Consider the following 60,948-nt stretch of genomic DNA (forward strand, 5'->3'; position numbering starts at 1 on the left):
GAACCTGCTCTGCTGGTCCTGCAGATGGCGATGCCTGCGAGTCGCAGCCGTGTGATCATGGCGGACGCTGCAAAGATGGGATTGGTACTTACACCTGCTACTGCCAGGAGGCTACAAGGGCTTCAACTGCCAAGTCGGTGAGAACAACTCTGAACGTACATTCATTGAATCAAAAGTTCTGCTGCAGAACATTCATTGAATCAAAGGTTCAGTTGGAGGTGAGGTTGGGTTTTAATAAAGGTTCCATCACAGTCTTGGAGAACTTCCATCCATCTTCTGATTCAGACTCTCTTGGTGGCAGTAGATCATTCCAGATGTTTCTTTACCAGAAGTATTTGGTTCCTGGGGGAACCCGAGGTGTTCTCAGGCCAGATGAGATATGTGATCTCTTGTCAAACTTCAGATTCAGGAGGAACCGTGTCATTCCTTCATGGTCGTGGAACAGTTTATCCTGCAGAGCAGCTGAGGAATTAGAGGAGTTAGACCTACAACTGTCTTCTCTAGGGAACCCCATAGGAGGTTCTGCTGGAGTGTACAACTGTCTCCATCCATCCATCCATCCATCCATCTTCTTCCTCTTGTCCAGGGTCAGGTCATTCCAGACTTTCCTCCTTTCAGCAACACTTTCCAGCTCTTCCTGGGGGATCCCCAGGCGTTCCCAGGCCGGATGAGATATATAATCCTTCCAGAGAGTTCTGGTTCTACCCCGGGTGTCCTCCCAGGAGGACGTGTTCAGAAAACCTCCAAAGGAAGTCTCCCTGGAAGATCAGAATCAGATGTCCAAACCACCTCCACTGGTTACTTTAGAGGTGAAGGATCAGCAGCTCTACTCTGAGCTCCCTCCAGATGTCTGATCTTCTCCTCCTATCTCTAAGGCTGAGCCCAGACACCCTACAGAGGAAGCTCATTTCAGACGCTTGTATCCATGATCTCATTCTTTGGGTCACTACCCAGAGCTCATGACCATAGGTGAGGGTTGGAACGTAGATGGATGGTAAACTGAGATCTTCTCCTTGAGGCTCTGCTCCCTCTTCACCACGATGGTTTGATACAACGCCTCCATTACTGCTGACGCTGCAACAATCCTCCTGTCCATGTCTAGCTCCATTTTTCCATCACTACTGAACAAGATCCTGAGATACCTGAATGCCTTCACTTGGTGAAGTAACTCCCCCCAACCCAGAGGGAGCAATCCACCAGTTTCCATCAGAGAACCATGGCCTCAGACTTGGAGGTTCTGATCTTCATCTCCACTGCTTCATACTCTGCTGCAAACCGCTCCAGTACTGCTGAAGGTCAGAGGAACCAACAGAACGACATCATCTGCTAAAAGCAGAGATCCTGAGGTCCCCAAACCAGACACCCTTCTCATTGAGGCTGATCCTTGAGATCCATGAAGACCACAAAGAGGATCAGACAGTCCAACGACGTCCAGAACCTTCAGCATCTCAGGGAGGATCTCATTCACACCTGGTGTCACTGAGGAGCTTCTTAACTACCTCAGCAAACTCTACCACGGATATGGACAAAGATCACCCAGAGTCTTCAGGCTCTGCCTCATCCATAGAGGACATGTTTACCGGATTCAGGAGTTCCTCAAAGTCCTCTTTCCATCGTCCACCAATGTCCCCAGTGCGGGTCAACAGTTCTCCACCCCGGCTATACACAGCCTGAGCAAAGCCCTGCCTCCCCTTCCTGACGCGTTCAGCGGTTTGGACAGAAGGTCCAGGTGCTGTTGTTAGAAGGTCCAGGTGCTCCACTGGTGGTTTAAACTGTGTTTCTTCTGTTCTGCAGTTATTCCTGAACTCTGTGAAAACACAAACGGCGGCTGTGAACATTTCTGCAACGTGGTCCGAGGCAGCGTCCAGTGTTCCTGCGCTGACGGATACTTCTTAGCATCGGACGATAAATCCTGCGACTCCAACGGTGAGACTCAGGAACCAAGGAGGTCTGATGGCAGCCATGTTCTCCAGTTTGCTCTCAATCCCACCTCAAGGTTCTTTCACTGAAGAAACTCCTCAAAAATCCTCTAAACTTCTCTCCAACTCCAGAGAAATTCAAATGTGGAGCCCTCATCACGGAAAACATCCGGAGCGTCTTCAGGTACGAGAGGAACATGACGGCCAATGTGACGACGGTCAATGCGACGGTGGAGAACGTGATGGGTCTGAACGGTACCATCAACAACACTGAGCAGCGAGACATGGACGTTCTGTCCTCCGCAAAGACCATCTTACCAAGAGTTACCGAGCAGAGGATCATCTCTCAGATGGCCGGAATGACTCGCATCGTCAACGGAGAAGACTGTCCACCTGGAGAATGTCCATGGCAGGTAAAGACTCAAGTGGCTGAGCAGATACCAGATGGAGCACCTGCCAGTCAATCAGGTGTTTCCAGCTGTAGCTGATGTTTCCACCAATTAACTTCATTGTACATCATAAATGGAGTTTTATCTTCCCAGGCTCTGCTCCTCAATGAGGATCACCAGGGGTTCTGTGGTGGAACAATCCTCAACGAATACATCATCCTGACCGCCGCCCACTGCATGAACCAATCACAGTACATCTACGTCAAGCTCGGTAGGTTCAACAGCCAATCACAGTCCAGCACACTGTAAGCTCTGTCTGTGACTCAGCAAGTCAGAAAAACAATAATTATTAACCCTTTACGCTTCAGTGCGTCGTAGGTGTACCGCCGGCGGTACACCTACTAATTTGCATAGGAATTTCAAGAATGTCCGACGGGTGCAAACACGATTATACAAACACTATACGCCGATGGAAAGCTTAGATTCTCATGAATCCGCCGGTATAAACCACTTTCAGATGCGATTACTACAGCGGGTGAGAAAAACACATTTGTCCGACAAAAACGAATATTCATCCATCCGTTCTCTGTACACGGCTTTAACGCACACAGCGCGACTCACATTTCTGGTTCATTACTACACACAAAAAAAAAAGATTCCACAAAAAACGGCCATAATCCAACCTTTTACATCCAGATGACACAAGCCAGTAAACTATTTTGTCCAAAACATGTCCTGAAGTCGGTATAAAATCCCCGAATCGGTCGTTTTCAAGGAAATGCACCTCGTGATGCCCGTCCAATATTCCCTGTATTTTTCGTAATTTTTTTAATTTAAAAATAGAATATTAGCGATTTTTGTACTGAAAACGGCTGGAATTGACTGAAGCTTAAAGGGTTAAACCATCACAAAATGTTTGAGATTAGAGAGCAAATATGATCCACAGTGGGTTAACCTGAGTCCACAGTGGGTTAAAGTGAGCCCACAGTGGGTTAAAATGAGTCCTCAGTGGGTTATAGTGAGTCCACAGTGGGTTAAATGAGTCCAGTGGGTTATAGTGAGTCCACAGTGGGTTAAAATGAGTCCTCAGTGGGTTATAGTGAGTCCACAGTGGGTTAAAATGAGTCCACAGTGGGTTATAGTGAGTCCACAGTGGGTTAAAATGAGTCCACAGTGGGTTATAGTGAGTCATCAGTGGGTTAAAATGAGTCCATAGTGGGTTCAAATGAGTCACTAGTGGGTTAAAAATGAGTCCACAGTGGGTTAACCTGAGTCCACAGTGGAATAAAATGAGTCCACAGTGGGTAAAATGAGTCAGGATCTTCTCAGAAAGTGTCTGAACATCAGAATTAGTTTATTTGTGTTTATAATGACCAGAGACTCACCTGTTGGTTGTTCCAGGTGAGTTTGACAGGTTGGTGAATGAAAGTAACGAAGTCGACCACACGGTGGAGACCATCGTGACCCACAACAGGTACCAACCCAACACCTACCACAACGACATCGCCCTCATCAAACTGGCCACGCCCATCAAGTTCAGCAGGTACATCCTGCCAGCCTGTCTACCTGAGCAGGACTTCGCCGAAAAGGTGAACCTCCAGACCAGCTATTGTCTCATGATGCTAGCTTAGCATGGACATGGCCAATGTTTGTTCGGCTGTGGTTTATGTCAGAAAATGTGAAGTCGTATGTGTGTACATGTTTAATGAAGTCCCAAGGACTTAGAAGGTCCAAAACAACATGAATGAAATTTTGAAGATTTATACAACACAAACAGGATTTAGAAGGTCTAAAATGAGACACCAAAAAACGAATTAGTGAGCAGAGAGGAAACGTCTGGAGAAACATCTAGAGTATGAGGAGACTAGTTCCAGAGTTTATCATCTGATAACCATGGTGGTTCCAGGTCTTTCCTGATCTACGGAAGAGGGGCATTTCTTCTTGGCTCCCGCACATCGTTAGAAAATCTGAGAGTCTCTGAAACTTCTGGAGATGATCTTCAAAGGTAGTTGAGGTGAGGTTCAGCAGGGTTTTGACGGTAACGTGGCATTCCTCCTTGATCCTCTCAGGTCCTGATGAATCAGCCCGATGGGATAGTCAGCGGTTTCGGGCGTCTGGGTGAAGGTCGGCGGCCGTCCACCATCCTGCAGCGCCTCACACTTCCATACGTCGATCGAAAGACCTGCTTGGAGTCCACAAGGCTGAAGATCTCCGCCCGCATGTTCTGCGCCGGGTACGACTCCATCGCCAAGGACGCCTGTCAGGGCGACAGCGGCGGACCACACGTCACACGCTACCGGGACACCTACTTCGTGACGGGTATCGTGAGCTGGGGCGAAGGCTGCGCCCGCGATGGGAAGTACGGCATCTACACCCAGGTGTCCAAGTTCACGCGCTGGATCCGAGAGGGCGTCAGCCGGCTGGTTCCCCAGGACAAGAACGGAACCCGCCGGAAGAGGAACCACAGCGCCATCAAGAGGCTGGTCATGTAGCACGCCTGGAACATTTCTGTAATACTCTATTGCCTGTAACATGTCTACTATAATACAACTGTAACACGTCTACAACACGTCTGTAACATGTCTACTACAACACATGTAACACATTGACAACATGCCTATAGCACTTCAAGTACAACACACCTGTAACACGTATACTACAACAAATGTAATGCATCTACTACATGCCTGTAACACATTAACTACAACAGGCCTGTAAAACGTCTATTACAACACACCTGTGACATGTCTACTATAACACACCTGTAACACGTCAACTACAACATGCCTGTAACACGTCAACTACAACACACCTGTAACACGTCAACTACAACACACCTGTAACACGTCAACTACAACATGCCTGTAACACGTCAACTACATCATGCCTGTAACACATCAACATCAACACACCTGCAACACGGCTACTACAATATGCCTTTAGCACGTCTACTACAACAAATGTAATGCATCTACTACATGCCTGTAACACATTAACTACAACAGGCCTGTAAAACATCTATTACATGTCTACTATTACATGCCTGTAACACATCAACATCAACACACCTGTAACATGTCTATTACATGCCTGTAACACGTCAGTACCCAACTGGAGGACAGATCATATCTGAGCCACAGAACCAACGTTGACTTTGGTCCAGTCAGCAGCTGGTGAAGTTCTCTAGGTTCTCCTCTCGGTTCTTCACATGTTCTTTGTGGTTCTAGACATGAGGCAGCAGAACCGTTGCTGGAAACACGTGGAGAAGAATCTGTTTCTTCATCAAACAGAAAAACATGAAACCAGTTTGTTGTTTCTTCAACGAAAACCAGTTCTTGGTTCTAGTTTGAGATGTCTGACGGTTAAACAGGTTCTACTTTCACATATTTCATCACGTGTTAAACTGAATCCTGCAGCTTCCAGTAGAACTTAGTTTAGTCTTTAATCTTCTGTCAACCAAAAGCCTGTTTCTGTGTTTTGTCTTTCTTGTTTTTGCCTGAAATGAGCTGAAGATGAAATAAAAACCGAGAACCAAACGTTTCTTATCAGCATCATGGAGAACTTTAGAACTAATGTAGAACATTATGTCCAACTGTAAAAACTTCTGGATGAAATGATTCTGATTTTCCAGCATGAAGGAGAAAATGTTTACTGAAAAAATGAATTTCACAACCTCAGTTTTAAAAATGTGGACAGAAAGTTTGAGAGTGGATCAGTACATTAATAATAATAATACTAATATAAACTAAGGGCTGCAGTGTAAATCGGTTGCAGCTCCTGGATCTCTGAGCTTCAGCTAAAAAACCTGAACCCATGAAATGATTAATCTGCTGATGAAGCCTTGTTTACCTCAAATAAACAGTTTCAGAGGTCGCTGCTTGTTTGGTGAAGTTCTTCCTGAACAAAGTCCAGAACAACCTGAGAACCGAGTTAACTCTTTAGAGGAACTGAGGAACTCAGAAACTCAGGAGACGAGCTGAAGATAAACAATTAGAGATGAGATAAAAGAAGACGTTCAATAAATCTGCAGCAGTTAAACAGTTTAACTGACTGTAAGCAGCTGTTTGTCAGAGCTGTGAACAGCAGAGTGTGAGTGTGTGTGCGTGTGTGTGTGTGTGTACTGGTTGTGTGTTTGTGTGTGTGTTAGGCTGCAGTCAGTGTGTCGTCGTCGGCATCATGGCAGCATTTCTGATCGCCATCGGCCTCCTCAGATGTTTCCTTCAGGTCCACGGAGACGGTAAGACTTCACCAATAATTCAATCACTTATTAATAATCAATTAAAGTGGTGGTCATACAGACAACTAATGGTGATTGGACTGATAGAAATATATGAATGAACACGTATGTAAACATAGAATAGACTGTACTAAACGTAAACATGGGACTGACTGTAATGACACGTATGTAGACATAGAATAGACTGTAATAAACACGTATGTAAACATAGAACACACTGTAATAAACACATATGTAAACATGAATCTAGTGTAATAAACACGTATGTAAACACAGAGCGTCTGATTGGTGGACCTCAGAGCATCATTAGTTCCAGTAAGGTGGGGTTCTGGTGTCAGTTTTCCGCACAGAACCTGAAGCCGTGGGCGGGTTCCTGCGGTCCAAACGGGCCAATCGGTTCCTGCTGGAGGAGATCCTGCAAGGGAACCTGGAGAGGGAATGCTACGAGGAGATGTGCAGCTACGAGGAGGCTCGAGAATACTTCGAGGACACGACCCAGACGGTTGGTTTAGACAGACTGACTAGAGCACGAGAACACGAGAACCATCAAACCGCTCTGACTTGTTTGTTTGTTTACAGATCAAGTTCTGGACCATTTACTGCGGTGAGTTCCGTTTAACTGAAAACTAAAGCCTGTAACACGCCAACTACAACACGCCTGTAACACGTGTACTACAACATATCTGTAACACATCTACTACAGCAAACCTGTAACATGTCAACTACAACACGCCTGTAACACATCAACATCAACACATCTGTAACACATCAACTACAACAAACCTGTAACACGTGTACTACAACATATCTGTAACACATCTACTACAACAAACCTGTAACATGTCAACTACAACACGCCTGTAACACATCTGTAACACATCAACATCAACACATCTGTAACACATCAACTACATCACACCTTTAAGATATCAATATCATCACACCTGTAACACGTCAACTACAACACACATGTAACACATCAACTACAACACACCTGTAACATGTCAACATCAACACACCTGTAACATGTCAACTGCAACACGCCTATAACACGTCAAGAACAACACACCTGTAACACGTTAGTATTCAGCTGTAGGAGTGATCAATATTTAGTTTGGATGGTTTGTTATGATGAGTTTAGTTTTACTAACTGGCAACTAACTGGTAACTAACTAGCGACTGTTTTAATTAGTAAAAACTAACAACAGATCAACGTTTCTCTGCTCAGCCTAAACTGGATGGTTGAATACTTACAGTGAGATTCAACGTGTTGAGTATTTACTACTTTAACTTTCAACTCTAAGTAAATGATTATTATGAAGTACTTGTACCCAAGTACTAAGAGGTGTTGTTGTCATGGAGACGGTGACCAGTGTGAACCCAACCCCTGCCTTCACGGAGGGAACTGTACCGACATGGTGGGCGGTTTCAGCTGCTCCTGCCCCGCCCCCCGCCACGGACGGCTCTGTGAACTGGTTGAACCGGGAGAACTGGGAGATGGAGGGCCGCCACCCATCGCACCACAGTACAAGCAACCAGGTAGGACCACGCCCACCTCTCCACCGCAGAGTCGGGTTAGTTGTGTTGACTGATGGGTCTCTTCCAGAGGTGTCCGAGTGTCCGACTGGAGGCCCGGCGGCGTGCGACCAGCTGTGCACAGCGTCCTTTCACAGCTTTAGGTGCTCCTGCATGTCGGGCTTCAAGCTGCAGAGCGATGGGAGGAGCTGCCAACCTGAAGGTGGGCTTCAAGATAAAAGTTGAACAAACAGCTCCCACTAACCGACCAATAACTGAAGGTCTTTGTGTCCTCAGCGGAGTTTCCCTGCGGACGCCTTCCGGACACCGCCGCCTCCACCTGTCGCCATGGAAACTGTCCCTGGCAGGTAAGCCCTGAAGAAGACATTTAACCCCAATAAACCAAACATGGTGCAGATAGTGCTTGTTTCTGCCTCCAGGTGTCGCTGCTGAGCAGCAGCAGCAGGGGGGCGGAGCTCTGTGGAGGCGTGGTTCTGGGCCGGCGCTCCGTCCTCACCGCGTCCCGCTGCCTCCTTGCCTCTGGTTCCAACCCCAAACCTTCCGACTTCTTCGTGCTCACCGGTGCCGACCGCCGACTATGAACATCCTGCTTCATTTTCACAATAAGAGTTCACTCACCTGTCTTATCTCGTCTCCTAGGCAACAGGAAGATCCTCCTCCCTGTCCGAGCGCTGTTCCTCCACAACCGTTTCCAGGCGGATCGCCATGACAACGACCTCGCCCTCCTTCAACTAGACGGATTGCTGCCCTTTGGCCCCGCCCTCATCCACCTCTGCCTGCCCACCAAGGACTTCAGCGAGAACATCCTGATGCATTCTGGGAGGACCGGCGTCGCCAAGAGACTGACCCGGGACTGGAACCAGAATCAGAACCAGGACCTGGTCTACATGACGCTGGACGAGTGTCGCAGGCACTTAAACATTTCACATCCGCTCAGTAACAAGATGTTCTGCATGAAGACCCAACCTTCAGGGAACCAACACAGAACCCAACAGAGCCCAAACAGATCTCACAGCAGGTCCCATGTACCTTCAGGGAACCACACTGAGACCCAGAGATCAGGTGGACCTTTAGGGCACCGGATCCAGAACCAAACCCAAAACGCTCAGAATGGGTCTCAGAGCCTTGGCAGAACCTTGAAGCTCCAGAACCAGGAACCCTTACCTGCCGAGTCGAGGTCTGAGGTGGGCTGGTCATTTGACGGGCTGTTGTTGGGAACGCCGGTCGCCACGGTGGAGCGAGGGACGGCCTTCCTGACTGGGCTGCTGAAGTCATCGTCCTCCGGTGGCTTCGTCTTCACCAAACTGTCCCGGTACCTGAACTGGATCCGACCGAGGCTGGAGGCCGCCGAGAGTCACATGACCTCCCAGGTCAGCCAATACCCCGAGGTCTACTGAGTCACATGACCTCCCAGGTCAGCCAATACCCCGAGGTCTACTGAGTCACATGACCTCCGGCCAATACCCCGAGGTCCGCTGAGCCGCTACCTTCAGACTGTTTATTTAAAGCCAACAGAGCTGAGACTAACATCGAGGACCATCTTCTGGAGAACCGATCAGCTGATCCAAAGTTCCTCTCGGGTCTCCGAGGAACCAGTAAATATTCACTGAAGCTAAAATCATAGAATTTAGATATTTTAATCTGATAATAACCACACGTTTCTATGGTCGATGATTTGCAGAAACATGAAGTCTCAGATGTTTCCTTTAGGAAGTTCTATTTGAAATGTGTAAACTTACATTTGCTGACTTTGAATAAATACATTAAAATAAATGTCTGAATGAGGTTTCAACTCTCTGAACCCAAAACAGGTCTAAAGGTGTTTTCCATTATTTCCAGTGTTGGTAATGTCTGAAAACATGCTGGTTCCAGGTTCTATAATCATTGTAAAAATATTATTTTCTTTATGAACAACCATAATGGGAGAGAAAATGACCAGAAAAATTATGGAAAAACCCAAATGAGATGCAAATCTAACACAATGGATGTAAAAGGGCCAAAATGTGGCAAGAAAAAGCCAAAACAAGATGGAAAACAACTCAACTGCAGCACAAAATGACCAAGGATGATCACGAAGAGCTTTGATATGTTGATTTCAAGTTCTTTTCCTGTATTTTGGGTAAAATAGATGTAAAGATTCAATAACGATGCAGAACATCCAAACAAACAGATGGAAAATGACAGAAATGTTGGAGATGGTTCCAGGACTGTAACACTTTTGTAAAATGAAGTGTTCCTTCTCTGGTTTAAGGACACAGAAGACGAAGGAACATTTGATGAGCCTCAGGTAATGATGGAACGTTTGATGAGTCTCAGGTAAATGGTCTGTATTTATATAGTGCTTTACGTCACATTCACACACTGAAAGTGTACCATGCAAGGTGCTAACCACGACCCATCAGGAGCAATTAGGGGCTAGGTGTCTTGCTCAGGGACACCTCGACATGAGCATGACGGGCCGAGGATCGAACCTGCAACCCTCGGTTGCAAGACGGCCACTCTACCCACTGAGCCATTCCACCCCCAGGTAGACGATGTGGGAACATTTGATGAGTCTCAGGTAGACGCTGTGGGAACATTTGAGGAGTCTCAGGTAGACGATGGAACATTTGATGACTCTCAGGTAGACGATGTGGGAACGTTTGATGACTCTCAGGTAGACGATGTGGGAACATTTGATGAGTCTCAGGTAGACGATGTGGGAATGTTTGATGAGTCTCAGGTAGATGATGTGGGAACGTTTGATGAGTCTCAGGTAGATGATGTGGGAACGTTTGATGACTCTCAGGTAGACGATGTGGGAACGTTTGATGAGTCTCAGGTAGACGATGTGGGAACGTTTGATGACTCTCAGGTAGACGATGTGGGAACGTTTGATGAGTCTCAGGTAGACGATGTGGGAATGTTTGATGAGTCTCAGGTAGATGATGTGGGAACGTTTGATGAGTCTCAGGTAGATGATGTGGGAACGTTTGATGACTCTCAGGTAGACGATGTGGGAACGTTTGATGACTCTCAGGTAGACGATGTGGGAACGTTTGATGAGTCTCAGGTTGATGATGTGGGAACGTTTGATGAGTCTCAGGTTGCCGATGTGGGAACGTTTGATGACTCTCAGGTAGACGATGTGGGAACGTTTGATGAGTCTCAGGTAGATGATGTGGGAACGTTTGATGACTCTCAGGTAGACGATGTGGGAACGTTTGATGAGTCTCAGGTTGATGATGTGGGAACGTTTGATGAGTCTCAGGTAGACGATGTGGGAATGTTTGATGACTCTCAGGTAGACGATGTGGGAACGTTTGATGAGTCTCAGGTAGATGATGTGGGAACGTTTGATGACTCTCAGGTAGACGATGTGGGAACGTTTGATGAGTCTCAGGTAGACGATGTGGGAATGTTTGATGACTCTCAGGTAGACGATGTGGGAACGTTTGATGACTCTCAGGTTGATGATGTGGGAACGTTTGATGAGTCTCAGGTAGACGATGTGGGAATGTTTGATGACTCTCAGGTAGACGATGTGGGAACGTTTGATGAGTCTCAGGTAGATGATGTGGGAACGTTTGATGACTCTCAGGTAGACGATGTGGGAACGTTTGATGAGTCTCAGGTAGACGATGTGGGAATGTTTGATGACTCTCAGGTAGACGATGTGGGAACGTTTGATGACTCTCAGGTAGACGATGTGGGAACGTTTGATGAGTCTCAGGTTGATGATGTGGGAACGTTTGATGAGTCTCAGGTTGCCGATGTGGGAACGTTTGATGAGTCTCAGGTAGACGTTGGAACGTTTGGCGAGTCTCAGGTTGACGATGTTGGAACAAGACCTTCTGAAACCTTCAGAAATGATCTTAGAGCAGAAGACATCACTGACTTGTTCTGGTTCCTCAGAGCTGCAGGACCTTAACCCTTTACGCTTCAGTGCGTCGTAGGTGTACCGCCGGCGGTACACCTACTAATTTGCATAGGAATTTCAAGAATGTCCGACGGCTGCAAACACGATTATACAAACACTATACGCCGATGGAAAGCTTAGATTCTCATGAATCCGCCGGTATAAACCACTTTCAGATGCGATTACTACAGCGGGTGAGAAAAACACATTTGTCCGACAAAAACAAATATTCATCCATCCGTTCTCTATACACGGCTTCAACGCACACAGCGCGACTCACATTTCCGGGTTCATTATTACACACAAAAAAAAGATTCCACAAAAAACGGCCATAATCCAACCTTTTACATCCAGATGACACAAGCCAGTAAACTATTTTGTCCAAAACATGTCCTGAAGTCGTATAAAATCCCCGAATCGGTCATTTTCAAGGAAATGCACCTCGCGATGCCCGTCCAATATTCCCTGTATTTTTCGTAATTTTTTTTATTTAAAAATAGAATATTAGCGATTTTTTGTACTGAAAACGGCTGGAATTGACTGAAGCTTAAAGGGTTAATAAAGTGTTTAGAAATTCTACTGAAACAGACTCCATTACCCAGAATGCTCAGAGAATAACCTATCAGACGGACGTTCTACAAACCAGCAGAGATTTATTCAACAGTACAAAATAAAAGAGTAGAAAAGGAGGGCTGAGGTGTGCAACAGTCCAGAGGATTGTGGGTAACGGGGTTCAGGAGACCGAGGACAGAGGAGGGAACGGGTTCTGTTTGCTGACCACCAGCTTCTGGTGCTGCTGGGAGATGTAGCCTTTAATGTGGCCCTGAGGAGACAAGAAGAAGGAAAAGATCAGCTCCACTCCACTTGCTGCTCAGGTGAGTCTACCTGTAGGTCCTCACCATGTAGATCAGGTTGGCCAGGATGCACTGAACCTCATCGATGTCCACGTCCTCCACCTGCATCATCTTCAGAGACACCAGGAAGGCATCCAGAGGCAGCTGGTGGGTCCTCAGCAGGAGATACCTGGAGATACCAGAGAACGTAAAGTCGTCAATCCACCCATCAATCCACCCATCCATCCATCATTTTCCTTGAACAGGCTCCTGTAGGTAATATTCAGGAGTTTCATTAAAGGTCCTTACACACCGGGTGCGTTTTTTACGTGCGTTTTTTTCGGACGTCAATATTTTTTTTCGAACCTGTATCCTGTCAATACACGCGTTCACATCGGCAACGTTTTCTCACTCAGCGATTTTGCGGCATTTATTTTTTCGGATCATGGTCGATTTTTCTAAAGTTTCGCATTCTTTGTGACCACTTCTGACCAATCAGATTGCGTGTTGTTGCGACATCCCATTCACCGGCATACAACATACTTTTCACTGTCAATTGCGTTGATGTCACGGTCATCAATTAGGTCTCGGTTGTTACCTTACGTTTATGGATTATAGTTTAATGTTGTGCTTACCCGGTACTGGCCCCGACTCACATTACAGTACATGATATCAAGACAGAAAGACATCGCAACGCATCTAATCAGAACTGAAAATAATCCGTCCGGTGTTGTGTTTTCTGCTTTTAGTATCTGTGGCATATGGTAGATATTATTATTATTCATACTTTATAGTTGAAGAAGTGAAGAAGATGTGGAGGAATTTGAGGGACACGTACGTGAGAAAGAAGAGAGAGGAGGGAGAAATGACGAGGAGTGGCCAGGCAGGTGGAAAACAGAAGAAGAGGTGGAAATACATTACGGCAACGTCTTCCTCCCCTTCGGAAAGTCGCAAAAACGCATCGTGCTTGATATGTATGGACAGGTGCGTCAAAACTCGCATCCGAATATTTCGCAATTTCGCATCGTTTATTCGCATCGCTCCCGGTGTGTAAGGACCTTTAGAAGAACAGGATCCTGGCTTTTGATATTTAGGAGCTTTATTTTGGTAACTCACACTTTCCTGAACAGGTTCCTGTAGGTGATATTCAGGAATTTTATTGTGCTAACTCACACTTTCTTTAACAGGTTCCTGTAAGAGATATTTTGGAGCTTTATTTTGATAACTCACACTTTCTTGAACAGGTTCCTGTAGGTGATATTTAGGAGCTTTATTTTGGAGAACAGGTTCCTGTAGGTGATATTTAGAAGCTTTAGTTTGGCAACCCCCTTTTTCTTGAACACGTTCCTGTAGGTGACATTTAGGAGCTTTATTTTGCTAACTCACACTTTCTGAAACAGGTTCCTGTAGGCGATTTTTAGGAGCTTTATTTTGGTAACTCACATTTCCTTGAACACGTTGCTGTAGGTGACATTTAGGAGCTTTATTTTGGAGAACAGGCTCCTTTAGGTGATATTTAGCAGCTTTATTTTGGTAATTCACATGTCCTTCGACACGTCCCTGTAGGTGACATTTAGGGGCTTTATTTTGGAGAACAGGTTCCTGTAGGTGATATTTAGGAGCTTTATTTTGGTAACTCACACTTTCTGAAACAGGTTCCTGTAGGTCATTTTTAGGAGCTTCATTTTGGTAACTCACACTTCCTTGAACATGTTTCTGTAGGTGACATTTAAGGGCTTTATTTTAGAGAACAGGTTCCTGTAGGTGATATTTAGGAGCTTTATTTTAGTAACTCACACTTCCTTGAACATGTTTCTGTAGGTGACATTTAGGGGCTTTATTTTGGAGAACAGGTTCCTGTAGGTAAAATTTAGGAGCTTTATTTTGAAGAACAGGCTCCTGTAGGTGATATCAGCTTTATTTTGGTAACTCACACTTCCTTGAACATGTTTCTGTAGGTGACATTTAGGGGCTTTATTTTGGAGAACAGGTTCCTGTAGGTAAAATTTAGGAGCTTTATTTTGGTAACTCACACTTTCTTGAACAGGTTCCTGTAGGTGATGATCTTCAGCTTCTCCAGGATCAGGAAGATGCCGCAGCGGATGAAGAAGGTCTCATGTTTGTTCAGAGCTTCGTTCAGCAGCAGCAGGTTTCCTTCACTGCAACACATCATTACCTGTCAGACCACCTGATGCTGTGATGTCATCACCTGAAGCCCCGCCCCCTGCTTACCTCACAGCCTTGGTGACATCAGCAAACTGCATGAGGTCGTACTTCCTGAGGAGCTGATGGGTCGGCATGTGGCCCTGAAACAACAACCCGCAGTCAAACTGGGAGAACTTGGAACTAGTACAATCAGTTTGAACCAGGACTGTCTAACCAGCATAACCTAGATGAAGCCAGAATGACCAGTATATCAGCTCTAACCAGTATAACCAGTATAAACAATATAAAGACTAACCAGTAGAACCAGTCTAACCAGTAGAACCAGTCTAACCAGTAAAACCAGTAGAACCAGTATAGAGGATCTAACCAGTGTAATCAGTATAAAGGCTCTAACCAGTATAACCAGTAAAACCAGTAGAACCAATCTAACCAGTAGAACCAGTCTAACATGTAAAACCAGCCTAACCAGTATAACCAGTAAAACCCTCTAACCAGCAGCATCTTGACTGGCAGCAGGTAGATCAGGATCATCCTCTTGTTCTTCTGACTCGACCGATGGCAGTGATGGAAGGCAAAGGACAGGAACTCTTCAGCTGCAGGAACAAAACCAGGTTGAACTAAACTAGTTCTAGACTGCAGGTTTAAGTCAGGTTTAGGTCAGGTTCAAGTCAGGATAAAGTCAGGTTAAAGTCGGGGTTTAAGACAGGTTTAGGTCAGGTTCAAGTCAGGTTTAGGTCAGGATGACGTCAGGTTAAAACCAGGTTAAAGTTGGGTTTAAGTCAGGTTTAGGTCAGGACAACATCGGGTTAAAGTTGGGTTGAAGTCAGCTTAAAGTTAGAATAACGTCAGGTTTAGGTCAGGTTAAAGTCAGGTTTAGGTCAAGTTAAAGTCAGATTTAAGTCAGGTTAAAGTCAAGTGTAGGTCAGGTTAAAGACAAGTTAAAGTCAGGTTAAATTCAAGTTAAAGTCAAGTTTAAGTCAGGTTATAGTCAGGTGTAAGTCAGGTTAAAGTCAGGTTAAAGTCAGGTTTAAGTCAGGATAACATCAGGTTTAGGTCAGGTTAAAGTCAGGTTTAGGTCAAGTTAAAGTCAAGTTAAAGTCAGGTTAAAGTCAGGTTAAAGTCAAGTGTAGGTGAGGTTAAAGACAAGTTAAAGTCAGGTTATAGTCAGGTGTAGGTCAGGTTAAAGTCAGGTTTAGGTTGGGTTTAGGTCAGTTTTAGGTTGGGTTTAGGTCAGGTGTAAGTCAGGTTTAGGTTGGGCTTAACTCAAGCTTAAGTCAGGTGTAAGTAAGGCTTACCTGCTGTTCACATTCTGTAAATGCAGTACACTTCACTATTTCACATGTTAGACATTTCTGAATGCTTGATATTACATACTAACAAATGTTAATAAAAAAGATCAATAACCTGGTTTGAAGTCGCTGTCGAACATGGCCTTGCGGCCCACGTAGTATTTGTAGGTGACCTTCTGAGCAGGGCTGTAGTCATTCTTCAGGTTGGAGCTGTCGATGGCTCTGATCAGAGGCTTACACAGATGGAGCTTATTGATCTGCAAACACACTGATAATCAATCAATAGGCTCCAATCAACCATTACTACCAGACACACTGATAATTGAAATTTATCTTATTCGCCGATGATACAAATATTATTTGTTCAGGGGAAAACTTAAAAGAAATGATTGAAGAGGTTATACAGGAAATGGAAAAAGTGACCCAATGGTTTAAAGTAAATATGCTGTTAATTAATTTGGAAAAAACAAATACATGTTGTTTGGAAACAAACAATGTAATACTGAGGCGCGGATCAGCTTGAATGGAGTAATAGTTGAGAGAGTGTCAGAAATAAAATTTTTGGGAGTAATGCTCGATGAAAAAATTTGTTGGAAACTGCAAATTCAAAATGTAAAGATTAAACTGGCAAAAAGTATTGGAGTTCTGGGCAAAGCAAGGCATTTTTTGCCATATAGAGCGATGTACATATTATACTCTGCATTGGTAATGCCATATCTAAATTATTGTTTGGAAGTATGGGGTAACACTTACCAGACAAATTTACAACCTTTGTTTATACTTCAGAAAAAAGCACTACGAATTATTCATAATGTTGGATATAAAGAACATACAAATGAACTGTTTTTAAAATGACAAGAAATGAAATTTTTTGATTTGGTTCAGTATAAAACTGTTATAATTGTGTATAAGGCAAGGAAAAATGAACTACCGAGTGAAGTTCAAAAACTGTTTCATGATAGAGAAGGGGGTTATTATTTGAGAGGGGAACTTAATTTTAAAGAAATGTATGCTGACAAAGCTAAAAAGAGAGTGTCTTTCTGTTTGCGGGGTTAAAATGTGGAACAAGTTAAGTGATGACATAAAAAGAAGTACAAATATTCAGTTATTTAAAAGAAATTATAAAACATTTGTCCTTTGTAAATATGCTAGAAATGAAATATAACAAGGTATTTCGTTTTCAATATTAATGTTACATATGTTTTGCTGTAAATGTTCATTATGCCTTTACTGCTGGTTGCTGAGAATAAGTAATTCAGTTGTATGCTGCTAAAACAGTATGTCAATTTAATTTCATGAATATAAGATTGTAAAGGGGGTAGGTTTCTATAAGTTTCACTTCAACCTACTCCTTTTTTAATAATATGTTTTGTAATCAGTTTAATTTCTGAATTGTTTTTTATTTGTTTTATTCGAAATAAACATTTCAATCAATCAATCAATCAGTAATCAATCAATAGGCTCCAATCAACCATCAATCCTTAAACCTCACCTTGAAGTAAATCTTGAACAGCTGGTTGCTCAGAAACATCATGCCCCATTTCTTTGAGTCCTCAATTCCTGCACGACTGGAGAGTAGAAAATATATACATGCAGTACACACAGTACTATATATACACACACATGTAGTACACACAGTAATATATATACAAATGTAGTACACACAGTAATTTTTTTAAGGTTAGGGTCAGGGGTCAGATTTAAAGTTCCATCTCTACTGGTAGGATTGGAGTTTCTACTGGTAGAGACTCCAATCCTACCAAATCGCAGTCTCTACCCTGACACACACACACATATATATATATATATACATATATATATATACACACAGTGGGTATGGAAAGTATTCAGACCCCTTGAAATGTTTCACTCTGTGTCATTGCAGCCATTTGCCAAAATCAAAAAAGTTCATTTTATTTCTCATTAATGTACACTCAGCACCCCATCTTGACAGAAAAAAACAGAAATGTAGAAATGTTTGCAAATGTATTAAAAAAGAAAAACTGAAATATCTCATGGTCAGAAGTATTCAGAGCCTTTGCAGCAACATTCATATGTAACTCACATGCTGTCCATTTCTTCTGATCCTCCTCCAGATGGTTCTGCTTCTTTATTGGAGTCCAGCTGTGTTTAATTAAACTGATTGGACTTGATTAGGAAAGGCACACACCTGTCTATATAAGACCTTACAGCTCACAGTGCATGTCAGAGCAAATGAGAATCATGAGGTGGAAGGAACTGCCCAAGGAGCTCAGAGACAGAATTGTGGCAAGGCACAGATCTGGACAAGGTTACAAAAGAATTTCTGCAGCACTCAAGGTTCCTCAGAGCACAGTGGCCTCCATAATCCTCAAATGGAAGAAGTTTGGGACGACCACAACTCTTCCTAGACCTGGCCGTCCAGCCAAACTGAGCAATGGTGGGAGAAGAGCCTTGGTGAGAGAGGTAAAGAAGAAGCCAAAGATCACTGTGGCTGAGCTCCAGAGATGCAGTCAGGAGATAGGAGAAAGTTCCACAAAGTCAACTATCACTGCAGCCCTCCACCAGTCGGGGCTTTATGGCAGAGTGGCCCGACGGAAGCCTCTCCTCAGTGCAAGACACATGAAAGCATAGAGTTTGAAAAAACACATGAAGGACTCCCAGACTATGAGAAATAAGATTCTCTGGTCTGATGAGACCAAGATTGAACTTTTTGGTGCTAATTCTAAGCGGTATGTGTGGAGAAAAGCAGGCACTGCTCATCACCTGCCCAATACAATCCCTACAGTGAAACATGGTGGTGGGAGCATCATGTTGTGGGGGGGGGTGTTTTTCAGCTGCAGGGACAGGACAACTGGTTGCAATTGAAGGAAGGATGAATGCGGCCAAGTACAGAGATATCCTGGAGGAAAACCTCTTCCAGAGTGCTCAGGACCTCAGACTGGGCTGAAGGTTCACCTTTCAACAGGACAATGACCCTAAGCACACAGCTAAAATAACAAAGGAGTGGCTTCAGAACAACTCTGTGACCGTTCTTGACTGGCCCAGCCAGAGCCCTGACCTAAACCCAATGGAGCATCTCTGGAGAGACCTCAGAATGTCTGTCCACCAACATTCACCATCCAACCTGACAGAACTGGAGAGGATCTGCAAGGAAGAATGTCAGAGGATCCCCAAATCCAGGTGTGAAAAACTTGTTGTGTCATTCCCAAGAAGACTCATGGCTGTACGAGCTGAAAAGGAGCTTCTACTCAATACTGAGCACAGGCTCTGAATACTTCTGACCATGTCATATTTCAGGTTTTCTTTTTTAATACATTTGCAAAAATTTCTGCATTTATGTTTTTTCTGTCAAGATGGGGTGCTGAGTGTACATTAATGAGAAATAAAACGAACTTTTTTGATTTTGGCAAATGGCTGCAATGACACAGAGAGTGAAAAATTTCAAGGGGTCTGAATACTTTCTGTACCTACTGTATGTATGTATATATATATATATATATATATATATATATATGTACACACACACACACACATGTAGCACATACAGTAATATATATACACATGTAGTACACACAGTACTACATACGTAAATACATACATATATATATATATATACATACATACATACATACATACATATATATATATATATATATATATATATATATATATATGTACACACACACACACACATGTAGCACATACAGTAATATATATACACATGTAGTACACACAGTACTACATACGTAAATACATACATATATATATACATATACATACATACATATACATACATATATATATATATATATATATATATATATATATATATATATATATATATGTATGTATGTATATGTATGCATACAGATAGACAGAACTGTATCTGTAAATACTGCAGTAGTTTTCACGTACTTGTCACTGGCACACACCCTGAAGCAGCTCATCAGTTGTTCTGCTGCTTTCTCCAGCATCTCTCCTGGCTGACCTTTCGCTTTCTTCTGCAGCTGCTGCTCAGCCTGGAAACATTAATGTTGGAGCTTTCAGCCACACAGGGAGGTCTTCTTCTTCTTCTTCTTCTTCTTCTTCTTCAGAGGTCCAGCTCATTATATTCAGTACATTTATGTTTTTATTCCCATACAAATAGACTAATGATAAAGAAACATAAATATTAGATGTAGAGAACTGAGTCTGTCTGAGAACAACAAAACTAGAAAAGTCTCACGTTGTTGGCAAAGATCCTCAGATCCAGAGTGACGGAGAACATCACCGGCAGCGCCCTGAAACAACACGGAAACGTTCTGAAACGTTCTACAACATTCCTGCAACGTTCCACTACGTTCTACTCACCAGTTCTCCTCTTTGTGGGACTGGAAGGCTCTGAGGAAGGACGTTTCGGGTCAAGGAGCTGATTACTGATCAGTTTTAGGAGTGATTGGCATTACTGATTATCGTTATTGATCAGTTTCTGTGCAGTTCTGAAGGATATTGAACCACGAGCGTCTGGAACTTGTAGGCCTCAACGAAGTCGTGATTGGCCACAGCGTAGGTACACCTGTAACGATGACATCACAGCGTTCAGGTAGGTCAATAAATGTGATCAAAGCGTGGAATAAATGCTGCTCTGAATCAGTTAAACTAATCATATTTTATCAGCCAGAGGAAAAAAACTAGAAGGTTCTATCAGAACAGGAACATCTGGCTGACTAATCTCTAATAAATAATCGATAATCACTAATCAGTCATCAGTAATCAATAATCCATCATCATTAATCTATAATCAATAATCAGTGACCTGAGGTGAGCTGCCACCATCTCATCGTACGGCGGTTCCAGAACCTGCTGACATTTCTCCTCTGGACTCGCCAGCTGCAACACAAACACAGGTGAGTCTGTATCCTAGCAACGCTGACAGCACCTGGGAGGCGGGGTCTCACCTGCAGGCGGGGGTTGGCCACGTGGGGATGTTTGAAGGACAGGAGCTCAGCGCAAAACGAACCGTCGTGGTTATCGATGGCCTCGTAGATCTGCAGAACAAGACGATGGAACCACAGAAGAACCAAATGATGGAACCACAGAAGAAGAACCAGACGATGAAACCACAGAAGAAGAACCAGACGATGAAACCACAGAAGAAGAACCAGACGATGAAACCACAGAAGAAGAACCAGACGATGAAACCACAGAAGAACAACCAGACGATGAAACCACAGAAGAAGAACCAGACGATCAGACCACAGAAGAAGAACCAGACGATGGAACCACAGAAGAAGAACCAGACGATGGAACCACAGAAGAAGAACCAGACGATCAAAACACAGAAGAAGAACCAGACGATCAAAACACAGAAGAAGAAGAACCAGACGATGGAAACACAGAAGAAGAACCAGACGATCAAAACACAGAAGAAGAACCAGACGATCAAAACACAGAAGAAGAACCAGATGATGAAAACACAGAAGAACCAGACGATGAAAACACAGAAGAAGAACCAGACGATGAAAACACAGAAGAAGAACCAGACGATGAAGGTTGATGCTACAGGTACGGACCTGTACCCGTAGCATCTGTACTAGAGGTACGGACCTGTACCCGTAGCATCTGTACTCGAGGTACGGACCTGTACCCGTAGCATCTGTACTCGAGGTACGGACCTGTACCCGTAGCATCTGTACTAGAGGTACGGACCTGTACCCGTAGCATCTGTACTAGAGGTACGGACCTGTACCCGTAGCATCTGTACTAGAGGTACGGACCTGTACCTGTAGCATCTGTACTAGAGGTACGGACCCGTTAAGGTCACTGAAGAGCTGGCGCCGGTTAACTACTATTTGCTGCACGTTACAGGCAGTTTATATGAATGACTTTGACGGCGAACATTGTGTAATTTAACTAAAAATACACCGTCTCCTCTCACACTTTACGGAGACAATGCAGTTTTTACGCTTTTAGACGCCGTGTCTAAAGTGTTTGAAGTCCAGTTCCTATTAATTAGTTTACCGCGTTCAGTGGTGGAAGCGGCTGACGAACTCCATTACAAATGTTCCCATTTAATTTCGGACGCTAATTTACAAGATAAAGTTAAGGATGTCGAATATGAAACAAACACTCGTGAATGGTGAGGAGCAGCTCTTTAATTCGGCATGAATTTAAAAAAAAACACAAACTCGATTTACTGTGATATTGTGAGATTTGTTTGTGGTTATGTAACTTAGCCATTCAACAGAGTCCGCTAACATTAAAGTGACTGTGACAGGGTCTGTGTTGACAGACGCAGAAAATACGTCAGGGTTTTGTTTAGGTTGTTAATATGTAATAGTCTGTCGCTACTTTTGAAGGTAAAAAAATACTTGTAGTTTGCTGGCTGGTAGTTCAGCCATTCATTCCGCAGATTCACCTCGAATCACGGAAGCGCCTTCATCAGCGTCGCCGGCTCATTAATATTTATGTCCGTCGGATTACCAGCCAATCACGAAGCGCGATCGTCAGCCGGTTCATTAATATTTATGTCCGGCTCATCAATATTTATGGTAAGGGAAAGTGCCGTATCCGTAGGCCACAGGCTACGGGTACGGGTCCGTATCTGTAGACACTACCGACGATGAAACCACAGAAGAACCAGACGATGAAACCAAAGAAGAAGAACCAGACGATGAAACCACAGAAGAACCAGACGATGAAACCAAAGAAGAAGAACCAGACGATGAAACCACAGAAGAACCAGACGATCAAACCACAGAAGAAGAACCAGACGATGGAACCACAGAAGAACCAAATGATGGAACCACAGAAGAAGAACCAGATGATCAAACCACAGAAGGAGAACCAGACGATCAAACCACAGAAGAAGAACCAGACGATGGAAACACAGAAGAAGAACCAGACGATGAAAACACAGAAGAAGAACCAGACGATGGAACCACAGAAGAAGAACCAGACGATGGAACCACAGAAGAAGAACCAGACGATCAAATCACAGAAGAAGAACCAGACGATCAAACCACAGAAGAAGAACCAGAAAATCAAACCACAGAAGAAGAACCAGAGGATGGAAACACGGAAGAAGAACCAGACGATCAAAAGACAGAAGTACCAGACGATCAAACCACAGAAGAAGAACCAGACAATCGAACCACAGAAGAAGAACCAGACAATGAAACCATAGAAGAAGAACCAGACAATGGAACCACAGAAGAAGAACCAAACGATGGAACCACAGAAGAAGAACCAAACGATGGAACCACAGAAGAAGAACCAAACGATGGAACCACAGAAGAAGAACCAAACGATGGAACCACAGAAGAAGAACCAGACGATGGAAACACAGAAGAAGAACCAAACGATGGAACCACAGAAGAAGAACCAGACGATCGAACCACAGAAGAAGAACCAGACGATCAAACCACAGAAGAAGAACCAGACGATCAAACCACAGAAGAAGAACCAGACGATCAAACCACAGAAGAAGACCCAGACGATCAGACCACAGAAGAAGAACCAGACGATGGAACCACAGAAGAAGAACCAGACGATGGAACCACAGAAGAAGAACCAGAAAATCAAACCACAGAAGAGGAACCAGACGACAGAAACACAGAAGAGGAACCAGACGACAGAAACACAGAAGAACCAGACGACGGAAACACAGAAGAACCAGACAATCAAACCACAGAAGAAGAACCAGATGATGAAACCACAGAAGAAGATGAACCAGATGATGAAACCACAGAAAAAGATGAACCAGACGATCAAACCACAGAAGAAGAACCAGACGATCAAACCACAGAAGAAGAAGCAGACGATGGAAACACAGAAGAAGAACCAGACGATGGAACCACAGAAGAAGAACCAGACAATCAAACCACAGAAGAAGAACCAGACGATCAAACCACAGAAGAAGAAGCAGACAATCAAACCACAGAAGAAGAAGCAGACGATGGAAACACAGAAAAAGAACCAGACGATGAAAACACAGAAGAAGAACCAGACGATCGAAACACAGAAGAACCAGACGATGAAACCGCAGAAGAACCAGACGATGAAACCACAGAAGAAGAACCAGACGATGAAACCACAGAAGAAGAACCAGACGATGAAACCACAGAAGAAGAACCAAACAATCAAACCACAGAAGAAGAACCAGACGATGAAACCACAGAAGAACCAGACGATGAAACCACAGAAGAAGAAGCACACGATGGAAACACAGAAGAAGAACCAAACGATGAAACCACAGAAGAAGAACCAGACGATCAAACCACAGAAGAAGAACCAGACGATCAAACCACAGAAGAAGAACCAGACGATGAAACCACAGAAGAAGAAGAACCAGACGATCAAAACACAGAAGAAGAACCAAACGATGGAACCACAGAAGAAGAACCAGATGATCAGACCACAGAAGAAGAACCAGACGATGGAACCACAGAAGAAGAACCAGACGATGGAACCACAGAAGAAGAACCAGACGATCAAAACACAGAAGAAGAACCAGACGATCAGACCACAGAAGAAGACCCAGACGATCAAAACACAGAAGAAGAACCAAACGATGGAACCACAGAAGAAGAACCAGATGATCAGACCACAGAAGAAGAACCAGACGATGGAACCACAGAAGAAGAACCAGACGATGGAACCACAGAAGAAGAACCAGACGATCAAAACACAGAAGAAGAACCAGACGATCAGACCACAGAAGAAGAACCAGACGATCAAACCACAGAAGAACCACCAGACGATGAAACCACAGAAGAAGAAGAACCAGACGATCAGACCACAGAAGAAGAACCAGACGATGGAACCACAGAAGAAGAACCAGACGATCAAAACACAGAAGAAGAACCAGACGATCAAAACACAGAAGAAGAACCAGACGATCAAACCACAGAATAAGAACCAGACGATCAACCACAGAAGAAGAACCAGACAATTAAACCACAGAAGAAGAACCAGACGATCAAAGCACAGAAGAAGAAGAAGAAGGTCACCTGCTGCAGGTACTGGTTAATGGTGATGTGAGCCATGACATCAGCTGATCCACCTGGAAACACAAACAGACGATCATCTACCTGTCCAGGTGTTCTGTCATTTATTCCTACAATTATTATTTATTACAGACAAAAAAATACATTAAAATACAAAAACAACATCAATGTTATTACGAAAAGACAGATTCACATTCCTGATTTTAATGTTTTAATGAATTAATATTCCTGATTTTAATGTTTTAATGGATTAATATTCCTGATTTTAATGTTTTAATTGATAAATATTCCTGATTTTGGTGTTTAAATGGATTAATATTCCTGATTTTGGTGTTTTAATGGATTAATATTCCTGATTTTGGTGTTTCCCAGCATCACAGATGAAAAGAGGAGATTAAATACTGTAGTTTTAAAGGCCAAAGCAGTAAAGTATTCTGTATTTTCCAGAGTTCAGCCTGAACAGTTTTTCTAAAGACAAGATAAGATAAGTCCTTTATTTCTCCCCATACCAGGGGAAATTCACATTGTTACAGCACCAATAAACGTAGAATCAAAATAAAATAATAAAAACTGTAGTAATAATATTTACAATATGTACAGGGTTGAGAAGTGAGGACGAAATACTACAGTACTGACACGCTGCAATACAATACGATATAAAGTGGCTTGAAAAAAATGAGTTTATAAAGTGCAAAATATGTAGCAGTGCAAGAATGTCTGTGCAAATCATTATGGTTTAAAGAAGTAAAACCTGAAACGATAAACAGGTTCTGACCCTTTTTAACCTAAAACACGTTTTGAATTCGTACACTAACTGTCAGAACGTGAATTAAACCGTTAAGGAACGTTTGCTGCACCGGATGAATGAACCATGGAGCTAACAGGCTAACTGTTAGCATTAGTTCCGCCGCAGTTAAAATGTCGCTTTAAGGGAAACAAACAACACGTCTACGCCAAACAAACAAACAACAAAACAAACAAACAACTACCAACCAGCAACACGAAGCCTGAGGACGAAAACCTTCAGCTGCGGTCCGCTGCACTGACAAACGAAGCCGGACCGCTTTGACTGACGGACACCCGGAAGACAGGCCGTAATTTTTCAGAATAAAGTTGATACCAAAATAAAAGCTTTCATTTTAATATATCACTCTCAGAGCTCCAGAGATGGTAAGAGTTGCGACACTCATGCTCTCGCAGCGGGGGGGGGGGGGGGGGGGGGGGGGGGGGTGTCACGTGGTTCATGTAAGTCCTTCTATGGGACTGAGAGCGGCGATTTCACGGTAAAAAAGGAATAAAATCACACCTCCAAGTACTTGTTTGATTATTAATTCATTGGAGTATGTATGTAAATGTCAGTTTTACATTTTGAGCCATAAGGTGACATATTAAAGACACTTTTGGGGTTTTGGAGGGAATGTTTCACATTCGTGTTAGCATGGAAAATCGACTTTTACACAGAAATGTAAGATGATTGAAGATGTTAATTTTTGCCCAGCTGGATTATTGTATTTCCAGACAATGTCTATATTTCTCTGATTCACTTACCCGTAGTCTGGGAGTTATTGAAAAGCAGAGTAACAACAGTCCATTCAGCAGATAGTGTCCAGGCAGGAGTTGACTCACTATAACCATTTTAAGACATACACAAAATATATATTCAAGAATAACAACTCATTATGCTTTGATGAATGAAATAGTATGTTTTATTGACAATGGGAGAAACAATGAGGGTCTTCGTGTCTTCAGTGAGGGCTCTCGGGATACTGGAGGATAGATAGATACGATAGATATTAATAAATATATTTGTTAAATACTTACAAGTATAAGTTTATGCATTATAAAGGGTCTCATATAAAGGACGTAGTCTTGACAATTAAAAAGAGGTAGCGATGTAGCTAGGTAGCTTTCAAAGAAGAGCTAACAAGCACAAGGCAATGCCTGAAAGTCGGTCATCTGCCAATATTCACAAATACAGATAAATGTATGCACCACAAAGGGCTTCTGATATAATATAAAGACGTTAAAATTAAAACGAGGTAGCAACTCATCAACAATTAATCCGTCAATATATCCCTGGAGATAACTTCACAGCTAACAGCAGAGTCGAGCTAAAAAAGTAGCAGAAATTCGGTCGTCTACCAAGATAAAAATATATATAATTACGCTGCACAAATACAAATAAAGCTCAGCATGTGCATCATAAAGAGCCTCTGATAAAATATAGGCAGTTGACAATTCAAAAGAGGAAGGCATTTCATCAACTTACCTCCACATATACTGAACGACCTGCAGTGCAAATGGGAATGGTTTAAATTTGAGACTAAACGACTTGCAATTGAAACGGGAAAAAAAGTCATGAATGCTAGCAAACAGAAACAAAAAGAGATATTACAAAGAATAAACTTACTGTGTGGTAAAACTGATGCTTCAGAAAAGGAACTAACTGAATTAAACTTTCTCCAAAAACAATTAGATGAAATTTATTTAGAAAAGGCGAACGGAGCGTTTGTACGATCTAGAGCTAAATGGATTGAAGAAGGGGAAAAGAATACATCATATTTTCATAGTTTAGAGAAATCAAGGCAAATTAAAAAGAAAATCTGTAAGTTGACAAAAAATGACACTGTGATAGAAGACCAAAATGCTATACATAATGAAATCCATTTATTCTACTCCAATTTATATAGATCAAATGCTCGACCAGAGGATTGTGACACATTTTTCATGTTAGTTAAAGATAAAATTAGAAAAATAGAAGAAAACGATAGAAAAAAGCTAGAAGAAGACATTTCTGCTCACGAAGTTGAAAATGCGATTAAAAAAATGAGTAATGGGAAGTCGCCAGGAATTGACGGACTTACTTCGGAATTTTATAAGTTTTTCTGGTCAGATATAAAAGAATTAATAATTAATCTACTTAATGACTGTATAAATGAAAGATGCCTCACAGCAACAATGAAAACTGGTATAATAACCCTGTTACCTAAACCAAACAAAGATATAACAAATTTGGATAATTGGAGACCAATCACGCTGCTCTGCAATGACTATAAGTTATTAGCTTTAATATATGCAGAAAGATTAAAAACCGTTATTGATAAAATAGTAGATGAAACTCAGTCTGCATTTTTTAAAGGTAGAAGTATCCACAACAATGTAAGATTAATTTTAGATATGTTAGACTACCAATCTATTCTGGAATCAGAAAGCCTAATTTTGTTTATAGACTACTTTAAGGCCTTTGACTCTATAGAACATAACTTTTTGCTTCGTACATTAGAATATTTTGGATTTGATTGGAAGTTCTGTTCGGTAATCAAAATGCTGTATACGGACATCTACAGCTATGTGTTACTCAACCCTGGGTTGACCCCCAGAATTAAGGTGACACGTGGGATACGCCAAGGGTGTCCGATCAGCCCAAAGTTATTCATTTTATGCACGCAGCTTCTAGCTTATCTTATAACAAGTCATCCAAATTTCCAGGGTATAACTTTTTTTGATTATGAATTTCGTCTTAGCCAGTTTGCTGATGACACTGTCTTTTTTTTAAAAGAGAAATCCATGGTAGGCACTGTTTTGAATATTATCTCAGGGTTTTCAAAAGCCTCTGGTCTGCATTTAAATATAAAAAAGTGTGAATTGCTGGCGTTATATGAATGTACTGACATGGATATAATGTCAATCCCTGTCAAAAAAGAAGTCAAATATTTAGGAATTAAGTTGATTAAAGATGAAAAACAAAGAGAAGAGGTGAACATGAAGGAAAAAATTGATCAAATGCAAGCATCATTAAACCACTGGCTCAGTAGAGACCTTTCTATTTTCGGTCGAAACTTGTTATCTAAAGCCGAGGGTATATCTAAAATGATATATCCATGCCAATCACTTTATACTACTCCAAAAAACATTAAAAAAATTAATTCAATCATATATAAATTTATTTGGAGAAACAAAACACATTATGTAAAGAAAGCACAGTTAGTAAAAGAATTTAATATGGGAGGTATCAAAACAATTGACTTTGAGGCAATGATAGGGACTTTTAAATTGAAATGGTTAAAAGAGTTCATTTTGAACCCAAATGCAATATGGTATCACATTCCCAATAATATTTTTAAGAGGTTTGGCGGATTAATGTTTTTACTAAAATGTGAATTTGAAATATCAAAACTGCCTTTCAAACTATCTGAGTTCCATAAACAAGTTTTACACTATTGGAAAATGACATTTACCCATAATTTTACCCCTCATTGTGCCACCTTGTGGAATAACAGAGTAAATTTTTCCAACAAAGAGTCATTGTTCAACCAACATTGGTTTGATCATGGCATTTTCTTTGTACATGATATTTTAGATACAAATGGTGACATTCTACAACTGCAAGAATTGAAAACCAAATTTAACCTACACAGCTCTAAAAAAGAATATACAAAAATCTGTAAAGCTATCCCTCCAGTTTTGCTACAGATGATAAAAAACACAATTACTTTTTCAAATGTTCAAATTAAACTTCCAACTCTAAAGATAGGAGAGATGAAAATTATAGACAAAAAATGTGATAATAAATATTTAAATAGAGTTTTTAAAGGCCGGATGTATCATGATTATAATAAAAAAGTCAAACTTAAAATACTAGATAATCAAACAATATGTGAAAAACACTTGAAGTTTATAAAATGGCCCATTGCCCCTAGAATTAAAGAAATGCAATTTAAAATTCTCAATAATTATTATCCATCGGCAGAAACCTTGAGGGTTAGATTTGGTTTTGAAGTTGAATGTTGTGGATTTTGTCAAAATGACCCAGAAAAAACGGAACATCTATTTTTTCTTTGTCCAATTAGTGGAAAATTTTGGCAAAATATACACACATGGTTGAGTAACAAACTCAGTGATCTTGAACAATTTACAATTGAAGATGTTCTACTATACAAATCTAAACTTAAAAAAGAAACTTCACTTTTGATTAACCTTGTCATTATTATGGGTAAATATCATTTACATAAATGCAAATGGAAAAAACAACTACCTAATTTGGAGTGTTTCAAAAACGAATTCAAAATATATTTGTCCTCCATTAATCTTATAAGAAACTCTAACCTGTTGGCAGATAAGATTTGTCAAACTGTGGAAGATTTGTTGATCCTGTAAATCATTGTATTTACTGTTGCCTGCTTGTGTAACTTGATCTTGTGCCTGTGCTTCGATGTTTTGTCTCTACGAGAGTTTGTACAATAATAATAACAATAAAAAAAAAAAAAAAACCTGCAGTGCAAATGAACGGTGGATATCAGTGTAGAAGCGGTGCTTGGAAGTAAACAAGCCTCCACAACCCGGAAGTAGACCGGAAGAAAGCGTACAACAGCACCCTATGGGAGTGTCGCAACTCTTACTATCTCTAGGGCTCTGATCACTCTGTATTTGTTTGGGATTATTTTATGTCTAATCTTTTATAATTCTCTAAAGTAAAACTTAAATCAAACATCTCCAGCTTCTGTTGATAATTCAGTACATTTTACTGCAACAAGGAAAGAACTGAATGTTTGGACTTTTTCTTCATGGAGTCAGGAACTTGGTTTTAGTGTTTTTGGTTTCTTCGTCCTGTTTTTAAATGAAATCAAAGACTGGATTTAATTCCTAGTAGCATCTAGCACAGGGGTGTCAAACTCAGTTCCTGGAGGGCCACTATCCTGCATGTTTTAGTTGTTTCCTTCTTACAACACACCTGATTCAAATGATCAGCTTATCATTAAGCTCAGCAGAAGCCTGATAACGAGCCTGATCATTTGAATCAGGTGTGTTGGAAGAGGGAAACATCTAAAACATGCAGGATAGTGGCCCTCCAGGAACTGAGTTTGACACCCCCGATCTAGCAGCTTAGTTCTCTTCTTATGACTGTAAGTGTGCATAAAAAACATTTAAGCTTCATTATTAGAATATCTGAAGAAACCAGAACTCAACCTCACTGACTGCTGAGAGACTTCACAGAACATCAGTATCCATCCATCCATCCATCATCCATCAATCATCCATCATCATCCATCAATCCATCCATCATCCATCATCCATCCATCCATCCATCATCCATCATCCATCCATCCAGCCATCATCATCCATCCATCCATCATCATCCATCCTTCCATCCATCATCCATCCATCATCCATCCATCAATCATCCATCCATCCATCCATCCATCCATCATCCATCCTTACATCCATCCATAAATCATCCATCCATCATCCATCGATCCATCCATCCATCCATCATCCATCATCATCCATCCATCCATCCATCCATCCATCCATCCATCCATCATCAATCATCCATCCATCCATCCATCATCCATCCATCATCCATCCTTCCATCCATCATCCATCCATCATCCATCCATAAATCATCCATCCATCCATCCATCCATCATCCATCATCCATCATCCATCCATCCAGCCATCATCATCCATCCATCCATCATCATCCATCCTTCCATCCATCATCCATCCATCATCCATCCATCAATCATCCATCCATCCATCCATCATCCATCCTTACATCCATCCATAAATCATCCATCCATCATCCATCCATCCATCCATCCATCCATCCATCATCATCCATCCATCCATCATCAATCATCCATCCATCCATCCATCCATCATCCATCCATCCATCCATCCATCCATCATCCATCCATCATCCATCCATCCATCCATCCATCCATCATCCATCCATCCATCATCCATCCATCATCCACTTAGTGCTCAGGTGAAGGCAGGGGACACCCTGGACAGGTCACCAGTCTGTCACAGGGCTACATATACAGACACACAATCACACTCACATTCACACCTACGGACAATTTAGAGATGATTCATAATCTGTCCTATATTATTCATAGTGCTAATAATACATTTTTTAAAAATGATACAGAAATCATGTATTTAAATGTATTTGTGCTTTTATTCAGTTTGACTATTCTTTGCAAAGTTATAAAAGTTATATACTTTATATTTATGCATATTATATTTAATTTGTCTATATATACAAATGCTATAAACAAGTACTGATATCTTTAAATGGCAGGTTGAGAAAATCACAATTCAAATTGTTCTAATTATTATTGTTATCGTATTTATACTGCAAAAGTCCAAAATTATGTGAAAATGCATGTACATAGTTTTAGTGAAATAAATAACGTCTGCTTCGTGGCCTCTAGAAACAGGAAACACACTGCAGATCACTGACAGTAAAATAATACATCTCTCTGATGCACTTTGACAACAGAAACACACAGAAACAAAAAGAATCCTGGCATCCTTTATCCTCTCAGCACGCTGTGGTTAACTAGCAGATATAACTGATGAGAGGTGTGTTAGTCAGACACACACACAGGATGCTCACTTCACTTCATCAGTCATCTAGAATACACCGGACACAAACACGTCAGGGCAGTGTGACAGTAGATCATGTGACTGACTGAGGGTAGAGCTCAGTTATTATTTTTATTTTTGTTTTATCTATTATTTTGGGCCTCAAATACTTTTACACACACATAAACTTACAAATAAAAAACTAAATTAAATACAATTAAATGAAATTGAAAGATCGAACTTTGACAAAAGGGCACTTTGGGCATCAAGGGGCAAAAGGGGCAGGTGACTGTACTTGAATTATTGAAACCAGAATTAAATGTTCCTCTAATCAGATGCTGCTGACAGATGCTCTAACAGGACATCACCTGTTAGTGCTCACCTGTAGGATGTCACCTGTTAGAACTCATCTGTTAGAGCTCACCTGTTAGAGCTCACCTGTGTAACGATCCAGGGCTGTTATCATATTTTGTTTCATTGTTTTCACAGTAAAGATAATCAGAGTAGATGGTGTTCCACCTGCTCGTTAACCTCCAAGTGTTCTCTGTTCTACTTGGTGTACTGAGTACTTGGTGTACTGAATATTTGGTATACTTGGTGTACTATGTGCTTGGTGTAGAGAAATGACCAGATACTACTATCAAACTGTCAGTAAATCTTTATTGACATGGAGCAGAGCAACATCAGAACAACAAAGACGTTCAATCGTTGGTTTCTATTTCTCAGCAACAATCAGAGGCAACAATAGGAAGCGTGGACGCAAATCAGACAGCAGGGGGCGCCACAACATCAGCACTATGAGGGTTACAGGTACATTTACCTGCAGGTACAGGTAGCCAAAAACACCAACCAGTAGCCACAAGGTCACCACAACATATTTACAGGTATTTACAGGTAGTACTGGTTTGGACCAGTAACTACCAGCAGGTACACAGAACCACAGGCAGTTACTAGTAGTTACTGATAGTTACTAGTAGCCACTAACAGATATTAAAAGCCACCAGTAGATATTGGTAGCCACTAGTAGATATTAGTATCCACTAGTATATGTGGTTAAATACAAGTCATTTGTTTGCAGTTTCTGTTTTTACAAATAGTCACAAATACTCACTATTAGCTGCCAGTATGTACAAATATGTATCAATAGCGGTTACCATTAGTTACTGCTGGTTACCAGCGGTTACCACTGGTTACCAGCGGTTACCACTGGCTGCCACTGGTTACCACGGTTACCAGTGGTAACCAGCTATTAACAGTGGTGACTAATAACCTCCTCGTGGGTCATCAGTGTGATTCATCTCAGCCAATCACATCCCTTCTCAGAAGGAGTGGGTGGAACTTGGTGGCCACCCAGCTCCGCCCACTCTCCCGTGACTGGGGGGTTGCATGAGGCTCTCGCTGCTGATTGGTCCATGGAGAGCCCCGCATGGTGAGTGGGAGGGACTTAGCTCACTGCAGCCGACCGTCCACAGACAGGGATACTGACTGGAAGCACACAGAGTTAGTTCACCTGTACATCACCTGTATGGTTAATGCAACACCTGTGGCCGTGGGCGGAGCCTCACCTGGAGCTGTGGGGGGGAGGGGCCTGTGAAGAAGGAGCACCGCTGGTCAGGGGAAGGGACGAGGAGGAGGAGGAGGCAGGACGAGGAGAAGTACTGGTCCAACCATCTGATAGGACCTGGACACCTTAAGACACATAGTCTGTACTGCATCAGATGTACTCTGAGTCCTGCATCAGTACTACAGGTACAGTTGGTACTGCCTCAGATATACTCTGAGTTCTGTTTCACTACTACAGGTATAGTCAGCACTGCATCAGATGTACTCTGAGTACTGCATCAGTACTACAGGTACAGTCAGTACTGCATCAGATGTACTCTGAGTACTGCATCAGTACTACAGGTACAGTCAGTACTGCATCAGATGTACTCTGAGTACTGCTTCAGTATTACAGTACAAGTCCACATCTGTATACTGAACATATAAACAGTTTCTACATGCTGTATTTAAAACATATCTTTTGAAGTATTTCTATGATGTTACCTGATGAGTGTGAGCGGTGTGGCAGGTAGGCGGATGGATAAGGTGTGTGTCTCCCAGGGTAACCATGGTGTTTGTAACCATGGTGATGGTGTGATGTCAGCGGGAGGCCGCTGCCATAAGGAAAAGCTCCACCTCCTCCGGCCGAGCACAAGGACCAACCTGAAAAAAACATCAAAGGATCCAAGGTCACCGCTGACCACAACACTGAACAACCACAACACAACAAACTGAAGCAGCTCATCTTCATGGACATGAAGGTCATCACCAGCAGACGGGTCGACCCACCATCATCAAGACCTTCAGTGATCGTATACAACGAGTAAAGTCAGAGAACTTTATGTCTGAACCTTTGATCATCACTAAGGGTGCACCTCAAGGCTCCATCTTGGGCCCAACTTTGCCTTCCATCTCCATAAATGATGTGTCCAAAGCAATTGGTGCCTCCAGATACAGCTCTATGCTGATGACACCATTATTTACTCCACTGGTCCATCACTTCGCTCTGCTGCTTCTACCTTTAACTCAGCCTTACTTCAGTACAGGAGTCTTTTCAGGACCTTCACTTGTTCCTCAGTTCTAAGAAAACTAAATGTCTGCTATTTAACTGGACAGTGTCCCCAGCCTAATCCTAACCCTTAAGGAACATCATGGTTTTTCTCCTGATAACATACGACCTGCAACAGAGCCTCATAACTCATCACTGGACCCAAGTCCACATCATGGAATCTAAAATACCAACCAGAAGAACTTTATCTGTTAAATAACACATGCTGTACTGCAGTAAATAGTAATATTAGAAGTAAATAATACATGTTATACTGCTGTAAATAGTAATAACAGAGGTAAATAATACATACTGTAGTAAATAGTAATAATAAATGTTATATTGCAGTAAATAGTAATACTAAATGTTATACTGCACTAAATAGTAATACTAAATGTTATATTGCACTAAATAGTAATAATAAATGTTATACTGCACTAAATAGTAATAATAAATGTTATACTGCACTAAATAGTAATAATAAATGTTATACTGCAGTAAATAGTAATAATAAATGTTATACTGCAGTAAATAGTAATAATAAATGTTATACTGCACTAAATAGTAATAATAAATGTTATACTGCAGTAAATAGTAATAATAAATGTTATACTGCAGTAAATAGTAATAATAAATGTTATACTGCACTAAATAGTAATAATAAATGTTATACTGCAGTAAATAGTAATAATAAATGTTATATTGTAGTAAATAGTAATAATACATAATATATTGCAGTAAATAGTAATAATACATGTTATACTGCAGTAAATAGTAATAACAGAGGCAAATAATGCACGTTATACTGCAGTAAATAATAGTAATGGTGGTAAAAGTACACAGGAGGATAAAACATCTTTTTAACTCACAGGGTTGAATTCCAACTCGATTCTCTGATGGGTCCGGTAAGCCCCGCCCCCCTGGGTTCCTGAGGACCAATCAGATGCTGCCATCACATAGTGTTTGAAGTACATGTTGAATATTTATGTGTATATGCTGTGCATTTTGTGTACATGTACTCTATGTGTGTGTTGGTACCTCTCCTTGGCGTCCAGGAAAGCTTTAGCAAACGGGTTGTATTTGATCTTCAGAGCTGTGATCTACAGAGGAACACGAGGAAAGGTTTTACCTCTGATCTATCTGGTAAATTAATTCTTTATTTCAGTGAAACAACAAAGTAGACATTCTACAGAACTGAGACCATCGGTGACATTTATCACTATATGTGGTTTAATCCAACAAGTCCTCCAATTCATACGACCACACAAGTCGTATGTAACGTGCACCGGAATACGACCCATGAGAGCGAATTTACGTTAGCGCCCCTACGGGGAAAAGGAACGCATTACGGGATTTAATTCACGAAACGGCTTTTCCCTCGTGAAACGGCTTTTTCCTGGCTTTCGCAACACGGGTTTAGGGTTAGGGTTAGGGATAGTGTTAAGTAAAAGTTTGTTCATGGTGACATTTCACCTGCGACACCAGAGTGTCGATATTTACTCAACCGCGAGAGGTCGCTTAACGTCAAAACGTAACAATCGGTCGTAATACGGGCGTGTACAGACAACCTATGGGGTCGTTTTTTGTTTGAGGACAGGCTCATTTAATCTGATTTAATCTGGCTGAATCTGGTCAAATCCTGTTTAATTTGGTTTATTCCGGTTTAATCAGGTTTATTCTGGTTTCTTCTGGTTTAATCTGGTTTCTTCTGGTTTAATCTGGTTGAATCTGATTGAATCTGGTTTATTCTGGTTGAATCTGGTCAAATTCTGTTTAATCTGGTTTATTCTGGTTTAATCCGGTTTATTCTGGTTTAATCTGGTTTATTCTTCTTTAATCTGGTTTAATAAATCAGAGTGTTAGTACCTCTTCATTCTGGTAGGCAGTGACAGCGATAAACTGAGTTTCTTTGAAGGAAATGTTGGACACCAAACGATGACGAGAACCAACACAAACGATGTGGAGCTGAGGCTCGTATTTATGGAGAGAGTTCAACATAATCTGGAAGAAACAAAGAGAAGAGACAGTTTATACCTGGTGATACCTTGTTAAACCTGGTTATACTGTCAGTACTTGTTCATAGAACTTACAGTGAACAGCAGGAGAACACCTCAAAGATTCTGCAGGCTTCAGGACTCACTCTGTCCAGGTCCTGGTTCCACCTGGTTCTAGTGGAGAAACCCACCTCCGTTCTTCACAGTCAGGACCATGCATCCAGTGTGGTAGTCCTGGTCAGGTTATCACCAAACATCTGGACTTCATTTGAGCCCAACTCATTGATCTTCATCTGACCAAAGAATGTTCTCCAACATCCATCAGGCTTCTTCTCATGTTCTTCAGCAAACTTTCATCTGGAAGCCCTGATTAGTGGAACTATGACTCCTTCTAGACATCCTGATTAGTGGTACTATGACTCCTTCTAGACCTCCTGAGTGGTACTATGACTCCTTCTAGACCTCCTTAGTGGTACTATGACTCCTTCTAGACCTCCTTAGTGGTACTATGACTCCTTCTAGACCTCCTGATTAGTGGTACTGTGACTCCTTCTAGACCTCCTGATTAGTGGTACTATGACTCCTTCTAGACCTCCTTAGTGGTACTATGACTCCTTCTAGACCTCCTGATTAGTGGAACTATGACTCCTCCTAGACCTCCTGATTAGTGGTACTATGACTCCTTCTAGACCTCCTGATTAGTGGAACTATGACTCCTCCTAGACCTCCTGATTAGTGGTACTGTTACTCCTTCTAGACCTCCTGATTAGTGGAACTATGACTCCTCCTAGACCTCCTGATTAGTGGTACTATGACTCCTTCTAGACCTCCTGATTAGTGGAACTATGACTCCTCCTAGACCTCCTGATTAGTGGTACTGTGACTCCTTCTAGACCTCCTGATTAGTGAAACTATGACTCCTTCTAGACCCCCTGATTAGTGGAACTATGACTCCTCCTAGACCTCCTGATTAGTGGTACTATGACTCCTTCTAGACCTCCTGATTAGTGGAACTATGACTCCTCCTAGACCTCCTGATTAGTGGAACTATGACTCCTTCTAGACCTCCTGATTAGTGGAACTATGACTCCTTCTAGACCCCCTGATTAGTGGTACTATGACTCCTCCTAGACCTCCTGATTAGTGGTACTATGACTCCTTCTAGACCTCCTGATTAGTGGAACTATGACTCCTCCTAGACCTCCTGATTAGTGGTACTGTGACTCCTTCTAGACCTCCTGATTAGTGAAACTATGACTCCTTCTAGACCCCCTGATTAGTGGAACTATGACTCCTCCTAGACCTCCTGATTAGTGGTACTATGACTCCTTCTAGACCTCCTGATTAGTGGAACTATGACTCCTCCTAGACCTCCTGATTAGTGGAACTATGACTCCTTCTAGACCTCCTGATTAGTGGAACTATGACTCCTTCTAGACCCCCTGATTAGTGGTACTATGACTCCTTCTAGACCTCCTGATTAGTGGAACTATGACTCCTCCTAGACCTCCTTAGTGGTACTATGACTCCTTCTAGACCTCCTGATTAGTGGAACTATGACTCCTCCTAGACCTCCTGATTAGTGGTACTATGACTCCTTCTAGACCTCCTGATTAGTGAAACTATGACTCCTTCTAGACCCCCTGATTAGTGGTACTATGACTCCTTCTAGACCTCCTGATTAGTGGTACTATGACTCCTTCTAGACCTCCTGATTAGTGGTACTATGACTCCTTCTAGACCTCCTGATTAGTGGAACTATGACTCCTTCTAGACCTCCTGATTAGTGGTACTATGACTCCTTCTAGACCTCCTGATTCCTGCTGTCTCTGTGCTTCACTAGCTTTTAGTTGCTCACTGATCTTCCTGGATCTTTTTCCATCTTTGTCGAGTCTCTCAATCAGATGTTTCTCTTCCTCTGTTCAGGTCTTCTCCATGTGGAGCCATGATGCAGACATAGATAGATCCAGTCCATAGGTCCAGAAGTGAGAAGGTTCTGTTGTTCTCAGCTCCGTTTAGAATCCTGTTCATCAGTTAGACTGACTGGAATCACAGTTTGGTTCTTTGAGGCTCTTCTTTCTTTGTTCTTCTTCTTCTCGTCTTCTTCTCCTCTTCTTCTCCTCGTCTCCTCCTGTCCATTATCATCCTCTCCATGCTGAGAGTCTCTCTGTGTTGTCCTTTAGTGGGCGAGAGACTACAGCCTCTAATTAACCACTTCAGTCCCTCTCCTCGCTCACTTCACCTGCTCGCCCCCTCGTAACCACGGGAACGGGATAAACAGCTCTTAATTGGCCGGCGGCAGTTTAATGCACTTCCTGTCGAGAGCTGTTCACCACACACACACACACACACACACACACACATGCTGTTGTTTGTGTTTACCCATTATCCGTGTCCAAACATGACACGCACACGCTGCCGTAATGCGAGCTGGAACACAGAGGCTCGCTGTAATGAAATAATTGCTCAGCTTATTTGTACATTATGGTAATTATGTTTTTTACCGGGAAATTAATTTGGCCATCATGCTTGAGATGCTGCAGGCAGAGCGAGGTAAACTATATTCACAGCGAGCCCACACACACTCCAGCTAATGTGGTCCGCCAGCCGGGTCACATCTGAAGCCAGCCTCTCAATCTCAATAGAAAACTGTTTGTTTTTGTCGGCCGCTCCGAGAGCTCCCATTGGTTAATTGGCCTCGTTAGCGAGGGGGGGCTTGATGGATGAGGGAGAAAAGACAGATGGATAAAAGAGTGTTTGGGCCAAAAGACAAAGATGGCTCCACTCCATAAACCCTTCTGACTGACTGACGCTGGAACTACCTCCAACTGATCCACAGATGGTCGAAAAACTTTCACACTTTACTACAAGTACTGCAATACCGAGTACCAGAATACTCTGAAATACCTCACAGTAATCTGATTACTGAAAGAACAACAGCAGAACATGTACTCTGATCAATGATGAGAAGAATTTATAAAGACAATATTTAAGGGTCCAGCTGTGATTCCAGTCAGTCTAACTGATGAACATGGTTCTAAACGGAGCTGAGAACAACAGAACCTTCTCACTTCTGGACCTATGGACTGGATCTATCTATGTCTGCATCATGAGTCCACATGGAGAAGACCTGAACAGAGGAAGAGAAACATCTGACGGAGAGACTCGATAAAGATGGAAAAAGATCCAGGAAGATCAGTGAGCAACTGAAAACCAGAGAAGCACAGAGACAGCAGGAACCAGGAGGTCGAGAAGGAGCCATAATACCACTAATCAGAAGTCTAGAAGGAGTCATAGTACCACTAATCAGGAGGTCTAGAAGGAGTCATAGAATCACTAATCAGGAGTTCTGGAAGGAGTCATAGTACCACTAATCAGGAGGTCTAGAAGGAGTCATAGAATCACTAATCAGGAGTTCTGGAAGGAGTCATAGTACCACTAATCAGGAGGTCTAGAAGGAGTCATAGAATCACTAATCAGGAGTTCTGGAAGGAGTCATAGTACCACTAATCAGGAGGTCTAGAAGGAGCCATAGTACCACTAATCAGGAGTTCTGGAAGGAGTCATAGTACCACTAATCAGGAGGTCTAGAAGGAGCCATAGTACCACTAATCAGGAGTCTAGAAGGAGTCATAGTACCACTAATCAGGAGGTCTAGAAGGAGTCATAGTTCCACTAATCAGGAGTCTAGAAGGAGTCATAGTACCACTAATCAGGAGGTCTAGAAGGAGTCATAGTACCACTAATCAGGAGGTCTAGAAGGAGTCATAGTACCACTAATCAGGAGGTCTAGAAGGAGTCATATTTTAACTAATCAGGAGGTCTAGAAGGAGTCATAGTACCACTAATCAGGGGGTCTTGAAAGAGTCATAGTTTCACTAATCAGGGGGTCTAGAAGGAGTCATAGTTTCACTAATCAGGAGGTCTAGAAGGAGTCATAGTTTCACTAATCAGGAGGTCTAGAAGGAGTCATAGTTTCACTAATCAGAGCTCCTAAAATGACTCCACAGACAGTGAACTACTTTCTCCATCCAGCTGTAAAAACATACATCAGCTGCTTCATACTGGTTTCAGGGGTTTCTATGGAAACCAGAGTTACTGTGAAGCTCAGACAGTGTGAAGGAACCTTCAGAACATCAACCTCTATGGACGGAGGACCAGAACTAAACCTCTTTGCTGCTCAGAACTAAACTTCCCGATAAAAGTTTGCTGAAGAACATGAGAAGAAGCCTGATGGATGCTGGAGAACATTCTTTGGTCAGATGAAGATCAATGAGTTGGGCTCAGATGGAGTCCAGATGTTTGGTGAGAACCTGACCAGGACTACCACAGTGGATGCATGGTCCTGACGGTGAAGCATGGAGGTGGGTTTCTCATCTAGAACCAAGAGGAACCAGGACCTGGACAGTGTGAATCCTGAAGCCAGCAGAACTTTTGAGGTGTTCTCCAGAGAAAGGTAGAGCCCCTCCAGTAAAGAGCAGCTGAAGAAACCAGAGAAGAATGTGAGAAGATGTGAGCAGAAATGAGTGGACTCGGGTTCCTTCATGAAGAGGACTGAAGAGGTACATCTGAAGGACTTAATAAAGAATGAATCAGTGGTTTAGTCAGAACCTCACCTGTCCTCCTCCGTTCACCTTGTTGGTCAGCTTGACTTTGTTGAAGGTCACGGCTGCCTTCATCCAATGAGCCCCAAAGTTGGGAGAGTCTGGGTGGATGTAGATGCCGCCATGGCCCCGCCCCTCACCCCGCCCCTCTGCCCGGCCGGCTGCCACCCACTCCCCATTCACGAACTTCCACCGACAGCTGTCAGCCGGAACGAAGTCCAGCAGGAAGGAGTACATGGAGCTGGGATCCAGACCGGAGACGCTGACCTTCAGCACCGGGAACATCCTCCTGGAGGAGACAAGAAGTCCATCACTGAGGACATTCAGTCACAGGTAGAAGTATAAACATCTGGTTCTGTCAAAAACATCTGGTTTAGTCCAGCTCCAGAAGAAAATCTGTCCATTCAGCTGATAAATTATAAACTTTGTTCATCGGTTTATCTCTGACTGGCATAAACTGAGGCTTTAATTGACAGATTTTCATTTTTTTTGTATTATTTTCTTCCTCTGATTCTGGTTTCATTCTGATTTTGTTTTCTGTCTTAGAACTTGCAGGTTGTTTCTATAAATTACATCAATTAAGAGAAAAGCCTCTTTTTGACTGAGGAACTGACAAACAGGAGGTAAATGTCTGATTTATTCATCACTGAACCAGATCTGGTCTCTGAAGGAAGCAGATCTTCTCTGGATTAGATCTGTTGAGGGAAACATTAAACTAACCTTAATAAAACTTCAGTCCATCAGGCTGCAGCTTTAACTCGTCTAAACGTTCATTAGAATATTTTACTGGATCGTTTTTATCCATTCAGGTTAAAACTGCTGAGATTTTAGATTTAGCTTCATCTGGTTCATTACTATCATTGTTATCATCACCCTTTTTATTACTGTTATTCTTTTTATTGTTATTTATGATGGTTATTGTTATTATTATGCATCTGTTATCTCAGTTAATTCTATTTTAAATTAAATCTATAAATATGTTTGATTGGAAAAGAAAAAAAGACTTCTGTTCTAGCAGCTTGTCTGTTTCACGGTCGTTACTGGAGGTGCGTTTGTTTTAGAGTCGTTACTGGAGGTGCGTTTGTTTTAGTCGTTACTGGAGGTGCGTTTGTTTTAGAGTCCTTACTGGAGGTGCATTTGTTTTAGGGTCGTTAGTGGAGGTGCATTTGTTTAAGAGTCATTACTGGAGGCGCGTTTGTTTTAGGGTTGTTAGTGAAGGTGCGTTTGTTTTAGAGTCGTTACTGGAGGTGCGTTTGTTTTAGGGTCATTACTGGAGGTGAGTTTGTTGTAGAGTCGTTAGTGGAGGTGCGTTTGTTTTAGATTCCTTACTGGAGGTGCGTTTGTTTTAGGGTCGTTACTGGAGGTGAGTTTGTTTAAGATTCCTTACTGGAGGTGCGTTTGTTTTAGGGTCGTTACTGGAGGTGAGTTTGTTTTAGAGTCGTTAGTGGAGGTGCGTTTGTTTTAGATTCCTTACTGGAGGTGCGTTTGTTTTAGGGTCGTTACTGGAGGTGCGTTTGTTTTAGGGTCGTTAGTGGAGGTGCGTTTGTTTTAGGGTCATTACTGGAGGTGCGTTTGTTTTAGAGTCGTTACTGGAGGTGCGTTTGTTTTAGAGTCGTTAGTGGAGGTGCGTTTGTTTTAGGGTCATTACTGGAAGTGTGTTTGTTTTAGAGTCGTTAGTGGAGGTGCATTTGTTTTAGGGTCATTACTGGAGGTGCGTTTGTTTTAGAGTCGTTACTGGAGGTGTGTTTGTTTTAGAGTCGTTAGTGGAGGTGCATTTGTTTTAGGGTCATTACTGGAGGTGCGTTTGTTTTAGGGTCGTTAGTGGAGGTGCGTTTGTTTTAGGGTCATTACTGGAGGTGCGTTTGTTTTAGAGTCGTTACTGGAGGTGCATTTGTTTTAGAGTCGTTACTGGAGGTGCGTTTGTTTTAGGGTCGTTACTGGAGGTGCGTTTGTTTTAGGGTCATTACTGGAGGTGCGTTTGTTTTAGAGTCGTTAGTGGAGGTGCGTTTGTTTTAGGGTCGTTACTGGAGGTGCGTTTGTTTTAGTCGTTACTGGAGGTGCGTTTGTTTTAGAGTCCTTACTGGAGGTGCATTTGTTTTAGGGTCGTTAGTGGAGGTGCGTTTGTTTAAGAGTCGTTAGTGGAGGTGCGTTTCTTTTAGGGTCATTACTGGAGGTGAGTTTGTTTTAGAGTCGTTACTGGAGGTGCGTTTGTTTTAGAGTCGTTAGTGGAGGTGCGTTTGTTTTAGTCGTTACTGGAGGTGCGTTTGTTTTAGAGTCCTTACTGGAGGTGCATTTGTTTTAGGGTCCTTACTGGAGGTGCGTGTGTTATAGAGTCGTTACTGGAGGTGCGTTTGTTTTAGGGTCGTTAGTGGATGTGCATTTGTTATAGAGTCGTTACTGGAGGTGCATTTGTTTTAGGGTCGTTCGTGAAGGTGCGTTTGTTTTAGGGTCCTTACTGGAGGTGCATTTATTTTAGGGTCATTAGTGGAGGTGCGTTTGTTTTTGGGTCGTTACTGGAGGTGCGTTTGTTTTAGGGTCGTTAGTGGAGGTGCGTTTGTTTTAGGGTCGTTAGTGGAGGTGCGTTTGTTTTAGGGTCGTGAGTGGAGGTGCGTTTGTTTTAGGGTCGTTACTGGAGGTGCGTTTGTTTTAGTTTTGTTACTGGAGGTGCATTTGTTTTAGGGTCGCTACTGGAAGTGCGTTTGTTTTTGGGGCGTTACTGGAGGTGCATTTGTTTTAGAGTCGTTACTGGAGGTGCGTTTGTATTAGAGTCATTTGTGGAGGTGCGTTTGTTTTTGGGTCGTTAGTGAAGGTGCGTTTGTTTTAGAGTCGTTACTGGAGGTGTGTTTGTTTTAGAGTCGTTAGTGGAGGTGCATTTGTTTTAGGGTCATTACTGGAGGTGCGTTTGTTTTAGGGTCGTTAGTGAAGGTGCGTTTGTTTTAGGGTCATTACTGGAGGTGCGTTTGTTTTAGAGTCGTTACTGGAGGTGCATTTGTTTTAGAGTCGTTACTGGAGGTGCGTTTGTTTTAGGGTCGTTACTGGAGGTGCGTTTGTTTTAGGGTCATTACTGGAGGTGCGTTTGTTTTAGAGTCGTTAGTGGAGGTGCGTTTGTTTTAGGGTCGTTACTGGAGGTGCGTTTGTTTTAGTCGTTACTGGAGGTGCGTTTGTTTTAGAGTCCTTACTGGAGGTGCATTTGTTTTAGGGTCGTTAGTGGAGGTGCGTTTGTTTAAGAGTCGTTAGTGGAGGTGCGTTTCTTTTAGGGTCATTACTGGAGGTGAGTTTGTTTTAGAGTCGTTACTGGAGGTGCGTTTGTTTTAGAGTCGTTAGTGGAGGTGCGTTTGTTTTAGTCGTTACTGGAGGTGCGTTTGTTTTAGAGTCCTTACTGGAGGTGCATTTGTTTTAGGGTCCTTACTGGAGGTGCGTGTGTTATAGAGTCGTTACTGGAGGTGCGTTTGTTTTAGGGTCGTTAGTGGATGTGCATTTGTTATAGAGTCGTTACTGGAGGTGCATTTGTTTTAGGGTCGTTCGTGAAGGTGCGTTTGTTTTAGGGTCCTTACTGGAGGTGCATTTATTTTAGGGTCATTAGTGGAGGTGCGTTTGTTTTTGGGTCGTTACTGGAGGTGCGTTTGTTTTAGGGTCGTTAGTGGAGGTGCGTTTGTTTTAGGGTCGTTAGTGGAGGTGCGTTTGTTTTAGGGTCGTGAGTGGAGGTGCGTTTGTTTTAGGGTCGTTACTGGAGGTGCGTTTGTTTTAGTTTTGTTACTGGAGGTGCATTTGTTTTAGGGTCGCTACTGGAAGTGCGTTTGTTTTTGGGGCGTTACTGGAGGTGCATTTGTTTTAGAGTCGTTACTGGAGGTGCGTTTGTATTAGAGTCATTTGTGGAGGTGCGTTTGTTTTTGGGTCGTTAGTGAAGGTGCGTTTGTTTTAGGGTCGTTACTGGAGGTGGGTTTGTTTTATGGTCGTTACTGGAGGTGCGTTTGTTTTAGGGTCGTGAGTGGAGGTGCGTTTGTTTTAGGGTCGTGAGTGGAGGTGCGTTTGTTTTAGGGTCGTTACTGGAGGTGCGTTTGTTTTAGGGTCGTTAGTGGAGGTGCGTTTGTTTTAGGGTCCTTACTGGAGGTGCGTTTGTTTTAGGGTCGTGAGTGGAGGTGCGTTTGTTTTAGGGTCGTTACTGGAGGTGCGTTTGTTTTAGTTTTGTTACTGGAGGTGCATTTGTTTTAGGGTCGTTACTGGAGGTGCATTTGTTTTAGAGTCGTTACTGGAGGTGCGTTTGTATTAGAGTCGTTACTGGAGGTGCGTTTGTTTTAGAGTCATTTGTGGAGGTGCGTTTGTTTTTGGGTCGTTAGTGAAGGTGCGTTTGTTTTAGGGTCGTTACTGGAGGTGGGTTTGTTTTATGGTCGTTACTGGAGGTGCGTTTGTTTTAGTTTTGTTACTGGAGGTGCATTTGTTTTTGGGTCGTTACTGGAGGTGCGTTTGTTTTAGGGTCGTTAGTGGAGTTGCGTTTGTTTTTGGGTCGTTACTGGAGGTGCGTTTGTTTTAGGGTCGTTAGTGGAGTTGCGTTGCATTTGTTTTAGGGTCGTTACTGGAGGTGCGTTTGTTTTAGGGTCGTTAGTGGAGGTGCGTTTGTTTTAGGGTCGTTAGTGGAGTTGCGTTTGTTTTAGGGTCGTTACTGGAGGTGCGTTTGTTTTAGGGTCGTTACTGGAGGTGCGTTTGTTTTAGGGTCGTTAGTGGAGTTGCGTTGCGTTTGTTTTAGGGTAGTTAGTGGAGGTGCGTTTGTTTTAGGGTCATGAGTGGAGGTGTGTTTGTTTTAGGGTCGTTACTGGAGGTGCGTTTGTTTTAGGGTAGTTAGTGGAAGTGCGTTTGTTTTTGGGGCGTTACTGGAGGTGCATTTGTTTTAGAGTCGTTACTGGAGGTGCGTTTGTTTTTGGGTCGTTAGTGAAGGTGCGTTTGTTTTAGGGTCGTTACTGGAGGTGGGTTTGTTTTATGGTCGTTACTGGAGGTGCGTTTGTTTTAGGGTCGTGAGTGGAGGTGCGTTTGTTTTATGGTCGTGAGTGGAGGTGCGTTTGTTTTAGGGTCGTTACTGGAGGTGCGTTTGTTTTAGGGTCGTTACTGGAGGTGCGTTTGTTTTAGGGTCGTTAGTGGAGGTGCGTTTGTTTTAGGGTCGTTAGTGGAGGTGCGTTTGTTTTAGGGTCCTTACTGGAGGTGCGTTTGTTTTAGGGTCGTGAGTGGAGGTGCGTTTGTTTTAGGGTCGTTACTGGAGGTGCGTTTGTTTTAGTTTTGTTACTGGAGGTGCGTTTGTATTAGAGTCTTTACTGGAGGTGCGTTTGTATTAGAGTCATTTGTGGAGGTGCGTTTGTTTTTGGGTCGTTAGTGAAGGTGCGTTTGTTTTAGGGTCGTTACTGGAGGTGCGTTTGTTTTAGTTTTGTTACTGGAGGTGCATTTGTTTTTGGGTCGTTACTGGAGGTGCGTTTGTTTTAGGGTCGTTAGTGGAGTTGCGTTGCGTTTGTTTTAGGGTCGTTACTGGAGGTGCGTTTGTTTTAGGGTCCTTACTGGAGGTGCGTTTGTTTTAGGGTCGTTAGTGGAGGTGCGTTTGTTTTAGGGTCGTTAGTGGAGTTGCGTTGCGTTTGTTTTAGGGTCGTTACTGGAGGTGCGTTTGTTTTAGGGTCGTTAGTGGAGTTGCGTTGCGTTTGTTTTAGGGTCGTTACTGGAGGTGCGTTTGTTTTAGGGTCCTTACTGGAGGTGCGTTTGTTTTAGGGTCGTTAGTGGAGTTGCGTTTGTTTTAGGGTCGTTACTGGAGGTGCGTTTGTTTTAGGGTCGTTACTGGAGGTGCGTTTGTTTTAGGGTAGTTAGTGGAGGTGCGTTTGTTTTAGGGTCGTTAGTGGAGGTGTGTTTGTTTCATGATTTTTATAAAATCCATGTGAATCTAAACCTCTCACATAGAGGTTTCCACTGACAGCGGCTGAAGTGTTCGCTGCAGGTGTAAATGGAGAGTTTCTCTGCAGATCAGCACACCTTGGCTAGAACACCCAGGGAACAGCCAGAGAACATCCAGAAAACAACGAGAGAACCCCACACTGACCCGATAATGAGGCTAATGAAGAACCTCAATTAGCAGCAGAATGATCCACCAAATATTCCTTCAGTGTTCACTAAACTCTGCAGAACACTGGGTTGTAGAAAACAGTCAGAACAACACATCTGGACTGAGCAGAACCAGGAGAAGCAGGAGAAGCAGCAGAAGCAGGATTTCTTTGGCTTTCCTTTGAAAACCACTTCCTCTGTTCCAGTCAGGGTTCCTTCCTCCCAGAGAACATCTGGTCAGTACGTCTTCTTCTTGTGTCCACTCATTCTGCTAAATTGAAAGAAAATCCGTCGTTCCAAACCTGCTGATAAAATCAGGACTTCATTATCAGAGAATCATCTTTGGGACTTCACTGAAACCCTGAGCTTCTTCCTTCAACCTCTAGAACCTCCTGAAAGAATCTGAACCTCCTTAAGAATCCCAACAAACACAAAATAATTTTCTTTAAGACCTATAGAACCTCCTTAAGGACCCGAACAAACATATTAAACCTCCTGAAAAATGTGAACCTCTTTAAGATCTACGGAACCTCAACAAATAAATGTAAAGTCTCCTTCACTGATTCTAGAACCACTAATAAATTCTCCCCAGCCTCAGCAAAGAACCTGCAACCTCTTCAAGAACCTGAACAAACACATAATAAACCTCCTTAAGACCTAAAGAACCTCAACAAATCAATGTGAAGCCTCCTTCCTTACCTCTACAACCTCCAGGAAGCTCTTTATAATCCCTGGAACCTCTAAAAAATCTGATTTATGATCCCTGGAACTTCTAAAAGTCTCATTTATAATTTCTAATCTGTGTAATGAAGAACCTCAACAGACACCTCTAGAACCTCCTTTGTTAGCTCTGGGGGACCAACCTCTTGGTTCCAGAGGTACAGATGAAGGTTCTTTAGCTGTCCACTGATGTGTCTGCTGAGGTTCTGAAGGTCTTGGAGACCCGCTGTTCTTTCAGTGGGGTTCTTGTTGAGGCTGTGGAGGTTTTAGAGGTTTTCAGAACTAATGAAGAAGGTTCTAGAGGTGTTTGTTGAGAGTCTTGAAGAGTTTCAGGGGACTTGTTGAGTGGAAACCAATGAAGACAAAGTGAGGATCTGAGTGGAGGTTCTAGACCAGATGTTGTCCAACACTTCAGGAGACGCTCTTCCTGCTCTTTAAGGTCTGAGGTTCTGCTCTCACCGTCCGTTCTTGGTGACGATCATCTCGTTGGTGATCTGCTGGAACTTCCTCCAGAGCTCGGCGTCCTCCAGAACCACCCTCAGCTCCCTCTCCGTTGGGTCTCCTTTCTCCCGGCCGGCCTGCAGCTCGTTCTCCACGGCGCTCAGCAGCCGAGACATGCAGCGTTCTGCCGAGCCGGGGCTGGTCCGGTCCGCTCCAGAACCCGAGGAGGAGTCCCCATCCTCCTGCAGACCCTCCACCTTCATCCTGGACCACAGAGGAGCACACAGGAGACCCTCACAGAACACTCAGAGAACCCATAGAGAACCCTCAGAGAACCCACAGAGAACCCTCACAGAACCCACAGAGAACCCTCAGAGAACCCACAGAGAACCCTCAGAGAACACACACAAAACACACAGAGAACCCACAGAATTGGTCTCAGCAAACATCAATCAATAATCAATCAATCAATCAATCAGTCAATCAGTCAGAAGGTTGTTCATAAATTCTACAGATTTATTCCACAGAATCACATAAAAACATCGAAGATTCAGAAATAATAATAATAATGTTAACAATAACAATTATTATTATTTAAACCAACAATGATTATTGTAATTTCTGTTTATGAAATCAGTGGATACAAAGCTGCAGCTTGAAATGATCCAAACTAATAAAAGGATTCTTTCATTTACTGACGTCTGAAGATTAAAAACATGAATTAATTCTATAAATAAAACCTGAATTAATATAATAATAAAACCTGAATTAGTTCTGTAAATAAAACCTGAATAAATATAATAATAAAACCTGAATTAGTTCTGTAAATAAAACCTGAATAAATATAATAATAAAACCTGAATTAGTTCTATAAATAAACCCTGAATAAATATAATAATAAAACCTGAATTAGTTCTAATAATTAAACCTAAATAATTGTGTAAATAAAGCCTATTTCAGGACGTATCGGAGTTCGTTTTAAAATGACTCTCTGGAGGATTTAAAGCTTTAAACGGATCCGTTCTCTAAATGAATCCATTAATTATTTAAATCCAACAAGTTTCAACAGTTTATTATCAAATTAATCCGTTTAGTGGATTAAAATCAGCCTGAAATGAGCCGAATGTGGAATTATTCCTGCTGATAAAATAAAACATGAATCTGTGCAGTTTTCATTTCATTCAGTTTTTAATTCTCTGACATTTTCTGTACGTTTCATCACTAAACTGGATTTAAAATCTGATTTCTGATCCCTAAAAGCTGAATTCTGTTTAATTTGAATCCACAGAAATCACAAATCTGATTTCCTGACGTCTTTTCACTCCGTCTGCGTTCATTTTCTTTGTCCGTTCGAGCAGAAACTCTGCCGTAGAATCAGGAATAATTATTATTATTTAATTAAGACTCTGCTGTAGATGATAATTATTATTATTTTATTAATACTCATTATTCTATTCAGACACTGCTTAAATAATCATAATGATCATTTTATCAAGGCGCTGCTGCAATTAATAATTATTTTTCCATTTAAGGCATTTTCATTCCACACAATTTAAAGACCAAATGTAATTAATTAAAATCATAAATGTATCTTTACATCAGTAATAATGAGTTAAAATGGTCAGTTACAGGAAACATTTATGATGAATGCAGCCGTCTGAAGCTTTCTATTTGAAACGCCGCTCAGACGAGTTATTTGTTTTATTCTGTTTATTCTGCAGGAAATCATTTATTTCTGACAGCACTTTGACTTTAAAAGGTCAAACTAAATCGGATAATTAGCTTTTATTGTGAAAATTACCACTAAACAGTGTGGATTAATTTTCTGTTTTATGAAAAAAATCTGAACTCATTAATTAGAAAAATATCAGAAACTGTTACGAAGTTTTTCAGGTTTATTTCACTGCAGGTTTTTGAGTTTATTCAGGAAAAATTAAGACAAAAATTAACTGTGAGAAATTAAAATCAGTGTTTGAGGAAATATTTCAGATGTAATCTTTAAAGAATTCAAATCCCGAGAAAACTCTTTAAGATGTAAAATGTTGTGTTTTACTATTATATTATTATATTTATGTCTTTTATTTTATTAAAAACTGCTTTTAAATAAACAATCATTAAATCTCCTCCTAGAATCTTCATGAATAAGACAAAATGAATGTAAAACACGGTTTAACCGGCCGTTGATGCAGAAACGTCAAATAAAAACCTGCTTTAAGACGCGTTCATTTGATAAACTTTATTGCTGTCGGCTAAAGTTTTCCTGTGTGGAATAATTCAGGCTGTTTAAAGCGTCTCGGTGCAGGAAAAGCTGCAGCTGAAGCCGGTCTTACCTGAGTCCAGGTGAAATAATCCAAACGCTGAAGAAGCAGCAGCTCAGAGTCCACAGACCGACTGAACACTAAAGCAGCAAGCAGAGAGTTCAGAGACTGGCTGAGCGTCACACAGAGCCTCTGCCTCTGCTGCACTGATGGAGGCTCACCGGACACAGGACGCACAACGACTCACAAAAACACACACAGATACACACAGATACAGCAAGACACACAGAGGACGCACAACGGCACACAAAAACACACAAAGACACACAGATACACACAGATACACCAAGACACACACACAGGATGCACAACAACTCACAAAAACACACAAAGACACACAACGACTCACAAAAACACACACACAGATACATCAAGACACACACAGACGCACAATGGAGCGCACAGACACACACAGAGGACGCACAACGGCACACAAAAACACACAGACACACAACGACACACAATAACACACAAAGAGACACACAACGGAACACACAGACACACACAAACACACAATAACACACAAAAGCACACACGCACACAAACACACACACAAACACACACACTCAAACACATAAAATCAAACACAAAAGACACACAGACACACATAAACACACACAGATGCACAAAATGACACACAAAACACACACACAGACAAGCAAAAAAATACACAGACACAAAAAAGACACACAACATCACACAGAAACACACACAGTAACACAAAATACACACAAAGACACACACAAAACACACACATATCAACACAGAGAAACACACAACAGCACACAAAGGAACAAAAAACACACAACCAGCTGAACACATCCAACAGCAACACACAGAAACACACAAAAAGGTCCACCTACAGACCTCAGATGGATGATGGTCCACCTACAGACCTTTACATGGATGATGGTCCACCTACAGACCTTCAGATGGATGAAGGTCCACCTACAGACCTTCAGATGGATGATGGTCCACCTACAGACCTTTACATGGATGATGGTCCACCTACAGACCTTCAGATGGATGAAGGTCCACCTACAGACCTTCAGATGGATGATGGTCCACCTACAGACCTCAGATGGATGATGGTCCACCTACAGACCTTTACATGGATGATGGTCCGCCTACAGACCTTCAGATGGATGATGGTCCACCTACAGACCTTCAGATGGATGATGGTCCACCTACAGACCTTCAGATGGATGATGGTCCACCTACAGACCTCAGATGGATGATGGTCCACCTACAGACCTTCAGATGGATGATGGTCCACCTACAGACCTTTACATGGATGATGGTCCACCTACAGACCTCAGATGGATGATGGTCCACCTACAGACCTTTACATGGATGATGGTCCACCTACAGACCTTCAGATGGATGATGGTCCACCTACAGACCTTCAGATGGATGAAGGTCCACCTACAGACCTTTACATGGATGATGGTCCACCTACAGACCTTCAGATGGATGATGGTCCACCTACAGACCTTTACATGGATGATGGTCCACCTACAGACCTTCAGATGGATGAAGGTCCACCTACAGACCTTTACATGGATGATGGTCCACCTACAGACCTTCAGATGGATGATGGTCCACCTACAGACCTTTACATGGATGATGGTCCACCTACAGACCTCAGATGGATGATGGTCCACCTACAGACCTTCAGATGGATGATGGTCCACCTACAGACCTTTACATGGATGATGGTCCACCTACAGACCTTCAGATGGATGATGGTCCACCTACAGACCTTCAGATGGATGATGGTCCACCTACAGACCTCAGATGGATGATGGTCCACCTACAGACTTTCAGATGGATGATGGTCCACCTACAGACCTTCAGATGGATGATGGTCCACCTACAGACCTTCAGATGGATGATGGTCCACCTACAGACCTTCAGATGGATGATGGTCCGCCTACAGACCTTTACATGGATGATGGTCCACCTACAGACCTTTACATGGATGATGGTCCACCTACAGACCTTCAGATGGATGATGGTCCACCTACAGACCTTCAGATGGATAAGGTATGAGGTCCAGATGCATCTTCATGTTGTTACTGGAGGGAATATGTCAGGTTATTATTCAGAATGAATCTCAAGTAGAATGTGATCATCTGACTGTTGGAGGATCACCTGACTTCCTGATGTTCAGGTGTTTTAGGTGTTTTATGAACCAGCAGGTAGACGTGAATCCAGGTGAGGTGGACAGAAACAGCTGATGTGTTTAAATGTCAGGAGAAGAGCTGCTAAGCTGTAGAGATCAGGCGGCCGTCATGGCTGATAGGTCACAGCTACGTCTGTGTGTGGGTTTTAATCAGCGGCTACAGGATTTACTGTCTTAACGGCAGAAAGACGAGCTGAGCAGGTAAACACCCGGACAGGTAACACACCTGAACATCCTGAGGAACACCTGCAGGAGGATCAGAGCAAAACCAGCCTTAGATGGAGATCATCACATCACAACTACGTTCCTGTTCACAAGTGTCTGACCTGCAGCTTCATAGAAACAATAACAATAATCACAACATTAAATAATAGCATATAATAAATATGCTATTATTAAATAAAAACATATACATACATATATATATATATATATATATATATATATATATATATATATATGTATGTATATGTATATATATATATATATATATATGTGTGTGTGTATATATATACATATATATATACACACACACATGTATGTATGTACATGTGTATATATACACATATATATGTACATATATATATATATATATATACACACACACACACACACACATATGTATGTACATACACACACACACACACACACACACACACACACAGAATTTACAAACATCATTCTATTGTTTTGTCACCGCCTGTTCTCCAGACACTGCCAACAACACGAAGCGATGGAATAGTACACATCATGAAACAATACCCTTGGTATTTTCGTGCATTCATGTTCAATGGTTGCTCTCAATTCAGTGACTGCTGCAGGTTTCATTGCGTAGACTTTGTCTTTTAGGTATCCCTTTTGTCTTTTAAGTGGCTCAGCTGGTAATTAACCAGTTTAAACTGGTTATAGACTGCTTTAAGCTGGTCATTAACTGGTTTTTGACTGGTATTAACTGGTCTCTGGTTTGTTTTTAAACATGTTAAAGTTTCGTGATTGTTTAAAATGATATTCTATGAATTTTTTATAAATACGACATTGCATTATTTTTTTAACTACTTTCTGTATTTTTTTTGCTACGTATTACATGATGATGGTATTTAACTCATACTGTGACATTGTTGAAACACATTTTAGTGACGTGTTTTCATCCGATTAAATTAAATATTGCAGTATGATGCTATTTAATTTAGATTGTTTACAACAAATTATAGAATAAAGTTTTTAATATGGATTCTTTTACCTCAAAATATGCCATGATATGTTTTTATGAAGATATACTGAACTCAGTAAACAATTCTTTATATTAATACCTCCATAAAGAGTTATTTATATTAATAATAACTCTGTAAATAGTTATTTATTTTAATAGTAACTCAGTAAATAAAATTTCTCCTTTGTTAGATCAATAAAGTCCATCTTATCTTATCTTATCTTAATTATGACAGCCCCCCAGGTGTTGATATCAACTGATGTAATACTCAGAAGAACCAGCAGGTGGCAGCAAATAGCAACTTTTAAATCATCAGACATGTGGAGGCTGAACAGTAAACGTTCTGTTTTTGTTCTATTACTGTTCTGTTCATTGTAGTTTTGTTCTGTTTATGGAACTCTGTGAAACTAAACACTGCTTTAATAACTGTTAATGATGGAAATAATAATAATAAAGTGTACATTCATCTTCTGCACATCAAATCTGACATTATTTTATTTGTCTATATTTGAAGCAACTTTAAAAATAATTTTTAGCTGAAAATGATTGATTTTTTGACAAAAAATTATTTTGTTGATCTTATTTTTTAAATTCACCTCGTCATTCATTTCATCGCCTTCCTATTTAAATGTATTGATCGTTAATGCTTTGTTGTGAAGTTTTAGTTTCTTTTGAAAGAGAGAAACTTCAACTAAGAACTATAAAACCTCAACAAATACCTCTACAACCTCAACAAAGACCTCTACAAGCACAACAAAAACTTTTATAATCTCAACAAAGACCTCTACAATCTCAACAAAGACCTCTACAACCTCAACAAAGACATCTACAACCTCAACAGACATCAACAACCTCAACAAAGACCTCTACAACCTCAACAAAGACCTCTACAATCTCAACAAAGACCTCTACCTCAACAAACACATCTACAACCTCAACAAATACCTGTACAACCTCAACAAATACATCTACAACCTCAACAAAGACCTCTACAACCTCAACAAAGACCTGTACAACCTCAACAAAGACTTCTGCATCCTCAACAAATACCTCTACAACCTCAACAAATACCTCTACAACCTCAACAAATACCTCTACAACCTCAACAAAGACCTCTGCAACCTCAACAAATACCTGTACAACCTCAACAAAGACTTCTGCAACCTCAACAAATACCTCTACAACCTCAACAAAGACCTCTACAACCTCAACCAAGACTTCTGCATCCTCAACAAAGACTTCTACAACATCAACAAAGACCTCTACAACCTCAACAGACCTCTACAACCCCAACAAAGACATCTACAACCTCAATAAATACCTGTACAACCTCAACAAAGTCCTCTACAACCTCAACAGACATCTACAACCTCAACAAAGACATCTACAACCTCAACAAAGACCTCTACAACCTCAACAAAGACATCTACAACCTCAACAAATACCTCTACAACCTCAACAAATACCTCTACAACCTCAACAAATACCTCTACAACCTCAACAAAGACCTCTACCTCAACAAAGACCTCTACAACCTCAACAAATACCTCTACAACCTCAACAAATACCTCTACAACCTCAACAAAGACCTCAACAAATACATCTACAACCTCAACAAAGACCTCTAAAACCTCAACAAAAACTTTTATAATCTCAACAAAGACCTCTACAATCTCAACAAAGACCTCTACAACCTCAACAAAGACATCTACAACCTCAACAAAGACCTCTACAACCTCAACAAAGACCTCTACAATCTCAACAAAGACCTCTACCTCAACAAACACATCTACAACCTCAACAAATACCTGTACAACCTCAACAAATACATCTACAACCTCAACAAAGACCTCTACAACCTCAACAAAGACCTGTACAACCTCAACAAAGACTTCTGCAACCTCAACAAATACCTGTACAACCTCAACAAAGACTTCTGCAACCTCAACAAATACCTCTACAACCTCAACAAAGACCTCTACAACCTCAACAAATACCTCTACAACCTCAACAAAGACCTCAACAAATACATCTACAACCTCAACAAAGACCTCTAAAACCTCAACAAAAACTTTTATAATCTCAACAAAGACCTCTACAATCTCAACAAAGACCTCTACAACCTCAACAAAGACATCTACAACCTCAACAAAGACCTCTACAACCTCAACAAAGACCTCTACAACCTCAACAAATACCTCTACAACCTCAACAAAGACCTCAACAAATACATCTACAACCTCAACAAAGACCTCTAAAACCTCAACAAAACTTTTATAATCTCAACAAACACATCTACAACCTCAACAAATACCTGTACAACCTCAACAAATACATCTACAACCTCAACAAAGACCTCTACAACCTCAACAAAGACCTGTACAACCTCAACAAAGACTTCTGCATCCTCAACAAATACCTCTACAACCTCAACAAATACCTCTACAACCTCAACAAATACCTCTACAACCTCAACAAAGACCTCTGCAACCTCAACAAATACCTGTACAACCTCAACAAAGACTTCTGCAACCTCAACAAATACCTCTACAACCTCAACAAAGACCTCTACAACCTCAACCAAGACTTCTGCATCCTCAACAAAGACTTCTACAACATCAACAAAGACCTCTACAACCTCAACAGACCTCTACAACCCCAACAAAGACATCTACAACCTCAATAAATACCTGTACAACCTCAACAAAGTCCTCTACAACCTCAACAGACATCTACAACCTCAACAAAGACATCTACAACCTCAACAAAGACCTCTACAACCTCAACAAAGACATCTACAACCTCAACAAATACCTCTACAACCTCAACAAATACCTCTACAACCTCAACAAATACCTCTACAACCTCAACAAAGACCTCTACCTCAACAAAGACCTCTACAACCTCAACAAATACCTCTACAACCTCAACAAATACCTCTACAACCTCAACAAAGACCTCAACAAATACATCTACAACCTCAACAAAGACCTCTAAAACCTCAACAAAAACTTTTATAATCTCAACAAAGACCTCTACAATCTCAACAAAGACCTCTACAACCTCAACAAAGACATCTACAACCTCAACAAAGACCTCTACAACCTCAACAAAGACCTCTACAATCTCAACAAAGACCTCTACCTCAACAAACACATCTACAACCTCAACAAATACCTGTACAACCTCAACAAATACATCTACAACCTCAACAAAGACCTCTACAACCTCAACAAAGACCTGTACAACCTCAACAAAGACTTCTGCAACCTCAACAAATACCTGTACAACCTCAACAAAGACTTCTGCAACCTCAACAAATACCTCTACAACCTCAACAAAGACCTCTACAACCTCAACAAATACCTCTACAACCTCAACAAAGACCTCAACAAATACATCTACAACCTCAACAAAGACCTCTAAAACCTCAACAAAAACTTTTATAATCTCAACAAAGACCTCTACAATCTCAACAAAGACCTCTACAACCTCAACAAAGACATCTACAACCTCAACAAAGACCTCTACAACCTCAACAAAGACCTCTACAATCTCAACAAAGACCTCTACCTCAACAAACACATCTACAACCTCAACAAATACCTGTACAACCTCAACAAATACATCTACAACCTCAACAAAGACCTCTACAACCTCAACAAAGACCTGTACAACCTCAACAAAGACTTCTGCAACCTCAACAAATACCTGTACAACCTCAACAAAGACTTCTGCAACCTCAACAAATACCTCTACAACCTCAACAAAGACCTCTACAACCTCAACCAAGACTTCTGCATCCTCAACAAAGACTTCTACAACATCAACAAAGACCTCTACAACCTCAACAGACCTCTACAACCCCAACAAAGACATCTACAACCTCAATAAATACCTGTACAACCTCAACAAAGTCCTCTACAACCTCAACAGACATCTACAACCTCAACAAAGACCTCTACAACCTCAACAGACATCTACAACCTCAACAAAGACCTCTACAACCCCAACAAAGACATCTACAACCTCAACAAAGACCTCTACAACCTCAACAAATACCTCTACAACCTCAACAAAGACCTCTACCTCAACAAAGACCTCTACAACCTCAACAAATACCTCTACAACCTCAACAAATACCTCTACAACCTCAACAAAGACCTCAACAAATACATCTACAACCTCAACAAAGACCTCTAAAACCTCAACAAAGACCTCTACAACATCAACAAAGACCTCTACAACCTCAACAGACATCTACAACCTCAACAAACACATCTATAACCTCAACAAAGACCTCAACAAAGACCTCTAAAACCTCAACAAAGACCTCTACAACCTCAACAAAGACGTCTACAACCTCAACAGACATCTACAACCTCAACAAAGATCTCTACATCCTCAACAAATACCTCTACAACCTCAACAAATACCTCTACAACCTCAACAAATACCTCTACAACCTCAACAAAGACCTCTGCAACCTCAACAAATACCTGTACAACCTCAACAAAGACTTCTGCAACCTCAACAAATACATCTACAACCTCAACAAAGACCTCTACAACCTCAACCAAGACTTCTGCATCCTCAACAAAGACTTCTACAACATCAACAAAGACCTCTACAACCTCAACAGACCTCTACAACCCCAACAAAGACATCTACAACCTCAATAAATACCTGTACAACCTCAACAAAGTCCTCTACAACCTCAACAGACATCTACAACCTCAACAAAGACATCTACAACCTCAACAAAGACCTCTACAACCTCAACAAAGACATCTACAACCTCAACAAATACCTCTACAACCTCAACAAATACCTCTACAACCTCAACAAAGACCTCTACCTCAACAAAGACCTCTACAACCTCAACAAATACCTCTACAACCTCAACAAAGACCTCTACCTCAACAAATACCTCTACAACCTCAACAAATACCTCTACAACCTCAACAAAGACCTCTACCTCAACAAAGACCTCTACAACCTCAACAAATACCTCTACAACCTCAACAAATACCTCTACAACCTCAACAAAGACCTCAACAAATACATCTACAACCTCAACAAAGACCTCTAAACCTCAACAAAAACTTTTATAATCTCAACAAAGACCTCTACAATCTCAACAAAGACCTCTACAACCTCAACAAAGACATCTACAACCTCAACAAAGACCTCTACAACCTCAACAAAGACCTCTACAATCTCAACAAAGACCTCTACCTCAACAAACACATCTACAACCTCAACAAATACCTGTACAACCTCAACAAATACATCTACAACCTCAACAAAGACCTCTACAACCTCAACAAAGACCTGTACAACCTCAACAAAGACTTCTGCAACCTCAACAAATACCTGTACAACCTCAACAAAGACTTCTGCAACCTCAACAAATACCTCTACAACCTCAACAAAGACCTCTACAACCTCAACAAATACCTCTACAACCTCAACAAAGACCTCAACAAATACATCTACAACCTCAACAAAGACCTCTAAAACCTCAACAAAAACTTTTATAATCTCAACAAAGACCTCTACAATCTCAACAAAGACCTCTACAACCTCAACAAAGACATCTACAACCTCAACAAAGACCTCTACAACCTCAACAAAGACCTCTACAATCTCAACAAAGACCTCTACCTCAACAAACACATCTACAATCTCAACAAATACCTGTACAACCTCAACAAATACATCTACAACCTCAACAAAGACCTCTACAACCTCAACAAAGACCTGTACAACCTCAACAAAGACTTCTGCAACCTCAACAAATACCTGTACAACCTCAACAAAGACTTCTGCAACCTCAACAAATACCTCTACAACCTCAACAAAGACCTCTACAACCTCAACCAAGACTTCTGCATCCTCAACAAAGACTTCTACAACATCAACAAAGACCTCTACAACCTCAACAGACCTCTACAACCCCAACAAAGACATCTACAACCTCAATAAATACCTGTACAACCTCAACAAAGTCCTCTACAACCTCAACAGACATCTACAACCTCAACAAAGACCTCTACAACCTCAACAGACATCTACAACCTCAACAAAGACCTCTACAACCCCAACAAAGACATCTACAACCTCAACAAAGACCTCTACAACCTCAACAAATACCTCTACAACCTCAACAAAGACCTCTACCTCAACAAAAACCTCTACAAC

At 41.7% G+C, this 60,948-nt stretch overlaps 3 protein-coding genes, 1 long non-coding RNA gene and 1 pseudogene across 17 annotated transcripts; 2 read left to right on the top strand and 3 right to left on the bottom strand.

Annotated features, from left to right (window-relative positions):
- LOC127530207 (coagulation factor X-like) overlaps window positions 1-6,181 on the top strand; it is an 8,425-nt pseudogene extending 2,244 nt beyond the window's left edge.
- A 165-nt stretch (window positions 6,182-6,346) lies between these two features.
- Window positions 6,347-9,889, top strand: LOC110971742 (vitamin K-dependent protein Z-like). Its single transcript, XM_022222144.2, has 8 exons — window positions 6,347-6,545; window positions 6,884-7,047; window positions 7,125-7,149; window positions 7,908-8,084; window positions 8,152-8,283; window positions 8,358-8,428; window positions 8,501-8,642; window positions 8,721-9,889. The coding sequence occupies exons 1-8, from the start codon at window positions 6,485-6,487 to the stop codon at window positions 9,476-9,478; spliced, it is 1,530 nt and encodes a 509-aa protein (XP_022077836.2). The 5' UTR covers window positions 6,347-6,484; the 3' UTR covers window positions 9,479-9,889.
- A 2,723-nt stretch (window positions 9,890-12,612) lies between these two features.
- On the bottom strand, window positions 12,613-26,361 carry LOC110971741 (PCI domain-containing protein 2). Of its 3 annotated transcripts, XM_051942753.1 has the most exons (16): window positions 26,230-26,302; window positions 25,240-25,292; window positions 22,647-22,841; window positions 21,187-21,276; window positions 21,045-21,118; window positions 20,739-20,804; window positions 20,600-20,641; window positions 20,475-20,529; window positions 20,165-20,268; window positions 17,760-17,835; window positions 16,383-16,524; window positions 15,471-15,571; window positions 15,045-15,118; window positions 14,846-14,971; window positions 12,879-13,002; window positions 12,613-12,802 (listed from the first exon to the last, which is right to left on the bottom strand). In XM_051942753.1, the coding sequence occupies exons 5-16, from the start codon at window positions 21,062-21,064 to the stop codon at window positions 12,713-12,715; spliced, it is 1,020 nt and encodes a 339-aa protein (XP_051798713.1). In that variant the 5' UTR covers window positions 21,065-21,118; window positions 21,187-21,276; window positions 22,647-22,841; window positions 25,240-25,292; window positions 26,230-26,302; the 3' UTR covers window positions 12,613-12,712. The 3 variants fall into 3 exon arrangements, with proteins under 3 accessions (XP_051798713.1, XP_051798712.1, XP_051798711.1); XM_051942752.1 differs by lacking the exon at window positions 22,647-22,841 and having other exon boundaries at window positions 26,230-26,361; XM_051942751.1 differs by lacking the exons at window positions 22,647-22,841; window positions 25,240-25,292; window positions 26,230-26,302 and having other exon boundaries at window positions 21,187-21,852.
- Window positions 26,362-33,253: 6,892 nt separating this feature from the next.
- LOC127532046 (T-box transcription factor TBX19-like) lies at window positions 33,254-51,513 on the bottom strand. Its single transcript, XM_051943062.1, has 9 exons — window positions 51,362-51,513; window positions 49,050-49,295; window positions 41,811-42,087; window positions 37,067-37,201; window positions 36,239-36,300; window positions 36,070-36,128; window positions 34,657-34,815; window positions 34,176-34,299; window positions 33,254-34,095 (listed from the first exon to the last, which is right to left on the bottom strand). The coding sequence occupies exons 2-9, from the start codon at window positions 49,292-49,294 to the stop codon at window positions 33,930-33,932; spliced, it is 1,227 nt and encodes a 408-aa protein (XP_051799022.1). The 5' UTR covers window position 49,295; window positions 51,362-51,513; the 3' UTR covers window positions 33,254-33,929.
- LOC127532051 (uncharacterized) lies at window positions 37,457-39,038 on the bottom strand. Of its 12 annotated transcripts, none has more exons than XR_007939289.1 (5): window positions 38,903-39,034; window positions 38,498-38,667; window positions 38,158-38,327; window positions 37,954-38,021; window positions 37,791-37,885 (listed from the first exon to the last, which is right to left on the bottom strand). It is a non-coding gene; the product is annotated as an uncharacterized LOC127532051 (long non-coding RNA). The 12 variants fall into 12 exon arrangements; XR_007939284.1 differs by having other exon boundaries at window positions 37,954-38,055; window positions 38,158-38,259; window positions 38,532-38,667; window positions 38,903-39,029; XR_007939285.1 differs by having other exon boundaries at window positions 38,158-38,259; window positions 38,532-38,667; window positions 38,903-39,028.
- Window positions 51,514-60,948: the final 9,435 nt, after the last annotated feature.

Source organism: Acanthochromis polyacanthus, chromosome 22 (genome assembly GCF_021347895.1).
Source record: "Acanthochromis polyacanthus isolate Apoly-LR-REF ecotype Palm Island chromosome 22, KAUST_Apoly_ChrSc, whole genome shotgun sequence".
In the NCBI taxonomy this organism is placed as follows: Eukaryota; Metazoa; Chordata; class Actinopteri; family Pomacentridae; genus Acanthochromis; species Acanthochromis polyacanthus.

Coding starts and splice junctions, on each gene's coding strand:
- LOC110971742 (XM_022222144.2), top strand. CDS start 6,485: ATGGCAGCATTTCTGATCGCCATCGGCCTCCTCAGATGTTTCCTTCAG. Junction 7,048..7,124: donor TCGAGGACACGACCCAGACG/GTTGGTTTAGAC, acceptor GTTTGTTTACAG/ATCAAGTTCTGGACCATTTA. Junction 8,085..8,151: donor ACCACAGTACAAGCAACCAG/GTAGGACCACGC, acceptor GGTCTCTTCCAG/AGGTGTCCGAGTGTCCGACT.
- LOC110971741 (XM_051942751.1), bottom strand. CDS start 21,816: ATGCTACGGGTACAGGTCCGTACCTGTAGCATCAACCTTCATCGTCTG. Junction 20,530..20,599: donor TCCCACAAAGAGGAGAACTG/GTGAGTAGAACG, acceptor GTGTTGTTTCAG/GGCGCTGCCGGTGATGTTCT. Junction 15,119..15,470: donor TGCCAGTCAAGATGCTGCTG/GTTAGAGGGTTT, acceptor TTGTTGTTTCAG/GGCCACATGCCGACCCATCA.
- LOC127532046 (XM_051943062.1), bottom strand. CDS start 49,294: ATGAAGGTGGAGGGTCTGCAGGAGGATGGGGACTCCTCCTCGGGTTCT. Junction 37,202..41,810: donor AGGTGAACGGAGGAGGACAG/GTGAGGTTCTGA, acceptor TGTTTCTTCCAG/ATTATGTTGAACTCTCTCCA. Junction 36,301..37,066: donor CTGCCTACCAGAATGAAGAG/GTACTAACACTC, acceptor GTTCCTCTGTAG/ATCACAGCTCTGAAGATCAA.